We start from the raw sequence: 72,089 nt of genomic DNA, 5'->3' as shown, positions 1-72,089 counted from the left end.
ACCATGAAACCCCTTTCCTTTCCCTTTCCCTTCCAGTCATACCCAGATTACCAACTATACCCCATAACCTGCCCAAATATGCCAACACACACGAGCATGCATATGGCTAAACAGCCTTCATTTAAGTTTTGACAGTTCTGCCTTTAAAAATAAAAGTGTGTCTGAGCGCCTGTGATATTTTACCCAAATGGAGCTGAGTGCTGCAGACCAAGGATGATGGCAGACACGAAGGGTTGGCTCATTAACCTTGCCTAATGTCTCCTACCACAGTCTCACAGAAAAAGGCTCATTGAGCAGCCACCAGATGAAATCTCCATTAGGTTCCTTCCCGCTGTATAGGCCTCAGTTTCCCCATCTGTAAAATTAGGAGGATAGCAGGGAACAGGGAAGTGGGTAGCTATCTATCTTACATACACCACCTTGTAGTATTTTTAAAATTCAAAAGAGATTAGCCCAGACCCTCATCCCACATGCAGCAGAAGACTCAGGTTCTTTTCCAAATTGGTCCAGGGAAACTTAAGGGTGAAGGTGGAGCTTGTATTTCTTTATATCCAGATTCTCTCTCTCTCTCTCTCTCTCTCTCTCTCTCTCTCTCTCTCTCTCTCTCTGTTGCCCAGACTGGAGTACAGTGGCATGATCCTTGACCTCTCAGGCTCAAGCAGTCCTCTCACCTCAGCCTCCAAATTAGCTGGAACCATAGTTGTATGCCACTATGCCTGGCCATTTTTTTTTTTTTTAATTTTCTGGAGAGACAGATCTCACTATGTTGCCCAGGCTGTTCTTGAATTCCTGGGCTCCACTGAAGCTCCCACCTTGGCTTCCCAAATTGCTGGGATTACAGGCATGAGCTACCACATCCAGCCTGGATTCTCTGTTTTGCTGAGTTGGTTCCTTTTGTGGATCAACACTTCAGCACCTTACATGCTCTCTTCTTTTCCCTTATTATGTCATCTCATACTGAACACTGCTCCCATTCCTTTATTTCCCCAAGTGCCACCAACATGAGTCTCAGCATGTATGAGAGACTAGAATTGTCAGTTTTGATCAACAAATTGGAAATGAGGTATTCTGACTTTTGAAATCTGTGTCTACTCCACCATAAGGAATTTCCCATGTTCTCTTCCATTCTCTTTGAAGTTCCACTACCCAGCATGCAGCTCAGCCTCTTTTCTCCTATACTTCCCTTCTCTTTTCTGCCTCTCCTGCTCATCCATGATCTTGAATTCTTATTCATTAGGCAGAACAACTGACCTCTTATTTTGTTTTGCTGTTTTGTTATAGCTTATATCCTTCAGGCCCTGTCTTTAATACCTAAAACAACCTGTAAAAATATATCTAAGACAAAGATGGTTTTCTCTCTAAAAGGACCTCTGGATGCCAAAGAGTTGACAGTTTTTTTGATACCTGCCACCAATCTGATTCCATGCCCCAAACAGACATCACTAATCAATCTCACCACTCTTGGCTACTAATAGGGCAGGTAACTGTAGGCAGATTGTATTAGTCTGTTCTCATGCTGCAAATAAAATCATACCCAAGACTGGGTAATTTATAAAGGAAAGAGTTTAACTGAGTCACGGTTCAACATGGCTGGGGAGGCCTCACAATCATGGCAGAAGGCAAACGAGAAGCAAAGCTACATCTTACACGGTGGCAGGCAAGAGGGCATGTGCAAGGGGACTCCCCTTTATAAAACCATCAGATGTCATGAGTCTTATTCACTATCATGTGAACAGCATGGGAAAACCCCACCCTCGTGATTCAATTACCTGCCACCGGGTCTGTCTCTCCCATGACACGTGGGGATTATAGGAGCTACAGTTCAAGATGAGATTTGGGTGGGGACACAGCCAAACCATATCATAGACGCTACGAGTTGACAACAGCTGCCACATGAGTTGCAATCTTTGTGCGCTCTCTGATGCCCAGATGACATCCAAGTTTCCTTCTAATTTTGATTTTCTAAGGTTACTGAGAGCAGAATATTCACTGCAAAAAATCAACTGACGACCTCATAGTCATGTGCATGGAAATAGTCCAGGTGATCTGAACAGGACATATTCTTGCCTCAAACGATTCCTTTCCCTTGGCTCCAATAGTGTGCCACAGACCCTAATGTCACCCATATTTGATTACACCTTTAGACTAAAATAGGAAATATCCTCGTTAAATAAGCATAACATACCTTGTTCTCTGCTCAGAATGTTCTCCCCCACCCTTTTCTTTGGTTTGACTTTCTTCTACTCAATCCTCCAGGCTCAGCTGAAACGTCATTTTCTCCAAACAGACATCTCTGATAACCCTTCCCCCAAAATAGGTTAGGTCCCCCTTCCTTTACTAGGTGCTCTTACAGCACATGTACTTTCCCTGTCTAACTCTCACCAACATTTAATGATATCATTTTACTTATATTCTACCATCCCAACTAGACTCTAGCCCTAGCACCAAGACATGCCCGAGCATAGAAGATACTCAGTAAATATTTGCTAAATGATTGACTGGTGATTGATTAATATCTACTTACCAGGAAGATTGTGAGACTTAGAGATGCATACTTTACTTAAAATACTTAACAAAGTGCCTGGCACACAGTAAGTGCTTCATAAAGAACAATAATAAGAATATTACTAATAGAGGATCTGTGTTCTCTCTCGCGCGTGCGCGCTCTCTCTCTCTCTCTCTCTCTCTCTCTGTATGTATTATCTCATATAATCCTCACAACAACATTTACAAAGGAACTGGCGTTGTTCCCAGTATAAAAATGAGGAAATAGAAGCTCAGGGAAGTGAAATGACTAGCCCATTGCTGTTAAGTGGCAAACTCAGAACCTCTGCCTGTGGGCCATCCTAGAGGGATCAGAGAAGGGGCATTAGGACAGGGACTTGAAGGTGAGTGAGGTCTGCACTGCAAGGAAAGGGTGAGTACAGTAGAAGGGCTAACTAAGGCTAGAGCCTTAGAGTCAGAACAACCTGAGCTCCAATCCCTCCCCACCCATTTCTTAGCCCAGTGGCTTGGGCAAGTGACTTTATCCCTCTGAACCTCAGCGCACTCCTCTATAAAATGGAAATAATACCTCTATCTGTAATTGTGATGATGAGACAAGATCCCACAAGTGAAGCACTTGACAACTTGGCACACTGTGTGAATCATTATGCAATACTCATAGAGATAAACATGAAAATTTTTCTTTCTTCTTGATTTTCTTCTCCTCTCTCCTCTCTCTCTCTCCTCTCTCTCTCTCTCTCTCTCTCTCCCCCCCCACACACACACCCACCCTTTGATTCTTAGAACATTTTTAAGTGAGTAAAGATACTGAGCAGAAGCTTCCCTACCCATTGCTCAGTAGAAAGATGTGTTTTGGGGAGAACAGGGTATTTTCCCTAATGCCCGAAAACAAAGGGAGATTATTGGGTACAATTAATTGTTCAAACTGCCAGAGATGTGAAAGTAGAGGGAGTAAACAGATGCTGCTCTGAGTTCTGTGCTCATTAACTCAGAGAAGGGATTCATTTCCTATGCATGATTAACTCCCCATCGTCGGTGATTTACACAGCAGATGATCAAATGAGAATTCATTATCCCTCAGACAGAGGGTCTGAGAACTCGGCATTCAGCCTCCTGAGACATCTCTGTCCCCTAAATTCCTAGGGTGTCTGTGATTAGCGCCTTGACCCAGGAATATGCTGTGTGTTTTGGTCAAGTTCTCCCAGGGGCTCTAAAAGCGCAGTCGTCAAAAGCAGCTCTGGATGAGCCACAAGACCTCTCCCACGGCTGGAAGGGACCCAGAATTCAGCCACCTTTAGTCTCCACTGCATCTTGCCATTGTTTAAAGGAACAGCTGTATTCTGCAATATAATGCCAACCATGGCAAGGCTCATGTTCAGCAAAGAAAGCTCTCAGGACCAAAAGGAAGAGCTAACATCACAGTCCAAGGTCGAGCCATAGAGACTTGAGAAGTATTTATTGAGCCTACTATAACATGAAAAATCAAGAATATCGTAGTCGCTTTTCCCCACATTGGACAGAAAATGTCTTCCTGGAAGGCTGAGTGATTACCTTTAGTGCTAAGTAAGTGGCACAAAAATGCAAGGGGCTCTACAATGCCCTTACCTTCCGGAAAAGGGTAATTATACTCTAAGGGCTTTCTTTAGCCATCAATGGTACAGAGATCAAAGGATGAGGAACCAAAACTATTTGAGAGAAAGAGCAGGATCTCTGCCCTGCACTGTCCTATATCAAATAATCTTCCACCATTCACCATGAGACAGGATTTGTTGGGGAGATTGTGGTGATTCAGATACTTCAGAAGCTCAGGCTAGAAGTGGTAATGGGATAAGGACATGAAGAATTAGACAACAAATTTTTCATATTCCTCTCTCTAGACCAGGGCTTCACTGTGATGAATTCTTTACTAGGACTCAGAAACAAGAGAAAAATAAGAATCATCCTTGTAATAATTTTTCACAGAACTAAATTGGTTTGTTAAAATAATTCTTTATTTTGAAATCATGCACTTCCTTCCCTTTCTCTCATGTTTAAATAAGTTTCTTGTCTGAGTGCAGTGGCTCCTGCCTGTAATACCAGCACTCTTCAAGGCTGAGGTGGGAGGATCACTTGAGCCTAGGAATTTGAGACCATCTTGGGCAACACAGTGAGACTCCCATCTCTATTTAAAAAAAAAAAATCTTTAAAAAATAAATATTAAAAAATAAAATAAAAGATAAAGAATTAAATTTCTTTTAGAAAATGAGGGTGATGACAAGATCTGTTTGTTTCAAAGGCTTTTTAGCAAAATCCAAAGTTGCCGAATCTGTGTCAGACATCTTCTTTAAAAAAAAATCATGAAATTTCCAAACCAGACAGCCACAGCTATAAATAAAGGCAGTATAGATAAAGCTCTATGGAGGCTTAGCAAGGAGGGCGATATGTCTCCTCACTTGGGTGAAATCAGAAAAGGCTTCAAAAGAGTTGACATTTGGGTTGAGACTTTAAAGATGGATGGGCTTTGTATACATCGCGTTTGAGGTGAATTCGAAAGGGCATTCCAAGTGGAGGACAGAGCCAGAACAAAGGCACAAGGATGGGAACAGAATCCCAGAATGAATCACGCTGCGGGAATAGCAAAGATCTAGTTTAACCAGAGCAGTGGTATCTAACCGGCGAGCCACCGCCTCCTAGAGGGCTGTAGAGGTATTGCAAGGTATCTGCTAACGTCTCATCCCCAATGCAATTACTTGCCAATGTCTGTATGTCCATCCCTTTGAAAGCATTACTGAATGCGTAGATATATGTGGTTAACAAATGGCTCCTCAAACAAAATTTATTCAGATACCTGCCATTTAAAAAATCCATGATTTTTTTAATGTCAAAAAGAGATCCCTATGCTCATTCCCTATCCATTCATTCAACCAGAATTCATTGAGAACCCACTATATGCCAGGCACTGTACTCAACAAAACCTGCTTTTCTGAGCAAGATTTGGACCAGGGACACCAATGAGGAGGTTCTTGTAATCTGGGCGAGGGATAGGGAAGAGACAGGCTGGGGTGATAGCAAAGAAAAGGACAGAAAGTGAGCAGATTCGGGCATAATTGAAAGTAAAATAAATCAGACTTGCCAGTGTATTTGATGTAATCAGAGAAAGAGAGGAGTCAAAAATCATTCCTAGGATTTTAGCCTGAACAATTAGGTATGATGTATACACCTACTATGTACTCACAAAAATTATTTTTTTAAAAAAATATAGAGAATGCCCAGAAGTTAAAAGCTCCTTCTTGTGTGAAATAACCCAAGATCAAATTCTCCCCTCATCACTCACTGGCCGTGTGACCTTGTGCAAGTCACTCAACTTCTCTAAGCCTCAGTTTCTTCATCTGTAAAATGGTAATGCACATAAAGTGTGACATACAATAAATAATGATACTACAATATGATGAAAAGGTTGAAAGCATCGGACATTAACATGAGGCTTGTAAAGGTGGGCAAGAGGGTCACAGAGCATAACCCTGGAGGCTAGAACATGACTGTGAAGGGAAGGGGGAGGACCTCAAATGCCAAACCAAGAAGCCTAGACATTCATAACTTAAGGTGTTTTCTCTATTTACTCCAGAAAGTCAACAGCTTGGGATTCCTGAGAATACCCGGGGAAGATGCTCTTCAATCAGCCAACACTTGCTGAGCACCAACTCTCTATAAAAGTTCACCATGCTTGGCACCATGGGGGATGCAAGAAAAGATAAGATATCATTTTTGCCCCTGATGAGTCAATTAAATCTCAAGAGTCACAGATCAGAAGTGTTCATCTTCAACAGTGTTCATCTTTGAACAGCAGCATACTATAAGATAGATCCTGGTGGGAAGCTGGAAGTTGTCGAGATCCTTATGAGGACTTAGCTGGAAATCTCCTGGGTGATATCAGCGTGGGTCTTCCCTTAATCTCTGCATCAAGATGTTCATCCTCACACTACATAAGAACAGAGGTGATATGCTCACTTTGAGTTCCCATTCATCATCCTTCACCCTGACAACTGTTGGTGTACCCAACTCTGATCCACTTTACTAGCCCAGGACATCCATACCCTAGACGTTGTGAGTATTGGCTGCAAGGCTGACATCTGCCCTAGAGGAAAATTGCTGTCAGCCAAACAGGAGCTGTCTCTCACCCAGAAAGCTCGCTTTGGATACACAACTTCCCCCAAGACATCCTGCATCCAATAACTGACCGACCTGGAGTTTTAAAGTTTTAACCACCTCCTTGCTTTAATATGGGATCAATTCTGCACAATTCATGCTCCAGAGCTCCCTGTGGGACCAGGCCATAGTTTCCAACTGAGGCCATACCCTTGCTTGGCTGCTTCCCCTGATCACTTCTGCTTCTTTTCCTCCCCTTCTCCTTTTCTTTTAAGGGTCTTACCTCAATATATTACATTCATGAGAATCTCAGTCTCATATTCTTCTTCTATAGAACCTAACCTTAAATCTCAAGCTTGCACTCTACTCTCTAACCCAATGTTATTATTAATAATAGATAATATTTTTGAACTTCTACTATGTGCCAGACAACTCTTTATACACCGCATCTTATATTATCTCACGGGTTCAGTGCTATTACCCCATTACAAAGATGAAAAAAAGAACAGAAGCTCTAAGAGGTTATCATGTGTGGTATGCCTAACAAGTTTCCTCTGGCCTCTGGGAAAGAAACTGGATCTCCTATGGGATTGCACTCTTCATTCTGCAAAACGATTCTTTCCTCCCTTGCAAATGCTCCTCTGAGCTCCTGTGAGCTCGTCTTCTTTCCGCCTGCCTTTTTACTTCTCATATCTGCCCACCCCCTCTGAAAACCAGTGGTCAATTATGTGGGTTTCACAGCTCAAGATCTCCTAGGGCAGAAAATTCAATTTATTTCCATCTGCTTTAGTTTTCTCTCGGAATGCCTTTTTTTAAATTGGCAATAAGCACTTTAGTCCTCCCAAGGATTGTTCACTCAACATGTTCCTAGCATTTTTAATAGGTATGTGTTGTGGGAGGAGGGACCGTACATCCTTCTTTTCCAAGTGCTTAAAATAATTGATGAGATCAGGGTCTACTCTAGAAATCACAGAGGGTTCTCTCCCCCCCAAAAAGGCTAGTGCCAGCAAAGTAAAAAGGTAAATATCCAAACCCTTCCTGGAGGAAGGGACATAAGAGAGTGAGGATGACTTTAAAAAAAAAAAGAAAGAAAAGAAAGAAAGGACAGGGGTGTGGTGGATATAGCTAAAGGAAGAAGGAAAAAATAAAAGGAAGAAGCCTACATGCTTTAGATACACTGTTCCTTCTGCATGGAATGGCTTCTCTCCTGCTCCAATTACTGTACTCTTATTCATACTTCAAAACCCAGTTGAATTTCATCAACTCTAAGAAGATTGATATGAGCTTCCCAGCCTCCCCACACAGTCCCTGCTGCCTGTGGACATACAGTACACAACCCATTCTCAAAATGTATTAATAGAATGAATGGTTAATAGGTACAAAAAAATAGTTAGAAGGTCGGGTGCAGTGACTCATGCCCATAATCCCAGCACGTTGGGAGGCTGAGGTGGGTGAATCACGAGGTCAGGAGTTCAAGACCAACCTGACCAATATGGCGAAACCCCATCTCTACCAAAAATACAAAATTAGCCAGGTGTGGTGGCCCATGCTTGTGATCCCAGCTAGTCGGGAGGCTGAGGCAGAAGAATTGCTTGAACCCGGGGGGTGGAGGTTGCAGTGAGCCAAGCTTGCACCACTGTACTCCAGCCTGGACAACAAGAGCAAAACTCCATCTCAAAAAAAAAAGTTGGAAAGAATGAATAAGACCTACTATTTGATAGCACAACAGAATGACTATAGTCAATAATAACTTAATTGTACATCTAAAAATAACTGAAAGGGTATACTTGGATTGTTTGTGACACAAAGGATAAATGCTTGAGGGGATGGATACCACATTTTCCATGATGTGATTATTTCGCATTGCATGCCAGTATCAAAGCATCTCATGCACCCCATAAACATATACACCTACTATGTACCTACAAAAATTTAAAATAATTTTTTAAATATAAAGAATGTCAAGAAATTAAGCGCTCTCTCTTGTGTGAGATACCCCAAGATCAAATTCTCCTGTCACCACTCACTGGCTGTGTGACCTTGTGCATGTCACTCAACTTCCCTAAGCCTCAGTTTCCTCAGCTGCAAAATGGTAATACACATAGAGCACCTCGTGCCATGTGTCTGGGATACAAAAAATGCTCAATAAAATGATACTATATTTCTTTATTACTATCACCATCAACACTCCCTCCTCTGAATTCCCTAAGCACCATTTTCCTATTGTTCATTCCATTAATTTGCTATTTACCCTAGATGGCCTTGCTTTGTTAATTAACATTCCGTGTGTGCATATCTCTCTTCCTTAACTACATTGCAAGGTCCCTGGGGACAGGAAGTGCATCTTATACTTTTATATCCTGCACATCTGTGAGAACAGGGCCAAACACATCATACATGCTCAAATATTTGCTGACTAAATTCTTAAAGCTTTGGCTATAAGTATAGGTGCTCATTTTGCTTGGCAACAGGGCAAATAACATTTGTATTTACACTCTTGTTTCCAAGGCTAATTGATGTGGGTCTTAAACTCATAAAAACCCTTTAAACTCTCCCCTAATAATGGCAGAAGCCATCAATTAAACAAATCATTAGATGTATCAACAATCTATTAATCCACTCTTAATGGAGGTACATTGGTTGATTTTGAGCTGAATGGCTGCACAGTGGAATTGGACTTAACCGGAATATTCTGTTTGGTTTCTAGCTCTTAATCAGCATTGCTTACTCTATGAAATGAGGACTAAATGATAATGTAGCCATACAAATATGGATATAGATAGGGATAGGCAGATAGCATCTCACCCAATTCCCGGCATAACATAAATCCTTAATACATGATGGCTTTAAAATTTTAAATTTAGGAGGGAGAGCTGAATAATAGAAAGGAGGTTCAAGCCCTAGCTCTGCCTCTTGCCAGCTATTATGTGGTCAAATCATTTTATCTCTTTGATCTCTAATTTCCTCATAAGAAAAATAGGAATAAAAGTACTTGCATTGAAGAGTCATTATGAGCATTAAATGAGATTGTATATATAAAATGATAGTGTCCCAATCTATTTCACTCAACCTTCCTGCATTCAGGCATCTTTTTGTCTACTTCTACCATCCTTCATTCATTCAACAAATATTTACTAACCACGCACTGTGTTCCAGAAACCATGCTTGATGCGAGAGATATAGTGGGGAAAAAAGAACAGAGTGCCTGTCCTCATGAAGTTTATAGTCTAGGGAAAAATACAATCAGTTAGTATAAGAGAGTAGCAAGTGACCTTAAAGAAGGTGGTGCTGGGGACCAAGGGTACACATTGGAGACTGAATGAAGGAGGAGGCCACTAAAGGCTTCCCCAAAAGAGGTGAGTGTCAGCTATCATGCTACCAACACTCAGCTTCCACCCACCCTCTGATCATCTGTGTGAGGATGCTGGCCATCCTGCCTTGCCTCCCTGGTAGATTCTGTAAGATAAATGGCTCCAGAGATGACTTCAAGGATGGAGGAGGCTGTATTAGTTTGCTAGGGTTGCCATAACAAAGTACCACAAACTGGGTGGATTAAACAACAGAAATTTGCCATCTCAGAGTTCTGGAGGCTTAAAGTCCAAGATCAAGGTCAGCAGGGTTGGCTCCTTCCTAGGGCTGTGCGAGAGAATCTGTTCCATGCCTCTCCCCTAGCTTCTGGTGGTTTGCTGCCAATCTTTGGCATTCCTTGGCTTGTAGAAATACCTTCTGGCCTTCCTGTTCCCACTGTCTTCTCTCTGTGTGCATGTTTGTTTCCCAATCTCCACTTTTTTATAAGGACATTAGTTGTATTGGACTGGAATCCAACTGAATCCACTTTATCTTAACTAATTACATCTGCAACGACCCTATTTTGAATGATGTCTCATTCTTAGACACTGTGGGGTAGAGCTTCACCATATGAATTTGGAGGGATGCAATTCAACCCATAACAGAAGCAGAATTCTGCATCCTGTTCTTGTCAGTGCCAGATGGCTGAAGAAGCAGCCATCATCTCCTGTTTCCAGGTGTTTTTTTCCTTATACTCCCGGAAACAACCTCATTGTACCCTGTCAGATTTACCATTATTAGCTGGCCAGGGCCACCTCCTCAGAGTCAATCTCAGCCCCATGGGAACCCTTCTCCAAACATCTAGATTCTAAAGCCACAACCTTTCCTCTTTGTTCTTCCAGCCCTATGGGATTTATTAGTTTCTTTCTGCCTGTGAGGGGCATCCTTTGAGCTGGTCCTCAGTGACCCGTGTCCCCTGATATTCATGCCATTGGGTAATACTGTCACAGTGTCCTTGAGGAGTCACTTTTCCAGCCAGAAACCTTTATGGCTGGTGGCATCTTTGCCCGAGTTTTGCTCAGGCCTGCTGAGCTTGTCCCGCCCACTTGGCCCAGCAAGCTGAGCTCAGCTCACACTACCAGCCTGGATCCCACGCTTGCCAAGGGTGAACCAGGCGTGGAACTTCGATGGGTGTGTGAGTGAGCACAGGGTCTGGCCACTGCGTACACCCAGGCATGCCGACTGTGGCAAGGCAGTTAGCTCCAGGCATTGGTGTAGCTCCAGGCACTGGCACAGGTGCCAGCTCTGTGTGAGGCTGTGGCTGGACAAGGCATACCATGCATGGCTTCCACTGTGGGCACTGGGGATTGTGGTGGCATCTAGAAACTTGGAGATGCCAGAAGCTGCAGAGTCCCAAAGAGAGTGTCACAGCCCTGGCTTAGGGAGCCCCTAGGTCTGGGCTCCCCAAAAGGCCACAGCTCTTCTCTCCTTCTCACCGTTCACAGTGGGGTGAGCAGGTGGCGTGTTTCAGCCCTGTTTGTGTTACAGTTCTTTCAGTCCCACCATTTGGTGGGTCCGGAGTTCTTGTCCCACATCCAGGAAGAATGAAGTACACGGACATCCAGAGGGTGAGCAAGGTAGAGGGGAACTTCACTGAGCGACAAAATAGCTCTCAGGAGACTTTAAGTGGGTCCTTTCTCAGGCAGGTCTTCCCCGACGAGCATCCAGCAGTGAGGTGACCCAAAGTGGGCAGCGCCTTCCCACAGTTGGTAAGTCCCAACATCTGTGTGAACCTGGCTAGGGGATGGGGTCGTTTTATGGGCTCAGAAGGGAGGAAGCGTGTGCTAATTTGTCCATGGGTGGCCATGGGCAGCCCAGAAAAAAATCACCATAAGCTCTCACTTGCAGCTGTGAACTCCACCCAGAACTGGCAGCCCCGCCCCCAGGTTTCAGGCCGTCCCTGGCTTGAAGGGGGGCTTTCACTAGGAATCTGCCCCTTCCCACCCAGGAGCCTGTCTGCCTCCTGCCACCATCAACATGCCATCCACAGCACCCAGGCTGTCCGTGCTGAGGAGTGCCTGCAGTCCTTAACACCTCCCACCTATCCCACCAACTCCCTCCTGCACTCCTCAGCACCCAAAGTCTGGAGGGGCCTGAGGCAGCAGGGGCTGATGTGTCAGCACCACCCCAAGCATGTGCACACCTGGCTGGGATGTGACAGTACCTGGGCTTGACCACTACTTTGCTACACCCCAGAGTGGGCACCAGGAACTGGGAGAGGCCAGGGAGCAGGAACAGGCATTTCAGAGCCTACAGGGGCAGGGGGTCTTCCTGAGTCCCGGAGAACACAGGGATACCCGGGTCTGCAGCCGTGGCTGGGAGACTGTAGCTGCGCCCAGGAGCATAGGGCTCCCACCCCGCCAACTCGGAAGGGGACAGAGCTCCTGCCGGTTCCTGGCTCCCGCCAGTTCCATGAAGCACACAGCTCCAGCCACATCTCCCCCACTGCAGCTGGTGTCTCAGCAGTGGCTGCTCCAAACAGGCTGCCTCTGCCATCAATCCCATTCCCTGGAAAGGAGGATGGACTTACCGACTCACTTCTCATAGCACAAGTGATGGGAGGTTACTTCTGAGATTAAATAATAAAACTGCGGCCTCCATCATGGGTTTTCTCTCTTGCTTACTCACTCTGATGAAGCCAGCTGCTCTGTTGCCAAGCTGCTCTATTGAGAGGCCCTTATGGCAAGGAACTGATGGGGGACTGCAGCCAGCAGACTATGACAAACTAAAGTCTTCAGTCCAACAGCCCATGAGGAACCAAATTATGCCATCAATCACTTGAGAGAGCTTGGAAGCAGCTCCTTCCCTAGTTGAGACTTCAGATGAGAGCCCCCGCTGATCCCTCAGTTGTTGTCTTGTGGGATATTCTGAGGCAGAGGATCCATTGAAGACATGCCCAGATTCCTGACCAACAGAAAATATGAGATAATGAATGTTTGTCATTTTAAGCTGCTAGTTTTGGGGTGATTTGTTATGCAGAAGTGGATAACAAATCCACCACAATTACTACCGGTTGTCTCAATGTCCCCTCTTTACCTTTCCATCTTCCAATAGGTATTTAACCAATTCCCTATATTAAATGCTCTCAGTTAAATTAATTGACATGATTCCTTTTTTCCAGATTAGACACTAACTGACCCAAGATGGCATTTAAGCTGTGAAAGAACTGGCGGTTAGTTAAGTAACAGGAAGGGAAGAGTGTTTCAGGAACCGAAAGCAAGATATGCAAAGATCTGGGCACCATTTATTCTTTAAATATATTTATTAAGCACCTACTATGTGCCAGACTTAATGCTAGATGTTGCAAATAAGGCTATAAATGAGAGAGCAAGATCCTGGCCTCATGGAGTTTGCCTTGGTATGTTCAGCAATGAGACAAAAGCTAAGACCAGTACATCAGAGACAGCTCACACTCTAGGCTTCCTCATAAAGGACATCGACACTTGGTGTTCTTAATATAGGCATGAGACGAGTAACCACCTTTCAGCATCAGCTTCTCATCTGTAAAGTGAAGAAGACAATCTCTTCCTCACAGGAATGTAGCACTGATCAAAGGAAGTTTGAGGGCTTAAAGCAGCTTTATATAAGAGACAGAACTCTACCGCCGTTAAGATAAAGTAGTCCTATTTTAACAGCTAGACTCAACTCAGAACGATCAAAGTCTCTCCTCTGTCTAACTGGCCAGCATCCCTCTGCTGGCCTGGGGCTGGCTGCGGCCAAGGCCTAGGTTAACAGGATTAAACAAAGAGCCTGTTGCTTCTGGCCTCAGCTAGTGGGTTGCTGGCCATTGATTAAAAAAACAGGCTGTAAAACAAAGAGTAACCTCCCTGCGGCCACCCACCCCATAAATCATCTGCTACCAAGGGCTATTGAATTACCTCTGGAAGATGGATGACACTGGGCTGGAAGGCTGCTTGATAAGGTTTCCTTTTGAATAATTTCACGTAGAAAGCTGGGTTTGAGAAATGGGGTCTTTCCACCAGCTCAGCCCCATCCATGTCGTCTCTGCCAGGTGCATTCAAGATAAACACGTTTCCTTACAGGCTGCCGGAGTGTCTGTGATGAAGGAAGAAAACATACTGCCAGGCCTCTGGGAAGTATCTACTTCCACCTGAGGTAAACATGGTAGCTTTGTTTTATTATTATTATTATATGACATTTATTGTACTAACTTATTAATAGTATCTGTCATTTATTAAGCATATTTTATGTGCCAGGCAATGTGCAAAGTATTTGACGTTGCTAAGTCCTTGAACAATCATATAAGAGAGGTCCTATTACCCTCTTCATTTGACTGATGAGAAAATTAAAGCTCAGAGAGGTGACATGACTTTCTCATGGTTACAAAGCTAGTCAGTGTTGGAGGTGGGACTCAAACCTATGCTCTTAACAGGAGTTGGCAAACTTTCCATAAAGGGTGAGACAATAAGTGTTTTAGGCTTTGCAGGCCACACTATCTCTTTTGAAACTACTCACCTCTGTTCTTGTAGTGCAAGAGCAGCCACAGACTATGTGCATGACTGTAGTCCAATAAAACTTTATTTATACAAACAGATGTCTGTGTGTGTTGGGGGGCAGGACCTGATTTGGCCTATGAGCCATAATATGACAACCTCTATTCTTAACAGTTATATGGCATTAATTCTCACCATTTGTGATTTACAGTTTTTTGTACATATCTGTTTTCACTTAGAAAATGCATGGGCTCTTCCTAGAGTCATCTGGTTTATTCAATTCATTTATAATTTCTTTATCACCTTCGTGAAGGCGCTAGCTCTATGGAGAAAATACAGATATCCTGCTAGTCAGAGGAGTAAGATGTGTAACATATTTCAATTATTTATTATTTTAGTGAGGAAAAGGTCTACTATGCTGCAGTAACAATAAATCCTCCAAATTTCTGTGCTTTAGCAGAGGGTTTCTCAACTGCAGTGTTATTGATATTTGGGGGCTAGACAGCCCTGTGTTATCCTGTGCATTGTAGGATTTTTAGCTGCATTTCTGCCTCTATCCACTAGATGTCAATAGCATCTCCCTAGTCATGACAACCAAAACTTCTTCAGACGTTGCCAAATATACCCTGGTGGGGAAGGAGGGCAAAATCATTCTCGGTTGAGAACCACTGGGTTAGTACAACAAAAGTTTATTTCTCATTCATGAGAAGGCAAACGGGTGCCATCGGCTATCCTTGACAGTTTCCCTGTAATGGTTCACAGGGATCCTAGATGCTTCCATCTACACTCTGCTGTCTCAAAGTTCTTCACTTCCTGCCAAGCAGGTGGAAGAGATAGAAAATGGAGAACTCACCCCCTCTCTTGACTTTCTCACACCAGAAGTGGTGCTTATACTAGTGGGTCACTGGCCATAGCCTAACTACAAGGCGGAAAGAGCACATGGGAATCGCTCTGTGAGGCCAGTAGAGATTTGGAAATCTCTACTGGTCATTCAATTACTCAATAAACATTTAGTGACTATCTATTCTAGTTGACAGTGTACTAATGCTGGTGATGTCTCAGTGGATAAATCAGATTCTGTCTCTACCCATGTAGTGTTCCCATTCTTGCTTTAATGTGCTCTTTGGGGTTGCAAAAAACAGGAACATGCTCAGGTTTGATAATAGGGACTATTGAAAAGATACATATAAATGTAAGAAATGAGATCAAATTATCTCCACAACAATGGTGGTTCCAAAGCTCCAAAAGACCCATGAAGAACCTGAATAAATATCTTGAAGTCTGAATCTAGTTGGTCCTTTTTCCCCCTCATTCTTTTACCATTCATATGTCCTACAAAACAGAATAGGACTGGATCAATTACCATCCAATAATGAGTCTTTGTTGACCACTTTCACTAAGTTATGCTGTGGTTACAAACAACTCCAAAATGTCCATGGGTTACAACCACAGATATTTATTTGTTGCCTGCATACATGTCATCTGCAAGTTTTCCTTGAGTCGGAGTTCAGCTCTGTCCTATATCCATATCTTCCTTATTCCAGAACTGAATGAAGGACAGTCCCATTCTCAGTCATGAGTCAGAAGAAGAAGAGCAGTATTAGAATCACTGTTAGCTCTTAAAATTCCTTCTCTAGGCATGAAATTAATATCTATGGAAATTCCATTGGCCAAAGCAACTCATGTTACAAGTAATGACATCAGCAGGGCAGGAAGTATATTTATTACTCAGGGAGGGACAACAGGAAGTAGCACTAGTTGATAGATGAATCTGTTATTGATAGATGAGTCTATCAACTAGAGAAGGGCTCTGGCATCTAGTCAGTAGAGGTCAGAGATGCTGCTAAACATCCTATAATGCACAGGACAACAAAAAATTATAGAGCACAACATGTCAAGCAAATATCTTGAATATAACTTATCACAACAATTCTCAATTTTGTCCCCCAGGAAATATTTGAGAATGTCTAGAGGCATTATTTGCTGTTGCAACAGGGGTGATGCATTTCTGGTAGAGTCAAAGAATGCTGCTAAACGTTCTATGATGCACAAGAAAGTCCCCCACAACAAACAATTACCTCATCCCAACAGTGCGAGATTGAGAAACCCTCACCTACCATAAGAAGCAACCGGGTTCCTTCCTCCCTTCCTTCCTTCCTTCCTTCCTTCCTTCCTTCCTCCCTTTCATCCTTCTTTCCTTCATTCATTTTCTCATTATTAATCAATGATTTATTGAATGTCTATTGAATGCCAGGCACTGTGCTAGGCTCCGGGGATATAATAGGAGCTAAAATAAACACGATTCCTGTTCAAATGGAGTTTATATTCTACTTGGAGAGACAGACATTAATCAATTAATGAAGTAATTACATAACTGAGTGTTTCATTACAAATTAAAATAAATGGGAGAATGAAACAGATTTTATAACAGCCTGCGGGGAAAGAGGGGAAGGTGGAAGGTTAGGGAAGTCTTTCTCAAGGAAGTGACAAGAATTCTGAAGAGTATGTAGGAATTAACTAGATAAAGAGGAAGGGGAAGAGAGTTCTGGGCAGAGAAGTGGGAAGGAGTATGCTGTGTCAGATGATCTGAAAAGTCCAGTGGGATAAACATACAGAAAGTAAAGGGTAAGTAGTATGTGATGCAGCTTAAGAAGACAGCAGGGACCAGATCACCCAGGGCTTTGTAGATCCATTTGGATAGTTTTGTGTTTCTCTTATGAGCAATGAGAAGCCACCAATAAGTTTTCAGCACAGAGGAAATACTGTACTTTGTATTTCAAACAGATCACTTAAGCTTCAGTGTGGAAAATGGCATGGAGTGGGATAGAACAGATGCAGGGAGTTCTATCAGCAGACTCTCAGTCTTTCAGAGGAGGGAGGATGGGAGCTCGAAGGAGCACACTCATAGGGAAGACAGAGAAAAGTGAATATATCTGAGAACTAATTAGGTTCTGAATGGATAAATTCAGAAATTTAGAAGATAGTCTGATGGATAATGAATGTATAAATGGATGGATGGTTGTGAGTTTCAGTGAGACAGAAAATAATGGAAAAGGACCAGGTTTAGGGGCAGAGGAGTAGAAAGGCAATGTAATTTATAATAAAATACCAGCTTAAGAAGTGATTGAGGCAGCCTGGTGAAAATATTAAGAAGGCAGCTGGATATATGTGTGTCTGCAATTCAGAGGAGAGAGAAGGCTGAAGTTATTAATATAAGAATAATCAGGATACAGATGCCCAAACCTCACATGGAAGCCTTTGAGTTGGACCCTAATCCCTGGTTTCATCATTTGTGGCTGGTTTTCCTTGACTCAATGTCAGTAACCATAACAACTCTATGAAGATAGAACCCCTTGTCTGCTTCCCTCAGAATTCACTCATTCATTCCACTGTCTTGGATGTCTGTGTGTCAGAGTTTGTCCTTGGGGGCTGGTGATACAGCTGTAAATGAGAACAAACAAGGTTATGGTCCTGATAGGCATTTAATATTTTATGGCTTCTTCCTTCATATAAATTGCACAAAACAACTGATTCTTGGTCTTTCCACGTCTGGTCTGGAGTAAATCATCTCACACTGAAGGAAATGCTTGCCTGTAAAATAAACTCAAAATCATAATAGGATAATAGAATTATAGTATCTCAGACTTACATTGGTAGGGTCTACTTGGTTCAATGATGTTGAATAGATTTCCTCTCACATGCCAACTTTAATTGATTGGTAGTAGCTGCCTGGAGAGTTAGGCTGAGAATGATTCAGCTGGAATAAAAAACCAAAGCAATTGATTAGTGATGTCTGTCAAGGATTTGATATGGGAAAGTGAAAGGCAATTACCCACTGCTCTAATCTCATTGATCATTTTTATATATCGCTAAATTCTATGTGATAATATTTTGTTAAGAAATTTTGTGTGTGTTCATGAGAGATATTGGTCTATCGGTTTCTTTTTTAAAAAAAAATTAATATCCTTGGCAGGGCACGGTGGCTCACGCCTGTAATCCCAGCACTTTGGGAGGCTGAGTCAGGTGGATCAAGAGGTCAGGAGACTGAGACCATCCTGGCTAACATGGTGAAACCCTGCCTTTACTAAAAACACAAAAAATTAGCTGGGCATGGTGGCAGGTGCCTGTAGTCCCGGCTACTCTGAGGCAGGAGAATGGCGTAAACCTGGGAGGCGGAGCTTGCAATAAGCCGAGATCGTGCCACTGCACTCCAGCCTGGGTGACAGAGTGAGACTCCGTCTCCAATAATAATAATAATAATATCCTCATTAGGCTTTCTTATTGGAGTTATGTTGGCCTAAGGAAATGAGTTGAAAACAATTCCTTTATTTTATAAAGGAGTTTATGTGATATTGGCATTATTTTGTTCTTAAATATTTGATGAAATGTGCCTGTAGTTTTAGGGGAGGAAAGGCAGGGAGAGGTTTTAATTGGAGAATCCAATTTCTTAAATGCAGGGCTATGTAGATTTTCTATTTCTTTTTCTGTTAATTTTAAGTTGTATATTTTGAGGAATTTGTACATTTCACCTAAGTTGTCAAATTTAACCCATTCCTTTAAAAGGTGAAGAAACGAAACCTTAGATATGATAATTACTATGCCCTAGGCCACAGAGCAAATGACAGATCAACAGAACTCAGGTCTTTATGGGCTGAGTTCATTGCTCCCAATCTGCCACATCTGGATTCATCCTACTTCCAAAAACCACAGGGGGATTTTCTGAGGATCTTTCCAGAAATGACATACACATGCATTTCAAATGCCCCCATACTGCAGTGTTTAGCATGATCTGGTGATAGAGAGAAAGAGCTGTCCAGGGCAAAACCAACAAACTCGAGCCTTAGATTTTAGCAGTCTTACCTGCCAAAGGCTGAGGCTTTTTGAGGAAACTCACAGATCACAAGGAAGAAAAACCTATTCTGTTTGAGTTGCCCTGGAAAGCAGTCAAGGCTGCCTTTCCCTGTGGTGCCCCCAGTTCAGAGTAGGAAGCCAGGCTGTCCATGCAGATTACTACCCCCTGTGTCTGGGCCTGACCACTGGAAGATAAAGTCCCCAGGAACCATCTCTGCCTAACCTGACCTACTTAGATGTGACAAGCCTGATGCGGTTGGGAGTGGAGCTAATGGAGACGGACAAGAAGGCAGGTCTGGGGTGGCCCAAGGGAGGTGAGCTCACAGGACTTGGCTCAAAACACTCCTGGGGAAGGTCTCTCTAGAGGAGAAGGATCTGTTAAATCTGACCACATCAGCACCCTGCTTAAAACTTTTCAGTGATATCTTTGTGCGCTCATGAAATGATCTAAACTCCGTAACGTGGACTTCAAGACCTGACCACGTGATGCTTCTTTCTCCATCCTTCCTCCTGACCACTGTCTTTGAGTGAAACTCAACTGTCTTTAGTTCCAAAATGGCGACATGTTTCCCCTTAACCCAGGGCCTTTGCACAGACTGCTTTCTTGGACTAAAATATGTTCTCCCCTTATTCTCATGTGGCTTATCCTATTGGATCTTCAAGGTTGCAGCTTAAACATCACTTATTCCAATGACATTTCCCAAAAGCACAAGTCCGTGTCCCTTCTATGTGTTCCCATGGCCCATTGCACTCACACTATAGTCACGCACATTGTTTTGGAACAATTTGCCCATTTATTTACCAGTATTTCCCACTAGACTGTGAGCTACATGGCCTCTGCCTTGAGCCCCATAGTCTCATAATCCATTGCTTACTCGATGTCTTCATCTGTATGTCCGTTGACTTGATGGACTTAACATATCCAATACTGAACTCCTGATGCTCTTACCAAACCCATCCCTCTGTAGTCTTTCCTATGTCAGCAAATGGCAACTCTATCCAATGAATTGCTCAGGCCAAAAATCCTGCAGTTATTCTCAATGCCTCTTTTTTCATTATCTCCCACACCTTATCCATCAGCAACTCACATTTCAAAATATTCCCAGAATCTGGCTGCTTCCTGATACCTGGTGTTGCTACCCAGATCGAAGCCACCGTGCCCCCTCACTCAGGTTAATGCAACAAGCTTCTAAGCCATCTCCTGATCTACCCTTGCTTCCCTACATTCTATTTATTTTCCCCCTTTGAATTTTATTTTATTTATTTTGGGTCTCACTCTGTTGTCCAGCCTAAAGTGCAATGGCATAATCATAGCTCACTGCAGCCTCAAACTCCTGGGCTCAAGCAATCCTCTCACTTCAGCCTCCTGAGAAGTTAGGACTACAGACACTTGCCACCACACCTAATTTTTAAATTTTTTGTAGAGATGGGGGGGTCTTTCTATGTTGGTTTCCCAGGGTGGTCTTGAGCCCCTGGGCTCAATATTTTATTTTTATTTTAGATTCGGGGGCACATGTGATGGTTTGTTACATAAATACATGGTTTAATGGTGAGGTTTGGGTTTCCAGTATACTCATCATTCAAACAGCGAACACTATATGCAATAGGTAGTGTTTTAAATCCTCACCATCCTCCCCCTTTTGGAGTCCCCAGTGTCTATTCTTTCAATCTATATATCTCTGTGTACTCACTGCTTAGTTCCCACTTATAAGTGAGAACATGCGGTACTTGATTTTCTGTTTCTGAGCTATTGAATAATGGCCTCCAGCTCCATCCATGTTGCTGCAAAAGACCTCATTTCATTCTTTTTTATGGCTGCATAGTATCACCATGGTGTATATGTACCACATTTTCTTTATCCAAGCATCCATTGATAGACACTTAGGTTGATTCTGTGACTTTACTATTGTGAATACTGCTGTGATAAATATATGAGTGCAGGTGTCTTGTTTATATAATGATTTCTTTTCCTTTGGATAAACATCCAGTAGCAGAATTGCTGGGTTGAAGTCAGTTCCCATCACTTCTCTACTCATGGCACCCTCAATCTTACTTATGATATAAACCAAATCCCTCCTATGGCCAACATGTCCCTGCCTGAGCTGACCCAGCTACCTTCTGTCCTTGCTACCTTCTGACCCAGCTACTTTCTGTCTTTCTCCCGCATACTCCCCTTCCCTCATTCCAATCCAGCCACTTCCACCTCCCTGTTGCCTCTGGAACATGCCAAGCATACTCCTGCCTTAGAGCCTCTGTACCTGCAATTTCTTCTGCCTGGAATGCTCTTCCTCCAAAAAGCCACAGCATTCCTTCTCCCTTTTCTATCAGGTCTCTGCTCAAATCCCACTTTATAAGTGAGGACTCCCCGGCTGCCCTGTGTAAAGTGTTAGTCCTCCAGCCCTTCCTCCCCTTCCTCCTCCATCCTCCCTTACTCTCTTTTATTTTTCTCCATGACACAGATCATCACCTGACTTATATATTCCATGTGTATCTATTTGTTGTTTATATTTCATCTCCCCCTACTAGAATGTAAGCCCCCTGAGGGCAGGGTCTTCTGGTCTTTCACTGATGTAACTCCAGTGAATAGAATCATCCAACCACACTGCTGATTGAAAGACTTCGACTCTTGGGAACACGACCCATTGATGGGCATAGACAACCCCAATGCCACAAAAATGCTATTAGAAATAATTAAGTAATGGAGAGCCAGGCTCAAGCGAAAGAATACCCCAAAGGGTCAAAAGTAAAACCAAAAGAACTAAATATTATGTGGGTGAACTCCAACTGAGACCAGGGCAACCCAGGAGAGTCCAGACACCGAACACAAGCTCCAAGAGGCTGAGGGCTGGAGTTCCAATGTCACTATGGCAACAGGGGACATGGATTTGGGGCTCTGCAAAGAGGGAAACCAAATGTGAGACTGTTGCATAAAGTGGGGTCTCTCAAAGGGAACAGAAGCAGAAAGGTTTCCCACCAGCACAGATAAGTCTGGGCTCTTGGTGGGTGTTTCAGTCTGGGTTTCCCCAAAGCAGACTCTGAAACAAAGATTTGGATTCAGCTAGTTTATTCAGGAGGTGATCCCAGGAAGCATAGTGAGGAAATGGGGGAAGAAAGAGAGGAAAAGAGAAAAAAGTCAGTAATGGGTTCATAATAAGCAAGTCACTGTCGTGGGCAATTGAGGTTCAGTCCTGCTGGGGACTTCTGGGAGACTGTGTAGAACTCACTTAGGAATCATTCCACCTCAGGTGGGGGATGGCACATTTATCCACAAACTCTCATCCCCCAAATGTTGAGTGTTGCTCTGAGGGTATCAACTTCCCTTGTGTTTCCACACTGTACCAGAACTCAGCCAGAAAAGCTCCTGTGAAACCCAAGATAGCTCCTACACAGAGAAGCAGAAGCAAGCACCTAAGGTAGGCTGAAGGTAAGCCATCAGACACACCCTGGGAAACATTGCAGCTTAAAAACAAAAACAACAACAACAAAAAAACCCAAAAAACTCCCAGCCTGGGCAACATAGTGAGACCCCATCTCTATAGAAAATAAAATTAGCTGGGTATGGTGGTGCATGCCTGTTGTCCTAGTTACTCAGGGGGCTTAGGTGGGAGAATCACTTGAGCCCAGGAGTTTGAAGACACAGTGAGCTATGATTGCACCACTATACTCCAGCCTGAGCAACAGAGCAAGACCTTGTCTCTTAAAAAAAAAAAAAAGTCTCAAAGGGATACAGCTTGGGGCATTACTACAATGGGGAAAAAAGTCTCCTGTAAGAAATTGGAACCCCAAGCATGCACATATCATGGCATGTGGGTGATTTTTATACTCCCCACATGATATAGAAATCCTCAGACAAGAAATTAACATAAATATATAGCTCTTGAGGCCCAGTAGGAAGAAAAGCAACGACACTTTGTAAAGATTGAATTCATTACCAGGAAAGTCTACTGGGGCCTCCACCTACCACACTGAGTTTATGGACAATGAAGCCAGATCAGTGGAAATGACCAGCAGAAGAAGCAGCCCTAACTCCCAGCACAGAGATGCTCCCATGTGGAGACAACAGAGAGGAAAACGATCAGCTCGCCAAGGACAATGTCATGAGGAAATGTCCTCTTCTCCCCATCCTCCTTCCCACTTTAACATAGCGGAAAAGAAGCAGGAAAGTGTGTGGAAAGTGTGTGGGAAGCAGGAAGAGAGCAGGCCAGACCAACCTCGCCAGCCCAGCCAATGCTGGAGAACTGAAAGGGGGAACTTGGAAGTGAATATAAAACTGAAGTTTAAAAATGGACCGGATTGTAAAATTGGGACCCTTGTGCATGGTTGGTGGGAATATAAAATGGTACAACCACTGTGGAAAACAGTACGGTAGTTCCTAAAAAAAAGAGTTATATCTGCAATCCCACTTCGGGGCATGTTCCCAAAAGAAGTGAAAGAAGGATCTCAAGCTATTTGTACACCCATATTCACAGCAGCATTATTCACAATAGTTAATATATGGAAGCAACCCGAAAGTCCATCAATGGATGAATGGATAGGCATAATGTGGAATGTATATATATTTGACTATTATTTAGCCTTAAGAAAAGAAAGAGTCAGGTGCAGTGGCTCATGCCTGCAATCCCAGCACTTTGGGAGGCTGAGGCAGGAAGATTGCTGGAGCCAGGAGTTCAAAACCAATATAGGCAATGTGGCAACACCCCATCTCTGCAAAAAAATGTTAAAAATAGCCAGGCATGGTGGCATGTATCTGTGGTCCCAGCTACTTGGGAAGCTGTGGCAGGAGGATCACGTGAGCTCAGGAGGTCGAGACTGCAGTGAGCTGCGATCACACCATTGCACTCAAGCATGGGCAAAAGGGCAAGACTTCTGTCTCAAAAAAAAAAAAGAAGGAAAATGAAAGAAAAGAAAAGAAAGAAGAAAAGAAAAGAAATTCTGACACATGCTACAATATGGATGAGCCTTGAGAACATTATGCTGAGTGAAATAAGCCAGTCACAAAAAGACAAATACTTCATGATTTCACTTACCTATGAAGTGCTGAGAATGGTCAAATTCACAAAGACAGAAAATAGAATGAAGGTTACCAGGGATTTGGGGAGAAAGGGAGTAGGGAGTTATTTAATGAGCACAGAGTCAGTTTTGCATGATGAATAGGGTTCTTGAGATGGATGGTAGTGATATTTGGACAGTGATATGTGCTTAATCCCACAGAACTGTACACTTAAAATTAGTTAAGATAAATTTTATGTTACATTTTAATACAATAAAAAATAGAAAAACATGGACCAGTAACTAGGCTATTTTAACAGCCCATGGAGATGGAAAAGTTATGGGATCTAATTGACTTACCAGGTAGCAAGAAGGCCAGATGAGGGTGGGAAGTATAACAGAGACTGTCCTTGTGGTAATTATTGGGGAAAATACAAGAATTTCATGTTTTTTTTCCTCAATTATACAGGCTACAGTGGCAATTTCTGAGATCTTTTCCAAATAGGATACATTTCCCCATCTCTATGTCTAGTGTTTACCCTCATGCATGCATGTGTGGGCACACGTGCATGCACACACACACACACAGAGCTGAGGAAGGCCTTTAAGACTGGCAACATTCAACACACAGTGCCACTTTTGTTGGTAGAACACAGGGCATTTTAACAAGAATATTTCTGGCTCTGCTGAGAAGGAGAGTATCAGTAACCATCACAGTTACAAAATTTCACACTTCTATTCCAGTTTGTTTCAGGAGGCTTAGAACACTTGGCATACTTTCAGTCACGGGTGTGTGCACACACACTCCCCACCCATGGGAGGAATTGAAATTTTGAGATGCTCCTGACCAAGTCTAACACAGTGTAATAAGATCCCAGAACATCTGTCAGGCGATTACATGGTGCTGTCTCCATCATTCACGTACTGTGTCACGCACCTGTTCCACGATGCTGAGACAACAGCTCCCCTCAAGGCTTTCTCTGTAGCTCGTGGCATATTGAGCTGCCATATTGCTTCTTTAGGCTTCATTCACAGAGGTTCCTTCTTCTCTTTACCTTGACTTGGGTTTCTCAGCTTCTAGGGAAGCATAGAGACATTGGCAAGAGCCCCGGAAAGACATTTTCGAATGAAAGTGAGTTATGGTCATGATTCCACATCTTATAACACACCTTTTCCTCTTTACCAGACAACAGCACAATGGCCCTCTTAATTCATGTGCTGGAAAAATGCGCCGATCCTCTTCACTTTCCAGCATGGGAAAGAGAGATGGAAATGGGTTAAACTGGGGCTCTCTCTCACAAACCATGTTCCTCCCACTCTGGGGCCTATGCAAGGGCTGCTCCCACTGCCTGGAACACACCCACCTATGCTCTGTTTCTTATTTAATCAATTCCGGCATCTCCTTTAGATCTCAGCACCCAAGTAACTTTCCCACTCTACAACAGATGTCTTTATAAGCTTCTCTTACAGGAGCAAGTCCCTGTGTCCTTCACATTTTGTTCACTTTATAACAATTCACCATTTTTTAGAGAAACTGAATACAATCTACCTTTTTACCCAGACTCTAATTTCTCCCATCCAAGTACTAACCAGGCCCAGTCCTGCTTAGCTTCCAAGATTAGATGAGATCGGGCACGTTCAGGGCGGTATGGTTGTAGGCAAGACGCTAATTTCTCTGAGAGCAAAGACTGTCTAATTTTGCTCACCAATATATCCCCAGAATTATATGTGCCTGGTACACAGTAGGTACTCAATATATATTTTAATGAATAAATCAACTAATACTGTTTTGCTGAGAAATGCAAACACATTCAGTAAATGTTTGTTTGAATAAGTTAACCAGCATATTTAAAACTGACAATAAGTACCTACCTAATAATAGTATCTACTTAATAAGGTTATTAGAAGAATTACATTTGTTAATGCAAATAGCTTTTAAACAGTGACTGGCATATAATGAACACAGATAAACATTAGTTCATTTTATTATTGATATCTTGTGCCCATAATAGGAAGATATTTTGAATTGTTATCGAAAGTGGGCTTTCTTTTCCGTATTTTCTGGTAATCCAGCGCTTCTTTCAGCCTGAGCAACATTTTTCAGATGTGGCGACTGAGGCTCAAAGAGACCCTAAGCTGCACAGACAGGAAATGGCAGAGCTTCAATTCCAGTTTACATCTCTCAAGCTCCAAAACGCTATTGTTTAATCTACTTTTTCTCAAACCATCTGGCAATGGTCAAATAAATAGACTAAAACAATTTCAACATTATCATTTTGAAAGATCAACTTTTTGAGGGTAGGGGGGTTGGAGAAAGGCACCTAAAAAGAAGGTATTATTTTACTCAGTAATCACCCCCATTACAAAAGTACCTACAATGCCTGGCGCGGTGGCTCATGCCTGTAATCCCAGCACTTTGGCCTTAGGCAAGTAGATCACGAGTCAGGAGTTTGAGACCAACCTCGCCGATATGATGAAACTCTGTCTCTAATAAAAATACAAAAATTAGCCAGGCGTGGTGGCAGTCGCCTGTAGTCCCAGCTACTATGGAGGCTGAGGCAGAAGAATCGCTTGAACCCTAGAGGTGGAGGTTGCGGTGAGCCGAGATTGCGCCACCGCACTCCAGCCTCAGTGACAGAGTGAGACTCCGTCTCAAAACAAAAAGAAAAAGAAAAAAGAAAAGAAAGTGCCTATAATGATAATAATCCCATGCCTAGCTAAGAAATAAATCTCCTTTTCTTTTTATTATAACAAGGACAATGGTGTGTACTGATGCAGTATTGGAAACAATTATCTCTATACCTGGTCTGGGCTGTAGCTCACCAAGAAGTTGCTGCCTCAGCCAATATTACTTACAGAGGGTGATTTTTTTGTGGTTGTTTTGTTTTTAGTCTCATAAAGTATATTTTAACAGTGAATAGGAGACCTTATTGGAAAAATCGATTACATATTTCCATTTTAATGTAAACATTTAGTGTCCGACGCTTTGCCTCACTATCCCATTAGCATTTGAATGCCAAGAACTATTCCAGAAATTTATTTCAAAGCCCTTTTTTTTTTCCAGGCAGGGAGAGCAAGTAGAACAAAACAGTCACCCCAGCTGATAGTTGACTAAACACAATCATCATGATGAAAGGTTGCTGGGGGGTAAACTTTTGGTGAAAAAATGAAAATATATGATCGCTTTAAATTCATCTTCTCCTCCCAGGGAGCTGCTAAGGTGCTTATTTGGAATTTTTGGAGAATCTTTTCAGTTCTGATTTGCAAATCTTACACTTCTCCCAAAATGATCATGAATAAATGAAGTGGATTTTACGATGGTCAGTCAAGGCCCTAAATGACCAAATTTTTCTATTCTCTATATTAAGGAATTACCACCCCCCGAGGTTACCAACAAAAGGGCCTTTTGCTGACATCTGTAGGGTTTGAAAGGAAAGTGCTGTTTCAAGTCCAAAGCTAGGTTTCGGTCTTATCTCCGTGGTAAGCTGGTGTCCTGCTTCCAAGGCTGGGGAAGACAGCCCATTCTGTTCCGGAGAAATATTCAGCCTGCATGAGCTGCACCACCTCTACCCAGCATGCCAGGTGCAATTGAGGCAATTTAGGCTGAGTGCAAAGTGCTCCATTTCAGGCTGAAATCATGCCAAAGACTCCTTACAAACGCTATATTCAGCACCTCCAATTTCACATACCCACCGCACGTTGTCTGCCATTATTACCCTGGATTCCAAAAGCACTTGGCCGCATTAAACAAGAGTCAGGAAGGAAAACAACAGCAAGGAGCTGCTTGAGGACACAAAGCTGGAAAAATGAAGAGGAATGCAGCCAGAGATGTCAACTGAGCTCTGAAAACAGTTGTGGCTTAATGAACACGAGAGGGGTTAGGTTTATCCAAAAACGCAGATTCAACCTGGTAAGAATTTCATCCTCACAGTCTACAGATAGAGGTGTACCTTGGTTCAGCCCTTTTGGGGGGCTGTTTGGCAATATTTATTAAAACTAAAAAATGCATGTGCCCTAGGATCCAGAAATTTCTTTCCTATCCTAGAGAAAAATGTCCATCTATCCTAGAGAAAAATGTAGATGGATGTGCACAATGAGAGCTACACAAAGGTTTTCAACACTGAGTTGCTTGTAATAGCCAAAACATGGGAAATGATCTAATATCCATCTATGGGGAAATAACCACACTGTGAAATACTTTGTAGCAGCAAAGGGACCACGTCCTCTGTCAGATAGATAATAATATCCATGCACAGTTGTCCAGGGGCAGGGATGCTCTAGAAACTCTCCTAAGTGCCTGTCCACAATAAACAGTTTAATCCTTACAACAGTTCTTGGAGAGGTTCCCAAATTATGCTTACAGAACAATTGAGGCACCAAGATGTTAAATAATGTGCCCAAGGTCACATGAGTACACAGGACATTCAAACCCAGGTCATCTAGTTCCAAAAACCATACTATTTTTCAAGGATTTTAACAACATACTTTTGAATTTAAAAAAAGCAAATTTCAATATGATACATACAATGTGATATGATTTACGTTTGTACATACAAAAACACAGGTGAAATAATGCTATATGTTTTCCTTATTTATTTATTATTTGTGATTTTTTAAAATAAAGATGGGGGTCTCACTATGTTGCCCAGGCTGCTCTCAAACTCCAGGCCTCAAGTGATTCTTCCCCTTGGCCTCCCAAAGTGCTGGGATTATAGGTGTGAGCCACTGTACCCAGCCCTACATATTTTCTATGGACACTTTACAACACAGAGAAAGGTGTGGAAGGATACATTCCAGAGGAAGGAGGTGGGAAAGGAACAAAGATTGAGGAGATGGTTAAAAGAGTTCTTATCTGTATAATAAAAAAAAATTAAAATTAAAAAATTTAAAAAATTAAAAAAATTTAAAAATAAATTAAAAAATAAAATCAAAAAATCAAAAAAATAAAAAACAAACAAAAAAAATTAAAAGAGCTCTTATCTTTATTTATAATGTTTTAATTTTTTTAAAAAATGAAGAATATAGCCATGTGTAACCTGTGTAACTCAAAAATAATTTTTAAATATTGGTTCAAAAAATCCTTTCTGAATTACTTGCAGAGACACCTAAATGAGCCAGACAGGAAATGTTTAGTGTGGCTTTCATGTGTGCAGCATTCTATAGTTCAGAACCTTTTCCACCAATATTGTTCCAGTCAATCTTTTTTTTTTTTTTTTTTGAGACAGATACATTTGGGAACAAGACAAGCAAAATCCTTGCCCTCGTGGAGTTAGACTCTAGAATGTAAAGATGTAAAGACATGATAAACAATTAAATGAATATGACAAGATGGTATTAATTGGCTCAAACTGAAAGGAGGCTCTCACGAGAACTTCCAGTGAAACAGCAAGTTGAGGAACCCACAGACGAATAAAGATTCAAGTTTTAGTAAGTTTAGGCTCTGGGAATTTTTTTTTTCTTTCTTCTTTCTTTGTTTCTTCTTCCTTCCTTCCTTCCTTCCTTCCTTCCTTCCTTCCTTCCTTCCTTCCTTCCTTCCTTCCTTCCCTCCCTCCCTCCCTCCCCCTCTCCCTCCCTTCTTTCTTTCTTTCTGTCTTTCTGTCTTTCCTTTTTTTTTTGTTGGCGTCAGAGTCTCGCTCTGTCACCAAGCTGGAGTGCAGTGGTGTGTCTTGGCTCATTGCAACCTCTGCCTCCTGGGCTCAAGCAATTCTCCCACCTCAGCCCCCCAAGCTGGGACTACAGGTGAGTGCCACCACACCCAGCTAACTTTTTGTATTTTTATTAGAGATGGGGTTTCACCATGTTGCACAGACTGGTCTCGAACTCCTGAGCTCTGGCAATCTGCCCACCTTGGCCTCCCAAAGTGCTAGGATTACAGGCATGAGCCACCAAGCCCAGCCAAGCTCCAGGAGGTTTTCTATAACAATAGTTCTTAACCAAGAACAATTTTGTCCCCTGCTATGATATGAATGTTTGTGCCCCACCCCCCTCAAATTAATATGTTGAACTTTATCCCCAATGTGGTGGTATTAAGAGGTTGGGTCTTTAGGAGGTGATTAGGCTATGAGGGCTCTGCCCTTATAAATGTAATTTGTGTCCTTATGAAAGAAGTTTGAGGGAGTTTGCTTGCTTCTTCTACCAGAGGGAAATGCCTTCTTTGAAGAAGAAAGCCCACCTGTAATGCCGGCACTTTGGAAGGCAGAGTCTGGAGGATTGCTTAAGCCCAGGAGTTCAAGACCAGCCTAGGCAAGAGGGGGAGACCCTGTCTCTGTACAAAGGTTAAAAAATTAGCCAGGCATGGTGTCACACTCATGTCGTCCCAGCTGCTCAGGAATCTGAGGTGGGAGGATTGCTTGAGCCTGGGAGGTCAAAGCTGCAGTGAACCATGATCATACCACTGCACACCAGCCTGGGCAATAGAGCAGGACCCTGTCTCAAAGGGAGAGAAAGAGAGAGCACTCACCAGACACTAAATGTGCTGGTCCCTTGATCTTGGACTTCCCAGCCTCCCAAATTGTGAGCAATGAATTTCTGCTGTTTATAAATTACCTAATCTAAGGTTATTTTGTTACTGCAGCCCAAGTGGACTAAAACACCTCCTAAAGGATATCAATGACTGAAGACTTTTTTTATTGTAATGACTTGGGTAGGGTGGCTGGTGTTACTAGCATCTGTATAATAGAGGCCAGGGATGCTGCCAACACATCCTACAATGCATAGGACAGACCTGCATGACAAATAATTATCTGGCTTCAAACATAGTTAATGCCATGACTGAGAAACTCTGTTCTATAGGAATAAACCTAATCTATCTGGTAAACCCAGAATCACACATGCATACAATTGCCCATTTACCCTCTCTACGGAGAACCTTATCTAGTGTTCCTTACCTTATTCAATGGCAACCATAACCTTGTAATTGCTCAAGTTCAAACCTTCAGATCATCTCTACTACTTTCCTAGGGCTCCTATAACAAACTACCACAAACTGGGTTTCTTCGAACAACAGAAATTGTCTCCCTGTTCTGGAGTCGAGCTGTCTGAGATCAAGGGAACGGCAGGACTGGTTACTCCCCAAGTTTCTAAGGGAGAATCCGTTCCACGCGTCTCTCCTAGCTTTTGGTAGCTTCCAGCAATCCTTAGCTTGCAAATGCATCACTCTAGTCTCTGCCTCCCTCTTCAGTTGGCATTCACCCTGTATCTCTGTGCCTCCCCATGGCTGTCTTCTTATGAGGACACCTGCCATACGTATGACTTCACCATAACTAATTACTTCTGCAAAACCTGTATTTTCAAAGAAGGTCACATTCTGAGGTATTGAGAGTTAGGACTTCTATACCATAATACCATCTTTGGCTGGTCTCCTTCCACTCCCTCTCCAGAGGTGAGTAGTCAGAGCATCCTGCTAGCTCTTCTTGCAAGGTATACCCAGGATCTGACCACTTCTCCCCATGTCCACTGCCACCACCCTGGTCTGGTCCTCCATCACCTCTCACCTGGGTCTTTGCAGTGACCACCTCACTGGTCTCTCTGCTCTACAGTCTATACTCCACAGATAGCCAGATGGATCCTGTCCAAACGTAAGTCAGATCATGTCACTCCTCCACTCAGAATCCTGCAGTGGTTCCCAGTACATTCAGAAGGAAAGCTAGATCCTCACCTGAGCCTACAATGTCCCACATGAGCTGGTCTCTCTGAACCTCTCTCACCTCCTCTTCTAACCCTCTCTTTCTGCTCTCTAAAAATATTGGCTTCCTTGGACTTCCTCCACTCTGCCAAGCTATCTTTCACCTCAGGACCTTTCCACTTGCTTTTCTCCCCGACTGAAATGCTCTGTTTTAAATCATTTTTTAAATGTTGAATAGATGTAAAATAGTATTTATGAAATATATACCAGTCTAATGAATAATACTAGAACAAACACCTATGTACTCATAACATTTTTAAAAATTGACTACTCTTCTCCTGAATATCCACATGAATAACCCCTCAGGTTTCTGCTCAGATTCAATATCCAGCACTTGAAGACATTCATGATACATAGCAGGTGCTCTGTGGTCTGGGGACAGAACTTGACCTTGCAGGATTACAGCTGAATGAGTCAGCACATGGAGGGCAGATCTTCCAATGCATTGTGAATGCATATCGACCATGTCCACAAGGCTGAGGAATAAAACCAGAGTGTCAATTTACTAATTTACAATGAGTACTGCACCTGCTGAGAGAAAAGACTTAGAGTTTTGGTCCAACACTGTGGATATACCACATATGAACCATAATTATTCCTATTCTTATTTTGCATTAATAACTTTATTAAAGTATAATTGACATTTTAAAACTGCACATATTTAATGTATATAATTTGATGAGTTTGGATACAGGGATATACTCTCGATACCATCAGATTCTACTGATGGGGAAGCTTAACCAGGGTAAGGCAAAGAGCTTGCTCACAGTCACTCAGCTGGAATCCGATCCCTGGTATCCCAATTTATAAAAATTTTTACTATTTTATCTACTGCTTTCTGGTGATTTCCAGATTCAGGAGACTGGTATATAATATGTGGATTCAAAGGTATCACTTTCCAATAAAACTTTGAAGTGGGTTGGACACTTGGGTCCCCTTGTCAGCATTCTTCTCGGAAAACTGGTACCACTAAAACTCAGTTTCTCCTCAGAAAACTACCAGTTAAGATTGGATCTAGAGCAAGGGGGATGGTCTTTATAGGGCCGCTTGATGCCGTTTGTGTCCACTACACAAATGCACCTGCCAGCCAGAGGATAAGGTTTCGCGCAGAGCCTCATGGCCCATGGCCTCCCATTCCCTGAACACTATTGAACACACCTGGCCATCATCTCCTTTCTCTGTTTCCCAGGCTCATCACTCCCTGCTAACAGCTATTTATAATTCCTTTTAGATATGTCCGTTCATTCAGTCAGGTCTCTATTAAATTTGTAGAGCTGGGAGCCCTTTTGTCTTTTTAAGATTTGTCCTGCCCCGAATCAGAAGTGGGAGGAGGAAGTCCATGGAATAGTTAAGAGCATGAATTTTGGAAACTGACAGATCTAAGTTTGAACCTGTGCTCCACCTGTGTCCTTGAGCAAGTGACTTCATCCATGTGAGCCTCATTGTAAACTGGGGATATAAATAGTTCCTACCTTATAGGTTGTGAGGACAATGAATAGGCCATATTTAGTATAATTCTTGGTACATCAGAAACCTCTCTCTGGTCCACACCCAGAGGGAAAAAAAAATCACATTTTCTTATTTTTTCCTTCCTGGAGAGACACCTCATTCTATCCAAAGGAAGATAAGTAGCAAATTGAATTCAACAAGTAACATTTACTAACCACACTGGACCAGAGACATTTGTCATGGAGGCTATCCAGTAAACAACTCCTCCTGAACTGTTGGCACGTGGATCTGCATTTTGGAAACTCTCCCACTGGGAATGGTTGTGGATGAGTGCCCCTTGCCACTATGAAAGCCATAAGCGGTGGGACAGAGACTCAGATTCACTGAACCAGGTGCTCTCTCTATGGGCTCAGAATCTTGAGCAAGTACCTGAAGATGGTTAAAGTCATGAACCACACCATTCCCGCTGCTGGACATTTGCTGGAATTCCTGGTGCTTATTGTCTTGCAAACCTGATTCTTCAGCTTCTCATTCATTCATTTCATGCACCCCCAAATCCTTCCTGCATGTTTTCTTTTAGGTGAAGAAAACCAGAGTGAAATTCCTTTCACTTGCCACCAGGAAGGCTGGCTGATACACCTACTGAGCACAAGATGCTGTGTGTATAGGAACTAAGAGAACACCATCAGCCCCTGTGCCCACACTGCCCACAGCCTTGCAGGGAAGTTCAGAGCATTCTCATCAGGTGTTTGGTTATATAGAGTCTCCCTCTTTCAACACCCCAAAAAGGCAACATCTGATTAGAACTGAGATAAGAAAGATGGGCAGATAATGACTGAGCAACTGATATTTGACTTCCCTGGATACTACAGCCCATTCTAGAGACCAGAGACCATACCCAAGCTTAATCTTATGGGCCTATTTAGAAGTCTGGCTAATTAATGACTGTAAAAGCAGTTTGGACTTTGCAAGCCTTTTATAATGTGCCTCATTTAGATATAATGGGCCCAAGATTGCCTCTGGCATCCTCAAGAAAATTAAAAATCCAGTAGGCAGCAGAATTGCCTCTATGTGATTTTCCTATTACTTTTATTTTTATTATGATTGCAAATAGCAGCATTACTAATGGTACCTTGGATGAGGATGCCTTTCTGGGGAAGGTCTAGCTGATTTCTCGCATCCACAGAATGAGTTATTGGGGTCCTTTAGCCCGCAGCATGCTGGTTCCTTCTGCATGATGTCATTGAACACTGGCCAAATGGACGGGGGAGCTCAAGGGCTCCTGAACACGTGGAATCATTAAGGGAGGGGCCACTACAAAGGGAGACACCATTCATTACACTCCAGTTCTACAACAGAATCCTAGTTGCTATTTCTCTAAACCTTGGCTCTGGACAAGGAGGTGTCTGGCGTGTGTGAGCCGGGCAAGATTTGGTATGCTGGAAATCTGGGTTGGCATGCAGTAGAGAAAGATGGCAACAAATGAACTGGATTGGGGAGGCATGGAAGAGCATGATAAAATCTCCAGCCATCTTGTTCTGTCTCATCCGGCACGGGGATCCTCCCTTTGTCCAGCATCCCCACCTGTCAGTCACTTAGTAGCCATCTAGGTCATCAGATCGACTGTCACAGTATTGCAGTGCTTGTGTTCAAGTAACCTTTATTTTACTTAATAATGGTCCCAAAGCACAAGAGCGGTGATGGTAGCAATTTGGATATGCCAAAATGCTTCCTTAATGTAAAAAAGGTGAAAGTTCTCGACTTAATGACGGAAGAAAAAAAAATCATATGCTGAGGTTGCTAAGATCTACAGTAAGAACGAATCTTCTATCCGTGAAATTGTGAAAAAGGAAAAAGGAATTCATGCGAGTTTTGCTATCGTATCTTAGACAGCAAAAGTCATGGCTACAGTGCGTGATAAGTGCTTAGTTAAGAAGGAAAATGCATTACATTTGTGGGTGGAAGACATGAACAGAAATGTCTTCCAATGGATGGCAATCAGGTACAGTACTATCTGTGATTTCAGGAATCCACTGGGGGTCTTGGAACATATCCCCCGAGGATAAAGGGGGACTGCTGTATTGTCAGGAATGAAATCTAACCTGCAACACTTCAGCAAGGACAACTGCTGCCACTATGCTACAGACACCTCAGTTTAACTGTTTTAAACACCACCTCTGTTAGGGGTTTCCATTTCGAAGCTGATCAAGGAAAAAGATATGACCAGCAGAGGCAGTAATACACCACAAGCATTATTGAGCAGTGCTTGAATGTGGCTGCATGACAGGTGAAGTCCTCACAGCAGGAGACATCCAGAGGAGAGGAGGGCAAGGGGGCTCCTTGAAGAAAGGGGATCAGACAGCAGGGTTATTTGTCTAGATGATGGGGCTCATTAACACAGTAGGGAGTCTCTGAGTCAGAAAGCTCCAAAGGGCAGCAGTGGCCTGGGGCCTCATAACTACAAGGCCCTTCCTTATCAATGGCTAAGAGCTGAGGTTTTCCAGCATAGCCTCTAAATGACTGGAAATCTGTTTGGGCTATTTCTAAAACAATTGGATGTGCAAAAAATTGAATTTCGTTTCTTGGGCTTTTTACCTAATAGGTCTCAGCCTACAGTGAAAAAATAAACAACTAAGGGCCAATATACAGAGGCCAACTTGGGGTTAATATACAGAGGCCATTTATGGTCATTTATATCACAACTCCCTTGCCATTGCTCCCCCTGAAAAGCTGAGTGTGTCTTCCACCATGCTCACCCCCCAAAAAATGACACCACTTGTATTTACCTACCTGTGCTTCTCACTTTCAGATTGATGTCTTTCATTGGTTAATCAAATTGGTGAGATTAGGTTTGTGGCACATTAAGGGCAGTGGGACCAGCCTGCCCCAGGTGCAAAGAGTGACAGGTGCATGATTAGTAAAAATGCAAAAGGGCTGGCCATGGTGGCTCACGCCTGTAATCCCAGAATTTTGGGAGGCTGAGGTGGAAGGATAGATTGAACCCAGGAGTTCAAGACCAGCTTGGGCAGCATAAGGAGACTCCATCCCTACACATGCTTCAAAAATTAGCCAGGCATGGTGGTGCACACCTGTGGTTCCCAGCTACTCAGGAGGCTGAGGCAGTAGGATCACCTGAGCCTAGGAGGTCAAGGCAGCAGTGACCCATGATCGTGCCACTGCACTTCAGCCTGAGTGACAGAATGGGACCTTGTCTCAAAAAAAAAAAAAAAAGAAAAAAGAAAAAAAATTTTTAAAGCAATATAATCGTACTGACTACAATCAGTGTGCTTTATATTACTGTCATGAGCCAATAATTCTAAACAAAGTCAATGATAAAATATATCTTCCAGGAGGGGCAAACCGTGCCCACTCTTCTTCCTTGGTAGACCACAGGATTCATTCACATTCCTGTGCCCCGGCTACACAGGAGGAATGTATTTGTCAAGTGGGATAACAACAGAACCTACTGCACAGGGTTATTGTGAAAAAAAATCAATACTGTTAGGACATCAATCCTCCCCAAATTGATATAGACACTGTAATCAGAATGAAAACCCCAGCAAGTTTTTGTTTTAGTGGAAATTTACAAGGTGATTCTGAAATATGTGTGGAAAATCAAAAGCCAAGATTATCACAAAGAAGAACAAAGTCAGATGATTTTCATGACTGGATATCAGGAGTTATAATAAAGCCAGAGTAATTAAAGGAGCACGCTTTGATACAGAAAAAAAAAAAAAAAATAGACCAGTGGAACGGCATAAAGAGCTCAGAATCAAACCCCTCACACATAGAGACACTTTATTTTATTTTATTTTTTTTGAGGCAGGGTCTTGCTCTGTTGCCCAGGCTAGAGTGCAGTGGTGTGATCGTGGCTCACTGTAGCCTTGACCTCCCAGGCTCAAGTGATGCTCCTGCCTCAGCCTTCCAGGTAGCTGGGACTACAGGTAGATGCCACCAAGCCCAGCTAATTATTTAATTTTTTATAGAGACAGGGGTCTCCTTATGTTGCCTAGGCTGGTCTCAAACCCCTGGCCTCAAATAATCCTCCTACCTTGGCCTCCCAAGGTGCTGGGATTACAGGCATGAGCCACTGTGCCCAACCTAGGGACACTTGATTTATAAAAAAGGTGCCATTGGAGACCGATGGAGAAACAATGGCTTTCTCAATGAAAGGTTTTGGGTCAATTGGCCATCCACATGGGCAAATTTGAATCTTGGTCTCTACCTCATGTTATATACAAAATCAATTCCAGGTGCATTGTAGATCTCCATGTGAACGGAAACATGATGAAGCTTCTAGAGACTATATAGAAGTATATCTTGAGCTTGAGGTAGGCAAAGGTATCTTAAACCAGACACAAAGAAACTGGGATAGGTGAAGCTCCATGGTGCAGTTGGCTTAGAATAAGGGGAAATCCACAAATTAGACTTCTCGTCCAAGTCTTATCCCTTAAAGTTTCCCTGCTTTAGAAACATTTTAAATCTCAAAATAGGCTGAAACATTTCAAAGGGGAGGAGAATTTCCCATCATGCTCTTCATGACAGCCTCTATGTCTATGCTGCTTTAATAGAAGTGGTGATTGTCTACTATGTTCCCGGCACTGTGCAAAGCACTTTGCCATTTTTTATTTTAGAGACAGGGTCTTGTTCTGTCACCCTGATTGGAATGCAGTGGCATGATCCCAGCTCACTGCAGTCTCAGCCTCCTGAGGTGAAGTGATCCTCCCACATCAGCCTCCCAAGGAGCTGGGACCATGGGCATGCACCATCACACAGGGCTAATTTTTTACTTTTTTTTGTTGAGACAGGGTCTCCCTATGTTGCCGCAGCGGGTCTTGAACTCCTGTGCTCAAACAATCCTTCCACCTTGGCCTCCCAAAGTGCTGGGATTATAGGCGTGAGCCACCATATCTGGCCACTTTGCCATCTTTTTCTTACTTATCTGTATTTCAGCCAGCAGTTAATGCCTGCAAGTTGGTCACCATGGAAACAACAACACAAGAAACTCTCCCTCCACTACCTCATCCTTTAATATCTGAAATTTTAAATTTACAAAATTAAGATACAAAGAATCAATCATGAAGCTGAAGTTTACGTGCTTTCTGCTGTTGCGTGTTGCTCAAGGTACAGTAAAACCTTAACATCAGGTTGATGACTGTAACTTTAAAAAGTCTATTTCCATGCATTTTCTTCCTGAATCTCTGTGAAATAGCCATCATCGGCATTGAATTTCTGTTTTCCAAGTGGGTAAACTGAGGCACACAAAAACTGTCCCTAGTGTCTGGAGCCAAGGCTAAAAACATTTTCAGTCATATCCCCCACGAGTGAAAGCACTGGGTGGTCAGTTTGGCAGAGGCCTTCTCAAGTGAGGAATGGGGCTGCTATTTCTAGGTTTGCCTCTGTGCAGGTAAATCACTGCAGCAGGAAGACAGATATTCACTTAGCCTTTACTCTAATTATCCGTGTTCAGAAACCCTATTCCTAAGCTGCTCCTTCTGCCTTCAGTTTTTCCCCATTCCACACATCTCACGGCAACACTCCCAGATTCCCCTGTGTATAACCGAGTCTGATATGTTACTTCTTTGCCCCCAAACCCTCCTTTTACTTCTGTTCACTTATTTTTAATACAGCATCTGTAATCAAACACCACCAGAAATGATCTTGGCTCACATTTTGACACCAGCGCTTACCAATGATGTTTTTGGTCTACTTCCTTAACTTCTCTGAGTCTCAGTTTTCTCATCTGTAAATTGGGGATAAGTCTAGCAGTGATGTGAGGGTGAAGAGGAATATTTTAAGTATAATGACTGAATACATTGGTGGTTTTAAAAGATAGAATGGAACTCTTGATTCAGTTGACAATACAACCTTTCTTTTTTCTTTTTCTCGTTTTTATTTTTTTTTTATTTTTATATCTAGTTTTGTGCCAAGTCTTCTGTGCTAGCACTTTTCACGCAGTCCATTATCAAATCAGCACAACTACCTCCTGAGGTAGGAATTACTATTTTCCACGTTTTTATATAGACAAAGAAACTTAAAACTCAGGTGCCACCCAGCTGGTAAATAATAGAATTTAGTTTTAAGCTCAGATCTGATTGACTTCAAAACTCATACTTTTCGCAGCTACGCTTGTATCACCTATATCAAAATCTCTTGGGGGGTTGCCAAAATGCAGATCTCTGTTCTTTGCTCCAGAGTCAGTATGATGGCAATGGCTAGACTTCCAGCAGCACCCATTCTTCCCTCCCCTCTTCGTGGATGGAACATGGCTGCATGTCTAGAGATTGCATTTCCCTGTCCTCTTTGCGATTGAATGCAGCCACCTGATAAGTTCTCACTAATGAAGTAATGCGTGCCAGGCCTAAGCAAACTGGATAAGAAATATGCATGGCCTCTCTACACTCTCCCATTGCCTAGAATCTGAATATGGTTGTAACCTAACCTTGACTAAGTAAATGATAACTAACCTTGACTAAGAAATGTTTGTTGAGAATGGGGGTGGTGTCTCAAGAGGAAAGAAACCTGGGTCTTTGAATGCCTATGTGGTTTAGTTATCTACAGCTGCCTAATAAACCACCCTACATCTCAGTCACTTTAAATAACAGTCCTTTATTGGACCTGTGAATGTACAATTTGGGCAGAGATTGATGAGGATGGCACCAGGTGGGAAGGCTTAACTGGGGCAGGAGGATCCACTTCCAAAGTAACTCTGGTAAGTAACAAGGGGGTCAGTTTCTGACTGCCCAGTGCCTCTGAGGTAATTAAACCCTTGCATGTAGTTGGCAAACTGAGCTCATCTAGGGCTGACAGCTAGGAACTCCACCTCTTCTCCACATGTGTCTCTGCACAGGGTGTTGGGCTTCCACACAGCATGGCTGCTGAGTTCTAAGAGTGAGTATTACAAGATCAAAGAAGTGGAAGCCTACTGTCTCTTAAATCCTGGGCCCAGGAACTGGCACAGTGTCACTTCTACAACATTCTCATGGTTAAAGCAGTCACAGAGCCTGCCCAGATTCAAGGGGAGGGGACAGCAACCTCATTTCTCAATGAGAGGATTGTCAAATAATATGTGGCCCTCCTTACTTTGCCACATCACATGAAACAGATGCCACCAATAAGGAAACCTCTCTTTAGATTGTTGTGCATGCAGAATAAATAACTTCTTTGTTTTCTAAGCCATGTTATTATTGGGCCTCTTGCTTAGCTTTTTACTATAACAAACACTCCCAGTGAATCAGACTCTCTAAGTACCGGGATCAGGAATCTGCCATCTAAAAAGCAACCTGATGGTTTAATGCACACCAGCATTTGAGATTCATTCTGCTAAGCAACGAGGGAGGTCAGTTTCTGACTGTCTAATGCCTCTGAGATGTGAATAGTTAAACCCTTTTATCAGATTGTTCATGGGGTTCAGATCTTAGAACAGACAGCACCTCCACAGGGATGATCTGCAGATCCGCAACTTGGCGAAATCCTACTTGGAGACGCTCTGAGGGGCCTCGGAGCCCATCTGGCGAAATCCTCATTGATATGGGAATTCCTGATACACTAGTGTTATAGGATGCTCACTTCAGTGGCAAAAATGACAGAAGTCTGTGGTTAAGGAAAGTGTTTTTTGACCATCTTTTCTTTTTTTCTAAAATGGAACTCCTACAGACAATTAAATCAAATGATTTAACTATTTCAGAGACATCAAGAGAGCAGAAACTGACGGTATAGTAGTGTTGCTCAGCCAGGTGGATCTGAAATCACACAGACACGACATTAATTAATAGTGAAACACTTTATGAGTTACATTCATTTTACATAACAGGGGAGACAAGTTCCTATCCCAGGGTGTTAAAACTCTCTAGGCAAGAAAGTTGCAGAAAAGAGCAGTGGTATTTAAAGCAATTAAAGAAGATTCCCAAACAACAAAAGGCTGGTTTCTAGACAATTGTCTGGTTATTCAAGGCTCTTTCCACCTGAGAGTCTTATAATACCAGGTCTCTAATTCAAAACCATTCTCCTCTTCTTAGTTTACTTCTAATTCTGTTTGAATACTAAGTTCCTTATGGTTAATATTGAATCCCTGCAGACTTAACTTGGTAATCTTCCTCAACAGGCATTATGATAACCGTCCCATGTGGTTGTTGCAATAATTAAATCAGATAACAGGAATATTCATGCAATGAATATTCATGATGAAGATCCATAGAACATGTAGTACAAGGTTCAAAACAACATGGCTGCATAGTAAATATAAAAGTCCCTTTCATTCCTTCCTCATTTGTAGGAAATAACTTCTAAATCTGGAACAACAGCCAAATACAGCCATAGATATCTGATTTGCTACGTGTAAGATTTTTAAAAATTAGATTCCAACATAAAAATTAGAAAATTTTACATGAAAATTCAGACTTTTGTTTTTTTCTAAAAGAACAGAAGCTCTAGGAACACAAATCAGCATGGCCTCCAACAGGCATGAGTTTGAAAACCTCGGACTTAATGTTCTCTCTCACCTATTTTTGCCTCCTAGGCCTATTTTCCTGGGCTCTTATTTGTCCCCTTGGTCTGGGGCTAGTAAGTAGGAAAACAATTTGCTGAAAGCTTTGACATTACCTGAATTTTGAGTGGAGAAAACTGCATTTGATTCTTGGTCAGGTGCTGGGTGCAGGCATTGACAAAGGGCATGCTAACAGTACTGCTTCTGAAAAAGATAATACATCTTCATTATAGCTTCCCTAGTCAATTACCACTCAACCAGAGAACTGCTTTCAGAATCATTGTGTTTTATTCATCTGTTGATTTAGTGAATCCCTACTACGTTCAGGCTCTATCCTATGGAATAAACAAAACTGATAAGAAACAGACCTCATCAAATTAACTACTGTTCACCTCTTAGGTCTCAGCATTAATGTCCCTTCCTCCAGAAAGCCTTTCCTGATTCTTCTAAGTTAGACACCCAGGTGTGCACTCTTGAACCTTTCCTTTGTCATGTTCCATGAACTCAGTCAGTATATTTCTCTATCTTCCTCCTCTGAGTTCCTTACGATGTCCTTTTAATTACGTCCCCGGTTCCTAACACAGTGCTGATACCCAGGAGTCCCTTAACAATATGCTGGAAGAAAGAATAACTGAATGATTTCATGAGTGAATAAATGATTGAAAAATTTGATGTTTATTCAAATAATTGGAATAGAACTGAGAAGTGGGGCAAATGTTTTCATTGGTCAATGGCAGTAGGTTACCATTTATTAAACATTTAAATATCACCCCTGAATATTGGGAGTTAAGTGTCCACTGTTTTAATAACTATAATTAATTAATCACTAAAATGATTACATGCAGATTATTAAAGTATTTTCCAGTAAAGGGGAAGTTCTCTCCCCACAAGAAATTCTAGTATAAAGTTTCTTCTATAAATTAAGCTCCTAGAACACAGTAGGTACTCAATGCGTGGCACGAGAGTTATTATGAGTGTTGAGATTTATAATATTGCATTTTAAAATCTTCACTGCTACATTCTCAGAACAGAATCTGGTTCATAGTGTGTGCAGTAAATATTGGGTAAATCAAATATTTAATTAATGATGAATTAACAATATTAGCTCAAAGAAAGAAATTAGTCTGATCTTTCTGAGGACTATTTAAACGGGTCATAAACCCCCAGAGTACACTCTGAGACGCTTAGGGTCAATAACAGAAAGGCCACTTTTCCACCTGAGGGATGGGGTCTCTCCAGGATCTTGGAGCCTGTGCTTTTTATCTAGTGTGTTGAGGGTCATGCCCAAGTCATCTCTGCCACCAAGGGCACCTTATCTCTGGCAGCACAGGAGGCTGAGGGCCCCAGAGAAGCCCTACAGGAGAGTGGGTCAGACTCCAATGGGGGCTCTTGATTAGAGCTAAACATTCTGAAGTCTACAGGAGTCTGGGGGTCTGAGCTGGTATTCCAGGCTTCTCCACAGGAGACTCTTCTTGTATTTCACAGGAAAAACTGCAGAGCTGCAGGGCTGGGTGGGAGAGGGGTGAGGATTTACAAGAGAGAAAAAGAAAAGGAATGAAGATAGAGAATAACAGAGACTTATGCATCACACACACACGGGCTCAGATGTACAGAGAGATGCACAGCAGGGCAAGACCAGAGAAAGGCAAAGGGCCTCAGAGTCAGGCCAAGAGAGCCAGGGCAGAGACCACAGCACACAGGAACAAACTTGAGAAAAAGAAGAAATGAGAGAGATGTTGAGAGGCAGTGTTTCAGAGCCATCAACCAGAGAGATGACACAAGTATAGAGACAGATGAGAGAGACAGAGTACGTGTGCACATGAAAGACAGACAGACAAAAAAAGGGACCAACACAGAGAGTGATAGAAACACAGAGAGACAAAACAACAGATATACAGAATGAGAGAGAAAAACATAAGGAGTGGAGACTTAAATATTTACCTGATGATATGGTTTGCCTCTGTGTCTCCACCCAAATCTCATCTTCAATTGTACTCCCATAATTCCCACGTGTTCTAGGAGGGACCTGGTGGGAGATAATTTGAATCATGGGGGTGGTTTCTCCCATACTGTTCTTGTGATAGTGAATAAATCTCTCGAGATCTGATGGTTTAATCAGGGGTTCCCGCTTTTGCATCTTCTTCATTTTCTCTTGCTGCCGCCATGTAAGAAGTGCTTTTTACCTCCTGCTATGATTCTGAGGCCTCCCCAGCCATGTGGAAATGCAAGTCACATGGGACTCAGTGTATTAAAATGACTTGAGACTGTTCAAGATGAAGGTTCTTGGGTCCTTCTAGGGCTATGAGTCAGACCTATAGGTGTGGAGCCCAAGAAACTATTTTTACAAGCTCCTCCAGGGATTCCAAGGCATACTTCATTTTGAGAACCATTGGTTGAAGCTGGAGGATTTAGGGAAGCCACATACACACTCATATGCACACACATACACACATCTCAGGATACACTTGATGATGGTGTCCCCACGTGCTTGGGCTGGCCTTTACAAAACTTCCCTAGCCCAAGCTGTCTTTATTTGTGGAAGCATAAGACTCATAACTACTTTATGACACAGATATTTTACTATGATTATGTCCACTTTACAAATGAGCAAGCTGAGGCTCAGAGAGGCGTAGTATTTTGCCGAGGGTTACAGAATAAGCAAATGGTAGAGCCCAGTCCCTTATCATTTTAGATCTAAAAGGAACCTCAAAGACGAGTCTATATAACAACTTCCCTCTATAAGTGAGGTCCCCCAAAGTTCAGTAAGATTAGATGTCTGACCAAGGTCATAGAGGGAGTCTGCTATATCCTACCACAAATTATTTTAAACAAATGTCAACCATGACAGACAACATGCTTTTATGTGTAGAAAATCCTAATGAATTAATCCAAAAAAATCTACTAGAATAAATGAATTTAGCAAGATCACAAGATCCATGTCAATACATAATAAACATAAATTTTATTTCTATTAGCAACAAACAATTGGAAAACAAAGAATAAATGGAATTTATTAAAGCATATAAATATACAGGTCTTACACATTTTAAATTAAATGCATTTCTAATTATTATATCTATCTTTGCTGAAAAATATCTTTGCTGATATGATAATTAGAAATAAATTTAATTTAAAATGTGCAAGACTTGTACACTGAAAACTAAAAAAGGATGCTGCGAGAAATTAAAGAAGACTTGAATAAGTGGAATGATATATCATGTTCATGAATCAGAAGACTCAATATTTTCAACATGCCCATCTTCCTCAGATTGAACGGAATTCAAATCAATATCCCAGACAGAAGACATTGACAAGCTGATTTTAAAATTTCACAAAAGAGCGAAAGACCAATGTATGAGTTTTCTAGAGTAGTTATAATGAAGTACCACATACTGGGCAATAAAAACAACAAAAATGTATTGTCTCATGGCACTAACCATATTTTTTTTTAATTTATAAATTGGATGTCATAAAAATTTAAAGCTGCAGCTCATTAAAAAGATACCATTAAGAAAATCAATAGGGAAGCCCCTAATTGAGAGAAAATAGCCACCATAAATGTGTCTAAAAAAGTACTTGTATCCAGAATATAAAAGAAAGTCCTATAACTCAATAATAAAAAATAATCCAATTAAAATGGTCAAAAATCTTGAACAGACACTCCACAAAAAAAGATATACAAATAATCAGTTAGCACAGGAAAATATACCCAATGACATTAGTCATCAAGGAAATACAAATTAAAATCACAATGAGAAAACACTATGTGTCCATCAAAATGGCATACTCAAAATCAGACAGCATAATATTGGCTAGGATGTGGAGCAGCCAAGTGCTCAATCATTCCAAATGGGGATATAAAGTGTACAATCATTTTGGGAAAAAAAATCTGGAAGTATCTTATAAAATTGAACGCATATCTACCCTATAACCCAAAGAAACTCATTCCTAGGAGGTTTTCTGATGTGGTTTGGCTGTATCCCCACCCAAATCTCACCTTGAATTATAGTAATTCCCACATGTCAAGGGCAGGGCTAGGTGAAGATAATTGTTTGTTTGTTTTTTGAAATGGAGTTTCACTCTTGTTGCCCAGGCTAGAGTACAATGATGTGATCTCAGCTCACCACAACCTCTGCCTCCCAGGTTCAAGCGATTCCCCTGCCTCAGTCTCCCAACTAGCCCAACTAGCTGGGATTACAGGCATCTGTCACCATGCCTGGCTCTTTTTTTTTTTTTTTTTTTTTTTCTGTATTTTTAGTAGAGATGGGGTTTCACCATGTTGGCCAGGCTGGTCTCGAACCTCTGACCTCAGGTGATCCAACTGTTTTGGCCTCCCAATAGGTGGAGATCACTGAATCATGGGGGCAGTCTCCCCCAAATTGTTCTTGTGGTAGTGATAAGTCTGTTGAGATCTGATGGTTTTATAAATGGGAGTTCACCTGCACAAGCTCTCTTGCCTGCCGCCATGTAAGACATGACTTTGTTCCTCATTTGCCTTCCACCATGATTATGAGGCCTCCCAGCCATGTGGAACTGTGAGTCAATTAAACCTCTTTCCTTTATAAATTACCAATTATCAGAATGTCTTTATTAGCAGTGTGCAAATGGACTAATACGTTACCCAAGAGAAATGAAAACATATGTTCACACAAAGACTTGTGTGCATACTTTGTTTATAATAGTAAAAAACTGGAAACAACCCAGGTGTCCACCAATGGAAGAATGCATAAATAAACTGTGGAACATCCATACAATAAAATACTATACAGCAATAAAAAGGGATGAACTGTTGCTTCAGGATTTTATGTGAAGTTCAAAAACAGGCAAAATGAATCTATAGTGTTAGAAGTTAGAACTGATCGCCTCTGGAGATGGAACATTGCTGGGAAGAAGTATGAAGGGGTCTCTTAGGGTACTGCAAATGTTGTAGAACTTCATCTGGGAGGTGATTATAGGTTTAAGACGTACACACTTCAATTACGTTATCCTTCATCACATAGAGAGGAATAACACACAATGGGGCCTTTTGGAAGGTGAAGAGTGGGAGGAGGAAGACGATCAGGAGAAATAACTAATGGGTACTAGACTTAATAACTGGGTGATAAAATAATCTTTACAACAAATCCCCATGATACTAGTTTACCTATGTAACAAACCTGCTCTTGTATCCCTGAACGTAAAATAAAAGATAAGAAAATAAAATAGTAAAGATAATGGCAACTCGACCTCACATTTAAAAAAATAAAATGCCAGTACTTCAGTACCATATAAAATAAATACCAAAATACTGAAATGTCATTTTAGTCACAATTTCAATCCCTATCTGTGAAAGTGATTATCCATCAGGTAGCTGAGAATTTATGGCAATAACACCTGTGTCTTGGTCAGAAAACATGCAGGACTTAGAACCCCAACCAGTTCACGAAGGTAATAGTGGTTTCCCAAATGAGAAGGACTTGCCACCCTTATTAAAGGAAGTGGGACATTACTGGAGTCTACCTGTAAAAGGACTCACTACGTATACAAATGTGAGAGAAAACAAATACAAAACCATGGTAGTGAGTTCTCTCCATAAAGATGGCAGAATAGTAAAATTGGAACTGCCTTTGAAAAGCAAAAGGGCACAAATAAGATTGATAGATTCTAGCTAGACTAATGAAGAAAAAAGAGAGAAGATCCAAATAAACACAATCAGAAATAACAAAGCGGACATTACCACCGGTCCCTCAGAGATACAAAGACCCGTCAAAAACTATTATGAACATCTCTATGCACACAATCTAGAAAACCCAGAAGTAAATAAATTCTTGGAAATATCCAACATTCCAGATTGAAAGAGGAAGAAACTGAATCCCTGAACACACCAAAAATCAGTTAAAAAAACTGAACAAGTACTAAAATGCCTACCAGTGAATAAAAGCCTTGGACCAGACAAATTCACAGACATACAAAGAAGGACTGATACCAATCCTACCAAAACTATCCCAAAAATTGAGAAGGAAGGACTCCTCCCTAACTCATTCAATGAGGCCAGCGTCCTTCTAATACCAAAACCTGGCAGAGACAAAAAAAAAATCTTCATGCCAATATCCCTGTTGAACACAGATGCAAAAATTCTCAACAAAATACTAGCAAACTGAATCTCCAGCAGCACATGAACATGCTAATCCACCATGATCAAGTAGGTTTTATTCCTGGGATGCAAGGTTGGCTCAACATACATAAATCAATAAATGTGATTCATCACACAAACAGAACAACAAGAAAAAACTCACATGATCTTCTCAATACACAGAAAATTCTTTTACTTCTTAATATTTTTTTTTCTGAGACAGGGTCTCTCTCTGTTGCCCAGCCTGGAGTGTAGTGGCATGATCTTAGCTCACTGCAACCTCCGCCTCCCAGGCTCAAACCATCTTCCCACATCAGCCTCCTGAGTAGCTGAGACTATAGGTACATACCCCACATCCAGTTAATTTTTGTTTCTTGTTTGTTGGTTTTTTGTTTTTTGTTTTGCTTTTTTGGTAGAGAAGGTGGTTTACCATGTTGCCTAGGCTGGTTTTGAACTCCTGGGCTCAAGCAATACGCTAGCCTTTGTCTAAAAGTCCTGAGATTATAGGCATAAGTCACTATACCCGGACAGAAAAGGCTTTTGATGAAATTCAACATCCCTTCATGTTAAAATCTCTCAACAAATGAGGCAGTGAAGGAACGTACCTCAAAAAATGAAGCCATCTATGAAAATCCCACAGCAAACATCATATTGAACAGGCCAATGCTGGAAGCATTCCCCTTAAGAACTGGAACAAGACAAAGATACCTATTCTTACCACTTCTATTCAACATAGTATTGGAAGTCCTAGCCAGAGCAATCAGGCAAAAGAAAGAAATAAAAGGCATCCAAATAGGAAGAGAGGAAGGCAAACTACCTTTCTTCAAAGACTGTATGATTTTATACCTAGAAAACCCTACAGCCTCTGTCCAAAAGTTCATAGATCTGATAAACAACTTTGCCAAAGTTTCAGGATACAAAATCAATGTACAGTTGGTTTTTTGAAAAGTTAAACAAAATTGACAAACCTTTAGCCAGACTAAGAAAAAAGAGAGAAGATGCAAATAAATAAAATCAGAAATAAAAAAGAGGCATTACAATTGATATTGCAGAAATTCAAAGGATCATTAATAGCTACTATGAGAAACTATATGCCAGTAAATTGAAAAATCTAGAAGAAAAGGACAAACTCCTAGACACATACAACCTCTCAAGATTGAACCAGCAAGAAATCCAAAACTTGAACACACCAATAACAAGTAATGAGGTTGAAGCCATAATAAAAATCTCCCACAAAAGAAAAGCCCGAGGCTTGATGGCTTCACTGCTGAATTCTACCAAACATTTAAAGAAGAACTAACGCCAAACCTACTCAAACTATTCCAAAAAATAGAGGAGGAGGAAGTACTTCACGGAAATAGAGAAAAAAATCCTAAAATTTATATGGAACCAGAATAGCAAAAGCTATCCTAAACAAAAACAACAAAACTGGAGAAATCACGTTACCTAACTTCAAATTATACTACAGAGCTATAGTAAACAAAACAGCATGATACTGGCATAAAAACAGACACATAGACTGATGAAACAGAATAGAGAACCCAGAAACAAATTCACAAGCCTATAGCAAGCTCATTTTCAACAAAGGTGCCAGGAACGTACACTGGGGAAAAGACAGTCTTTCCAATAAATGGTGCTGGGAAAACTGGATATCCATATGCAGAAGAATGAAACTAGACCCCTGTCTCTTGCCATATAAAAATCCAATATAAAGGAATTAAAGACTTAAATCTGAGACCTCAAACTACGAAACTACTACAAGAAAACATTGGTAAAAATGTCCAGGACATTAGGTTGAGTAAAAATTTCCTGAGCAATACCCCACAAGCACAGGCAACCAAAGCAAAAATGGACAAATGGCATCACATCAAGCTAAAACCCTTCTGCACAGCAAAGAATACAATAAACAAAGTGAAGAGACAACCCACAGAATGGGAGAAAATATTTACAAACTACACATCTGACAAGGGATTCATAACCAGACTATATAAGGAGCTCAAACAACTTTATAAGAAAAAATATAATACTCTGATCAAAACACGGGCAAAATATTTGAATAGACATTTCTTAAAACAAGACGTACAAATGGCAAACAGACATATGAAAAGGTGCTCAACACCACTGATCATCAGAGAAATGCAAATCAAAACGACAATGAGATATGATCTCATCTCAGTTAAAATGACTCATATCCAAAAAAAAAAAACAGGCAATAACAAATGCCAGCAACAATGTGGAGAGAAGGGAACCCTTTTACACTGTAGATGGTAATGTAAATTAGTACAACCACTATGGGGAACAGTTTAAAAGTTCCTCAAGAAACTGAAAATTGTGCTACCATATGATCCAGCAGTCTCACTGCTGGGTATATACCCAAAAGAAAGGAAATCCGTATATCGAAAAGATATCTGCACTCCCATGTTTGTTGAAGTGCTGTTTACAATAGCTAAGATTTGGAAGCAATATAAGTGTTTATCAGCAGATAAATGGATAAAGACAATGTGGTATATACACGCAATGGAATATTATTGAGGTATAAAAGAAGAATGAGATCCAGTCATTTGCAACAACATGGATAGAACTGGAGATTGTTATGTTAAGTGAAATAAGCCAGACGCAGAAGGACAAATTGCATGTTCACACTTATTTGTGAGATCTAAAAATCAAATCAATTGAACTTATAGACAGAGAGAGTAGAAGGATGATTACCAGAGGCTGGGAAGGGTAGTGGGGCTCAGGCAGGTGGAGATGTAGGGATGATGAATGGATACAAAAAAATAGAATGAATAAGACCTACTATTTGATAGCACAACAGGGTGACTATAGCCAATAATAACTTAATTGTACACTTTAAAAGAGTTTAATTGGATGGTTTGTAACACAAAGGATACATGCTTAAGGGGATAAAAAAAAAACAAAAAACAAAAGCAATGTATAAAAATTAGTAGTAGTCCTACACACCAACAACTTGCAAGCTGAGAGCAAATCAAGATTGCAATCCCATTCGCAGTAGCAACACATACACACACACAAACACACACACCCACCCACACACAATACCTAGGTGTAGTACAGCTAATCAGGGAAGTGAATCATCTCTACAATGAGAATTACAAAACACTGCTGGAAGAAATCAGAGATGACACAAACAAATGGGAAAACATTCCATGCTCATGGATAGAAAGAATCAATATTGTTAAAATGGCTATACTGTCCAAAGCAATTACAGCTTTAATGTTATTCCTATCAAACTACCAAACTACCAATGACATTTTTCACAGAATTAGGAAAAACTATTATGAAATTCATATGACACCAAAAAAGAGCTCGAATAGCCAGAGCAATCCTAAGCAAAAAGAACAAAACCAGAGGCATCACAATATCCGACTTCAAACTATACTATAATGCTACAATAACCAAAACAGCATGGTACTGCTACAAAAACAGACACATAGGCCAATGGAACAGAATAGAGAACCCAGAAATAAAGCCGCACACCCATAACCATCTGATTTTCAGCAAAGTCAACAGTAACAGGCAATGGGAAAGGATTTCCTATTCAATAAATGGTGCGGGTTACCTGGCTAGCCATATGCAGAAGATTTAGACGGACGCCTTCCTTTCACTATATACAAAAATCAACTCAAGGTAAATTAAATACTTAAATGTGAAACCTAAAACTATAAAAACCCTAGAAGAAAACCTAGTAAATATCTTTCTGGATATAGACCCTGGCAAAGATTTCATGATGAAGACTCCAAAAGAAATTGAAAAAAAAAATTGACAAGTGGGAACTAATTACACTAAAGAGCTTCTGCACAGCAAAAGAAACTATAAACAGAGTAAACAGACAACCTACAGTATGAAAGAAAATATTTGCAAACTGTGCATCTGACATAGGTCTAATGTCTGGAATCTCAAAGGAACTTAAACAAATTAACAAGCAAAAACCAAACAACCCCATTTAAAAATAGGCAAAAACATTTATATATACTTCTCAAAAGAAGACATACATGTGGCCGACAAACATATGAAAAAATGTTCAACATCCTAATCATTAGAGAAATGCAAATCAAAACCACCATGAGATACCGTCTCTCACCAGTCAGAATGGCTATTACTAAAAAGTGAAAAATAACAGATGCTGGTAAGGTTGTGGAGAGAAGAAAAGCTTCCACACTGCTGGTGGGAATGTAAATTAATTCAGCCATTGTGGAAAGCAGTTTGTAGATTTCTCAAAGAACTTAAAAATGGAACTACCATTTTACCCAGCAATCCCATTCTGGGAACATACCCAAAAGAATATAAATTATTCTACCATAAAGACACACGCACATATATATTAATCACAGCACTATTTGTTGTTGTTGTTGTTGTTGTTGTTGTTGTTGAGATGGAGTCTCCCTCTGACACCCAGGCTGGAGTACAGTGGCACAATCTCGGCTCACTCCAACCTCCACCTCCTGGGTTCAAGCAATTCTCCTGCCTCAGCCTCCCAAGTAGCTGAGATTACAGGCATGCACCACCATGCCCAGCCAATTTTTGTATTTTTAGTAAAGACAGGATTTCGCCATGTCGGCCAGGTTGGTCTCGAACTCCTGACCTCAGGTGATCCACCTGCCTTGGCCTCCCAAAGTGCTAGGATTATAGGCATGAGCCACCGTGCCCAGCCCACAGCACTATTCACAATAGTAAAGACCTGGAATCAACCTAAATGCCCATCAACAGTGGATTGCATAAAGAAAATGTGGTACATATATACCATGGAATATCATGCAGTCATGAAAAAGAATGAAATCATGTCCTTTGCAGCAACATGGATGGAGCTGTAGTCCATCATCTTAGGTAAATTCACACAGGGACAGAAAACCGGACACCACATGTTTTCATGTATAAATTGGAGCTAATCATTGAGTACACAGTAACACAAAAAAGGGGAGAATAGATACTCTGGCCTACTTGAGGGTGGAAGATGAAAAAAGGGTGCAGACCAGAAAACTATCTATTGGATAGTATGCTTATTACCTGAGTGATGAAATAATCTGTACACCTAACCCCCAAAACATATAATTTACCCATGTAACAAATCTGCATATGTAACCCCTGAACTTAAAATAAAAGTTGGAAAGAAAAAAATCATTAAATAAATTAAAATGCTACATTAGAAAATATTCACTTAATGCAAAAGAAAGCAGTAAGACAGGAGAAACAAAAGATATGAAATATTTAGAATACAAACAGTAAAATGACAGACATAAATTCAACTATATCAATGAGAACATTAAATGTAAATAGATTAAGAAATCCAATCAATAGACAGAGACTATCAAACTAGATGGAAAACAAGATCCAACTATATGTTGTCTTTAAGAGACATACTTTAGATTAAAATATACAAATTAATTGAAAGTAAAAAAATGGGAAAGATATATCATGCAAATAAAAACCACAAGAAAACCAGAGTGTCTATACTAATATCAAACAAAAGAGACTTTAAAACAAAACATGTCACTGGAGATAAAGGGAAATTTTTATAATGATAAAAGGGTCAATCCATCAAGAAGATATAACAACTATATAGGCACCAAACAACAGAACACCAAAATATGTGAAACAAAAACTGATAGAAATGAGGAAGGAAACAGACAAATCAACAAAAATGGTTAGAGACTTTAATAACTTGCTTTTAATAATGGATAGAAAAACTAGGCAGAATACCAACAAATAGAAGACTTGAGCAACATTATAAACATATTAAAACAGGCACTATTGAACACTCCACCCCAAAACTCAGAATATACATTTGTCTCAAGTGCATATGGAACATGCTCCATGATAGACCATATGCTGTGCCATAAAACAAACCTCAACAAATTTAAAAGGAAAGAAATAATACAAAGTATATTATCTAGCCACAATAAAATAAAATTAGGAATGAATAAAAAGAAATGTGGGAAATTTAAGCATATATTGAAATTAAACAACCTATTCCTAAATAACAAATGGGTCAAAACAGATATCAAAAGGGAAAATAGAAAATACTTTGAGATGAATGAAACTGTCAACACAACATACCAAAATTTATGGAATGCTGCTAAAGCAGTGCTTGGAAGGAAATTTACAGCTGTATGTTAAAAAGAAGAAAGATATCACGAATAACATAAATTTCTGCCTTAAGGCACTGGAAAAAAAAAAGAGCAAACTAAACCAAAAGCAAAGAAAAGAACAAAATAATAAAGATTAAAGGAAAATTGATGAAACAGAGAATAAGAAAAGAATACACAAAATTAATGAAACCAAAAGCTGATTCTTTGTGCAGATCAACAAAATTGACACACCTTTAGCTAACTTGCAAAAGAGAAAAAGAGAGAAGCCTCAAATTACTAGAATCAGAAATGAAAAGGGGAAATTACTACTGACCTTACAAAAGTAAAGAGGAATTATAAAGGAACATCATGAACCATTTTATGCCAATAAATTAGATAATGACATGAAATAGACACATACCTGTAAAGCCATGAACTACCTAAACAGACTCAAGAAGAAACAAGCAATCTGAATAGACCTATAATGAATAATGAGATTGAATTAGTGATCAAGAAACTACTTTGACAGAAAATACAAAGCTCAAATGGCTTTGTAAGTCAATTTTGTCAAATGTTTAAAGAATGTAGAAGGGGAAGGAATACTTCCCAACCCATTCTTTGATACCAAAACTAGACAAAGAAAAGAAAACTAAAGACCAATATCCCTTATGAATATGGATGCAAAAGTCCTCCAAAAAAATAGCAAATCAAATCTAGCAACATATAAAGAAGTTACACACCATACCCAATTGGGATATTATTTATCTTAGGAGTACAAGGGAAAGGTTAATCTAACATCTGACAATAATTAATGTAATACACCATATCAATAGAATAAACAACAAAACACCATAGCAATAGAATAAACAACAAAACCACACAATCATCTTGATAGATGCAGGTAAAGCATTGGATAAAATCCAAAACTCTTCATTGTAAAAACACACAACAAACAAAGACTAGAAAGAAACTTCCTCAACCTGATAGAAGACATCTATAAAACACCTCACAGCCAACATAATACTTAATGGTGAAAGACTAAATGTTTTTCTTTAAGATCAGGAATACAAAAAGGATGTCTGCTCTCACTTCTTCTCTTCATCATCATACCAAATTTCCAACAAAAGCAATTAGGCAAGAAAAAGAAATAAAATATATCCAGATTGGAAAACAAGAAGTAAACTGTCTTTTTGTAAATTGCATGGTCTTGCATATAGAAAATCCTAAGAAATCCACTAAAAACTATTAGAAAAAGTAAACAAGTTCAGTAACAGTGAAGGATACAAGATTAATATACAGAAATCAATTGTATTTCCATGCACTTTCAATGAACAATCTGAACATAAAATTAAGAAAATTTCATTTACAATAGACACCAAAAGAATAAAATATATACTTGAATATATTTAACAAAAGTATAAAACATTCTCTGGAGGCTACAAAATATTGTTGAAAAAATTAAAGAAGATGTAAATAAATAGAAAAACATCTCATGTGCATTGATCAGATGACTTAGTATTGTTAAGATGGTAATACTCTGAAAATTGAACTATAGATTTAATGCATCCCTGTCAGAATCCCAACTGACATTTTCTGTAGAAATTGACAAACTGATTCTAAAACTCATGTGGAATTGCAAGAGACCCATGATAGCCAAAACAATTTTGAAAAAGAAGAACAGAGTTGGAGAATTTATATGTCCTGATTTTAAATTTTACCAAGAAAGAACAACTATCAAGACAATGTGGTCCTGGCATAAGGATGAACACATAGAAAAAGATAGATTAGAATTGAGAGTTCAGAAATAAACCATGTGTCTATGGTAAACTGATTTTAAAGACAAGGCCCAAGGCCATTGAATGAGGAAAGAATAGTCTTTTGAACAAATAGTGTTTGAACAACTGGGTAGCCACATGCTAAATAATGAAATGTGAGCTACCTCAACCATACACAAAAATTAACTCAAAGTAGATCAAAGACCTAAACGTAAAAGTTAAAACTGTAAAACTCTTAGAAGAAACAGAGGAATAAATCTTCACAACCTTGGATTTGGCATGGATTCTTAGATATGACACCAAAAGCACAAGTAACAAAAGAAAACTATAAATTAGACTTCAAATTTTAAACTTTGTGCTTCAAAGGGTGAATCCAGAAAGTGAAAAAGCAAAGTACAAAATGTGAGAAAATATTTGCAAATCATATATCCAATAAAAGACTTTTATCTAAAGAGTGTAAGGAACTCTTACAACTCATAAAAAAACAAATAACCCAATTAGAGATTGGGCAAGGGAAAATAGACATTTCTCTAAAGAAGATGTACAAATTAGCACATAAAAATATGCTCAGCATCATTAGTCATCAAGGAAGTGTAAATGAAAGCCACAGTGAGGCATCCACTTTATACCTACTAGGATTGACTGGAATAAAAAAAGTTGGATATAACAATGTCGACAAAGATGTGAAGAAATTGAATCCCCCAAACCCTGCTGATGGAATGTAAAATGGCACAGCCACTTTAGAAAACAGTCTGGTAATTCTTCAAATGGTTAAGCATAGAGATATCATATGATCCAGCAATTCCACTCTACAGATCTACCCAGGAGAAACGAAAATATATGTTCATGCAAAAATTTGTACAGGAATCTTTATGAAAGCATTATTCATAATAGCCAAAAGTGGAAACGACTCAAATACTCATCAACTGATGGATAAACAAAATGTAGTATTATATATGCATACAATGGAATATTATTTGATTATAAAAAGAAATGAAGTTCTGATACATGTTATAACATGGATAAATCTTGAAAGTATTATGCTAAGTGAAAGAAGTCAGTCACAAAAAACACATATTATGTGATTCCATTTAAAATTACCAGAATAGTCAAATCTATAGAGACAAAAAGTAGATTTGCAGTTGTTTATTGATGGGGAGGTGGAGGTTTGGGAAGGTGATAACTAAGCAGTATGAAATTTCTCTCTAAAACTGCTAGAAGAAAACAGGGAGAAAGTTCCATGACCTTGGTCTGGGGAATAATTTTTTGTATATGAACCCACAACCACAGGCAACAAAAGCAAAAACTAGATGAATGGGAGTATATCAAACTAAAAAGCTTCTGCACAACCAAGGAAACGATTAACAGAATGAAGAGATAACCTATGGAATGAGAGAAAATATTTGCAAAGTATACATCTGATAAGAGGGTAATATCCAAAATACATAAGGAACTCAAACAACACAATAGTAACAAAACAAATAACCCAATTAGAAATTCAAAGGATCTGAATAGACATTTCTCAGAAGAAGACATACAAATGGTCAAAGGGTAGATGACAAATGCTCAAAATTACTAATTATCAACAAAATGCAAATTAAGACTACAATCAGATATTACTTCACAACTCTTAGAATGGCTATATCAAAAAGACAGAAGATAAGTGTAGGAGAGAATTTGGAGAAATGGGAACCCTGGAAAGTAAATTATTATTACAGCCATTATGGAAAATAGTATGGAGGTTCCTCAAAAAAATTAAAAATAGAACTACCATATGATCCAGCAGTCCTACTACTAGGTCTATTTCCAAGGGAAATGAAATCAGTGTGTTAAAGAGATATCTGCATTTTCATATGCATTGCAGCATTATTCACAGAGCCAAGGAACGAAACCAACTTAAGTGCCCACTGATGGATGAATGGATAAAGAAAATGTGGTACAGACCTGGCAAGATGGCCAAATAGGAACAGCTCTGGTCTGCAGCTCCCAGTGAGACAAAGGCAGAAGGTGAGAGATTTCCGCATTTCCAACTGAGGTAACCAGTTTATCTCATTGGGACTGGTTAGACAGTGGGTGCAGCCCACGGAGGGTGAGCAGAAGCAGGGTGGGGCATTGCCTCACCCAGGAAGTGCAAGGAGTCAGGAACCTCTCTCCCACAGCCAAGGGAAGCTGTGAGGGACTGTGGTATCCACCCCTGATACTGTGCTTTTCCCATGGTTTTTGCAATCCGCAGACTAGGAGACTGACTCCTCGTGTGCCTACACTGCCAGGACCCTGGATTTCAATCACAAAACTGGGCAACTGTTTGGGCAGGCACCGAGCTAGCTGCAGGAGTGTTTGTTTGTTTGTTTGTTTGTTTGTTTGTTTGTTTTCATACCCCAGTGGTGCCTGGAACCCCAGCGAGACAGAACCATTCACTCCCCTGGAAAGGGGGCTGAAGCCAGGGAGCCAAGAGGTCTCGCTCAGTGGGTCCCATTCCCATGGAGACCAGCAAGCTAAGAACCACTTGCTTGAAATTCTCACTGTCAGCACAGAGGTCTGAAGTCAACCTGGGACAATTGAGCTTGGTGGGCAGAGGGGCATCTGCCATTACTGAGACTTGAGTAGGTGGTTTTCCCCTGACAGTGCTAAGGAGGCCAGGAAGTCTGGACTGGGTGGAACTCACCACAGTACAGTAAAGCAGCTGTGGCCAGACTGCCTCTCTAGATTCCTCCTCACTTGGCAGGGCATCTCTGAAAGAAAAGCAGCAGCCCCAGTCAGGGGCTTATAGATAAAACTCCCATCTCCCTGGAACAGAGAACCTGGGGGAAGAGGCAGCTGTGGGCACAGCTTCAATGGACTTAAACATTCCTGCCTTCCAGCTCTGAAGAGTGCTGGAGACAAGGAGGATTCTCTCAGCACAGCGCTCAAGCTCTGCTAAGGGACAGACTGCCTCCCCAGGTGGGTCCCTCTCCCCTGTGCCTCCTGACTGGGAGACAACTCCCAGCAGGGGTCAACGGACACCTCATACAGGAGAGCTCCGGCTGGCATCAGGCTGATGCCTCTCTGGAACAAAGCTTCCAGAGGAAGGAGCAGGCAGCAATCTTTGCTGTTCTGCAGCCTCTGCTGGTGATACCCAGGCAAACAGGGTCTGGAGTGGACCTCCAGCAAATGGCAGCAGACCTGCAGAAGAGGGACCTGACAGAAGAAAAACTAATAAACAGAAAGCAACAGCAATAACATCAACAAAAAAAGACCTCCAACAAAAACCCCATCCAAAGGTCATCAGCCTCAAAGATCAAAGGTAGATAAATCCATGAAGATGAGGGAAAATCAGTGCAAAAATGCTGAAAATTCCAAAAACCAGAATGCCTCTACTCCTCCAAATGATTACAACTCCTCTCCAGCAAGGGCACAAAACTGGACAGAGAAGGAGTTTGACAAATTGACAGAAGTAGGCTTCAGAAGGTGGGTAATAACAAACTCCTCTGAGCTAAAGGAGCATGTTCTAACCCAATGCAAGGAAGCTAAGAACCTTGATAAAATGTTACAGGAACTGCTATCTAGAATAACCAGTTTAGAGTAGAAAATAAATGACCTGATGGAGCTGAAAACACAGTACGAGAACTTCATGAGACATACACAAGTATCAATAGCTGAATCAATCAAGCAGAAGAAAGGATATCAGAGACTGAAGATCAACTTACTGAAATAAGGCACGAAGAAAAGATTAGAGAAAATAAGATGAAAAGGAATGAACAAAGACTCAAAGAAATACAGGACTATGTGAAAAGATCAAACCTACAACTGATTGTTGTACCTGAAAGTGACAGTGAGAATGGGACCAAATTGGAAAACACACTTCAGGGTGTTATCCAGGAGAACTTCCCCAAACTAGCAAGGCAGCCCAACATTCAAATTCAGGAAATACAGAGAACACCACTAAGATACTCCTCAAGAAGGGCAACCCCAAGATACACAATCGTCAGATTCTCCAAGGTTGAAACGAAGGAAAAAATGTTAAGGGCAGCCAGAGAGAAAGGTCAGGTTACCTACAAACGGAAGCCCATCAGACTAACAGCAGATCTCTCTGCAGAAACCCTACATGCCAGAAGAGAGTGGGGGCCGATATTCAACATTCTTAAAGAAAAGAATCTTCAAACCAGAATTTCATGTCCAGCTAAACTAAGCTTCATAAGCAAAGGAGAAATAAAATCCTTTACAGACAAGCAAATGCTGAGGGATTTTGTTACCACCAGGCCTGCCTTACAAGAGCTCCTGAAGGAAGCACTAAATATGGAAAGGTAAAACCAGCACCAGCCACTGCAAAAACACACCAAACTATAAAGACCAATAACACTGTGAAGAAACTGCATCAACTAATGTGCAAAATAACCAGCTAGTATGATGACAGGATCAAATTCACATGTAACAATATTAACCTAAAAGGTAAATGGGCTAAATGCCCCAATTAAAAGACACAGACTGGCAAATTGGATAAAGAGTCAAGACCCTTCAGTGTGCTGTATTCAGGAGACCCATCTCACGTGCAAAGACACACATAGGCTCAAAATAAAGGGATGGAGGAATATTTACCAAGCAAATGGAAAGCAAAAAAAGCAGGGTTTGCAATCTTAGTCTCTGATAAAACAGACTTTAAACCAACAAAGATGAAAAAAGACAAAGAAGGGCATTACATAATGGTAAAGGGATCAATGCAACAAGAAGAGCTAACTATCCTAAATATATATGCACCCAATACAGGAGCACCCAGATTCATAAAACAAGTTCTTAGAAACCTACAAAGAGACTTAGACTCCCACACAATAATAGTGGGAGACTTTAACACCACACTGTCACTGTTAGACAGATCAGTGAGACAGAAAATTAACAAGAATATTCAGGACTTGAACTCAGCTCTGGACCAAGTGGACCTAATAGACATCTTACAGAACTCCCCACCCCAAATCAACAGAATATACATTCTTCTCAGCACCACATAGCACTTATTCTAAAACTGACCACATAATGGAAGTAGAACACTCCTTAGCAAATGGAAAAGAATGGAAATCATAACAGACTCTCAGACCACAGTGCAATCAAATTAGAACTCAGGATTAAGAAACTCACTCAAACTGCACAACTACATGAAAACTAAACAACCTGCTCCTGAGTGACTATATGGTAAATAACGAAATTAAAGCAGAAATAATGAAGTTCTTTGAAACCAATGAGAACAAAGAGACAATGTACCAGAATCTCTGGGATACAGCTAAAGCAGTGTTAAGAGGGAAATTTATGCCCTAAATGCCCACATCAGAAAGTGCGAAAGATCTGAAATTGACAACCTAACATCCCAATAAAAGGAACTAGAGAAGCAAGAGCAAACAAATTCAAAACCTAGCAGAAGACAAGAAATAAGTAAGATCACTCTCAGCAAACTAACACAAGAACGGAAAACCAAACACCACATATTCTCACTCATAAGTGGGAGTTAAACAATGAGAACATTTGGACATAGGGAGGGGAACACCATACACCAGGGCCTATCGGGGGATGGGGGGCAAGGGGAGGGAGAGCATTAGGACAAATACCTGATGCATGTGGGGCTTAAAACCTGGATGATGGGTTAATAGGTGCAGCAAATCACCATGACACATGTATACTTATGTAACAAACCTGCACATTCTGCACATGTATCCCAGAACTTAAAGTAAAATAAGATAATAAAAAAAGGAAAATGTGGTACAAACATTATGTATACACATTGGAATACTATTTGGTCATTAAAAAAAAATCCTCTCATTTGCAACAGCGTTGATAAAACTGAAGGACATTATGTTAAGTGAAATAAGCCAGGTATAGAAAGACAAATAGAAATACATAGTCTCATAGATACGTGGAATCCAAAAAAGTTGAACTCACAGTAGACAGTAGAATGGTGGTTCCCAGGACTGGGCTTGGGCTGAGGGTTGGGGAGATGCTGGTCAATGGGTACACAATTTCAGTTAGGAAGAATAAGTTCAAGAGATCTATTGTACAACATGGTGACTACAATTAATAACAATGTATTGAATGAAATACAAATTTCTTGAAAATTCAGATTTCTTGAAAATTGCTAAGAGATTAGATTGTAAATGTCTTCACCACAAAAATAGATATGTGAGGTAATGCATATGTTAATTAGCTTAATTTAGCCATTCTACAATATATATGTATTCAAAACAACATGTTGTACATGATAAATATAAACAATTTTTTATTGTTGATTTGAAAACTTTTTATTAGAGTACAAGATTTCTTTCTGCAGTTATAAAAATGTTCTAAAATTGACTATGGTGATGTTTTCACACATCTCTGAATATACTAAAAAACATTGAATTGTATACTTTGGGAGAATTTTATGGCATGTGAATTATTTCTCAATGGAGCTGTTATTTTTTTAAAGATTTCCTAGGAGATATATGCCAAAAAAATGACCCTAGAAGATAAAATAACCACTAATATTTACAAAGGGTTTATGATGTGGTAGGCACTGTGCAATATAACAAAAGCTTGCTAAGTGCTTGCTATGCACCAGGCACTACTCTAAACCCTGGGATACAGCAATAAAATATACAAATTTTTTGCCTTTGTGCAACTTACTTTTAAGTGGAGAGAGCTAGACAATGACTAAATATATATTAAGTGGTGATAGCTTAAGGAGAACAATAAAACAAAATAAATATATAAAAATGATAGAGAGCTGCCATTTTGCAGGAGAAGCACATGAAACTTTTGCTGATAAGCTGGTATCTTTGCAGAGACAGACCTCAAAGAAGCAAGACCTAGGAAGCAAAGGGTTCAAAGCATTAGGAGCAGCTGGATGCAAAGGCTTTGAAATGTGGACATGCTTAATGTGTTACAGGAAGAGCAAGCAAAGGGGTCAACGTAGCTGGATGAAGTTAGCGAGAAGGAGGATGGTGGGAGAGGTAGTTAGACAAGAAGGCTTCTGAAAGGCAGTAGAACTTTACAAACATCCAGTGCAAGGGTCTATCTCACTCCAGTTGATAGACTTGCCCTTAATCCTGTGGCAACACTTCAAGGGCATCTTCCCATCTGCCCTGCAATATCTGAGTGTCTCAACATATGGTTTGGGCAAACACAGTCTAATCTAAAGTTTTCCAAACTGTGGGCTGCAACATGGTGCCACAGTGTCATGAAACTATTTTAGTGGGTTGAACAAGCATTTTAAAAAGTGAAAAAATAACCCAATGCAAGCAGTTATATATGTATGCCTGTGTGTGTGTGTGTGTGTGTGTGAGAGAGAGAGAGAAAGAGAGAGAGGAGATGTATTTGTTGTGATGTAAAATGTATTTCTTACTGAGGGTCACATGGAAACGTTTGAAGCTGACTCTAGTCCATTCCCCCCTTGCACAGCGCCGCTGGAGCACACACCACATGCACACATCTGCACCAAAAGGCACGTTGGCTGTTGATTTGTGTGTAGCCTCCTATACAGGCTGTCAACAATTTGATCCGAAAGATGAACTTGCCTGCAGCTACAGAACCAGAAAAGTCTTCTGTGTTCATTGAGATGTTTACTTTAAGCAAGGCAGCGATTACATTGCAATGACTCTTTGTCTTTTTGCTTTTGTTGAGTTATCATAGACCTTGGTCTGCAGAAGAATCCCCTAGATTCGGCCAATGATATCTCTCTGAGTCCCCATATGCATGTAGGGGAGGGGCTGGTGGCTCCCTCTCAGAAAAGAACAGACCCGTTTTAAAAGTGGAGTTTTACTGGAGTCAGACAGGTATAAACTCCAATCCTGATGCTGCCACCTCCCAACTGTGTGACCCGGACAAGTGATGTCATTCCTTTGTGTCTCAGTTTCCTATTCTGTAAAATGGGGGTGATAATAGTACCTATGTCATATATTGTTATGGGTTAAATAAAAATAAAAGCTTATAACTAACACAGCACTTGACTATGCCTATTAATCCAGTTAATTCTCACTACTACCCTGAGAGGTGAAGAACCTATTATCCCCCATTTTACAGATGGGAAAACTGAGGCCCAATAGGTTCAGTAACTTGCCTAAGGTCACATAGCTGGTATGTTATGAGAGCTAGGATTCAAACCAAGGCAGTTTGATATCAGAGCTCACCCTTGCATATTCCATATTCTGTTTACTTCAATGAGATAATGTTGGTGACAATGCCTGGCACACCGAGGTGCATAAATTATTTATTTAACACTTACATGGTGCTTACTAAGCAGTGCTTAAACAGTGCTTATTAAACACATCTGCAGATATTATTTCATTTAAACCTCACAACAACCTTAGGAGGTAAAAGTCATTGCTGTCTTCATTTTATAGATGAGAAAATTGAGACAGAGAGAGGTCAGGTAACTTGCACAGGGTCACTCAGCTGAAAGCAGAGTTAGGATGCATGCCCAGGCAGCCTGGCTCTGGAGTCTAAAAATCTAACTACTTTACTATGCTGCCTCTCATTTCATTGAGCAAGCTGTGTCTCACTCTCCAAGACCCTCACCCTACTCTCAACCCCTTGCTAACATAGAATAGTGGTTAAGGATAAGGACTATGTAGTCAGCCAAGTTGGTGCTGGAAATGTAGCTAGTAACTGATGGCCGTGTGACCTTGAGCAGGTGCTTTCTCCTCTCTGGGCCTCACATTCCCCCAAATAGGGATGAAACTGATAGCGCCTGCTTCATAGGATTGGTATGACGAGTAAATGAAGTGATGCATATTGAGTCCTCAGCGCAGGGCTGGCATGCAGTAGGTGCTCAATACACATATTTGGTTATAGCTCAGCAGTGCGGTCTCCATTCATTCCTCTCTCCCAACTGTACTGGGGATCCTAAAACCCAGGGGTAAGGGGGCCCTGGCTTCAGGGGGAGAGCTGAGATGTGGAACTGAGAGGGCCTAGATAGAGGAGGAAAGCAGAAGGACTGCAGTCCATCACTCCTTCATTGATTCATTCATTCATTCTTTTATTCATCAACCACATGTCAGTCCAGCCCTGTTCAGAAACAGGGCTCTGCTGGGCATGCAGACACCAAGATGAAAATATCTCAGAGAACTAGACAAGAATGGAGGAAAAAGTATAAACGACTTTTCATGTTATTAAATCCTCCTTTATACCAGCAAGTTCTAAGATATGTTCAGGTGAATTGACCACTAATTCCATAAGGTCTCAAGAGCTAAAGTGTTAATATATTCCCTCAAAAGTTTCCAAGAAAGAAAAAAAAGAAAGAGAGAAGAAAAGAAGAAAAGAAAGGAAGCGAAAGGAAAAAAGAGGTTCGATTACTTCTGCGTTGAGACTCCTAGGAACGTGCAATTGTGCATTGTGAATTTAAAAAAAAAAAAAAAAGGAAAAAGGTGCTAGAGTGTGCAGTATTTCCCTTTGTTGACACTTTGTTGGCCAAGGAAGGTATCATCAAATCCTCTGGCAAGTATATGTTTCCACTGGCTAAGCTTGAGTTTTTCCAAAAATAGATCCCGAGGCAAGGATGTAAGAACAAGTAGTTTATTTGAGAGGTACAGGAAACAGCAGTGGGTGAGGGAGGGAAGTGAGGGGAGGGAAGGTGTGTTGTCAAGCCAGCCATCACTGTAGGCAACTAGAGATTAATTCCAGTGGGAATTAGGGTAAAACGCACACCTCAGGATTATCCCATTTGAAGGAAACTGAACTGGAATATGTATAGACAAGAGTTTCTCAACTTCAGCATTATTGATGTTTAGGGCTATATAATTCTTTGTTGTAGGGCTGGCTGTCCTGTGCATTACAGGATGTTTAGCAGCATCCCTGACCTCTACTTGCTAGATGCCAGTAGCACCCCACCTCTCCACAGCCATGACAACAAAAAATGTCTTCAGGCATTGGCAGCTTTTCACCTTCAGTTGAGAATCACTGTTATAGATCAGCTCCTGCCAGTCATTGGTTGAACGATATTGGAGAAAGGGATGTTATTTCATCAGGGAAGGCAAACAAACATTCAACGGCCAGAGAAAGCCTTCAGGCAAAGAAGTCAGGCGGCAGTTGGAATCCTGCTAGCATACACCGAAATCGTGAGGGAGGGGAAATGGGTGAGGCACTGACCGTGTACATCTCCCCCAGCACAGTTTGAGAAACACTTTTCTATAGGACAATTTTTGCAATTTCGTGAAACTCTATCACATAGACAAAACAAAATGTATTTAGCCAATCACTTGTCACTAAACATTCAGGTTAATTCCAATTTTTCAATATTATAAATAATAGAATAATGAAAATATCCTTATAGCTTAATCTCTGCCCATATTTATGATAATCTAGGATAAGTTCATAACAGTTGAGTAAGTCAGAGCGTGAATATTTTTTAACTCTTCTATATTATAAATTGCCCTCTTGTCAGTAGTATATGAGAATATCCATTTTCTTACACCCGTACCAGTACTAGGTATTATATATATTTTGGCCTTTGCCATTTTGGCAAGCAAAAATGGATATGTGTTTTATTTGCATTTCATATAAGTGTAGGATATTCATACTTCTTATTTTGTAAACTACAAGTCTAAGGCTTTGCCCATCACTCCACTGTAGGGTTTGATTTTGAGGCCGGGGGAGGTGTTCTCCCCCAACAGATAAGATGCCTTCTCAGAGCTTTGCTTAGTCTCCTAGGCCTCCCCATTATCCTGTTGCCAGGAGTAATTGTCAACTTCTGGCATAATTAATTGTGAACATGAATCAGCCCAGTTGACTCACTAATTAATTCTGATCCCTCCTGAATTAGATATTTTGAATCCCCCACCTCTAGGACACATTTTTCCAGACCAATTGGGGCTACTCGGGACTTGAAACTTCTGGTACTAGATCCTGCCCTCCACTGTATGGGTCTAGCTGCTTCAGATTCCCCTTCTTAGCTTCAAAAAGAATGGGGAAATGGGGAAATTCCACCACCTGAAAATCAGATTAAAACTGATAATTTATGTGGACTCTTTGCTGTCAAGAAGGGCGAGCACAAATCTCCACTCTTTAAGTGTAGGCTACACATGGTGACTTCCTCCCAAAAAAAATACAGTCTGGAAAGGGTGAGGGAAGAGTAACTTTACAGTTGAGAAGTCTGACAAACAGTACCTCAGTCAAGTGATCAAGTTCAGTATCAACAGCAATAAATCATTTTGATAGTATGTATCCTTGATATGACACAATAAAATGGTACCTTAGCCCTGTGCTCTTCCTCCCAAAAAATGTGTTACCACAGCCTAACCATGAGAGAAACATCAGACAAATTCCAACAAAGGGGTATCCTACAAATACTTGACCAGTGCTCCTCAAAACCATCAAAGCCGTCAAAAACAAGGTGAGTCTAAGAAATTGTCACAGCCAAGAAGAGACTAAAGAGACATGGTAAATAAGTGCAATGTGGTATCCAATGGTATCCTAGAACAGGAAAAGACATTAGGCAAAAACTATGGAAATCTAAATAACCCGTGGACTTTAGTCAATAACAATGTATCAGTATTGGTTCATTATTTGCGAGAAATGTGCTATAGTAATATAAACTATTAATAACGGGAGAAACTGAGTATGGGAGATATGGGAACTCTCCTGAATACCTTCGTAATTTTCCTGTAAATCTAAAACTATTCTAAGAAAAAAAGTTCTACTAAAAATAACTTTTTTATGATAAAGGGAAATAATTTTGTACCAAGAGAAGGCAATACACTATCAGCTAAGGATACAGTCTACAACTGAAGTGGGGCCCAATTCATGGTCTCTCCCAGAGGAACTATCTCTTGTAGAACTTCAGATGAGCACTGGGTCATAGAGTCTGAAGATGGGAATGTAAGTCCTTCATCTGTGTGACCTTAAGCAAAGTCACTTGGCCTCTCTGAGGCTGAGTCATCATCTGTAAAATGGGATCAAGAACACTCGCATACTTTCCTGAGATGCTGTAAGGGTACTCATAATAGCAGGTACCATTTACAGAGCACTTACTAGGTGCCTAGCACTGGAAAAACTTTTATTATCTCATTTATTTCTTACAATGCTCCTATGGAGTAGCTACTATTCTTAAGCCCATTTTACAGGTAAGGAAAATGAGGTTAACTGAGATGAAGCAACTTGTCCGGGGCTATATGGCTGGGAAGTAACCAAGAAAAGACTTGGTGGCAAGCTGTCCCCAGAGCCCATCCACATAATCATGACACTATGGTTCCTTTAATCAAGAGGCATGAGACTGTATGCTCAACAAGAACAGAAATTTTAGCCTATTCAGTTCACAGCTATATTCCCTTTCCTGGGCACATAGCAGGTGTTCAGCAAATATTTATCAAGTGATTCAATGTTGAATAAGTGAATAAATGGATGAGAAAAATTTATAAACTGTAGAAGCATATATTTTCATGAAAATTATTACCAGTTGTATTAGTGATCTATTGTATCACCCCAAACTTGGTGGTTTAAAACAATGATAATCATTTATTACCTCTCACTCTTCCTGTGGGTCAAAAACTTGGTTCTGTTTTGGAATCTCTCATGTGGTTGATGTTGGCCAGGGCTGCAGTCATCTGAAGCTTGACAAGAAATGGAGGATCAGCTCTCAAGGTTGTTCATCCATATGACTGGCAAACTGGTGCTGACTGCTGGCAGGAGGCCTCAGTTCTTCTTTGTATGGATCTCTCCACAGGCCTGCTTGAGCATCATCACAGAATAGTGGCTGGCTTCCTTCAGAGCAAGTGATTCCATAGACCATGAAAGAAACTGCAGTATTTCTTATGCCCTATCCTTGGAAGTCATACATGTTCTAATGGTCCAGTGGTATAGTCCTCATTCAAATGATGAGGAAACTACAAAAAGTCATAAATGCCATGCAGTAAGGATTACAGGAGGCCATCTTGGAGGCCACCATTCATCTCTTAGATTTGAGTCTTGAAGTTGAAGTTCTCTGAATTGCACTTCTAATATCTAATTGTGATAAAGACAGCAATACCTCACTTCTTCCCAGCTCATCCCTTAAAGACGAGCACAAGCTTATGCAAGGGAGATAAGGGCTATCAATTTATTGCAAACAAATCCTTTTTGTTTAACCCAAACACGTAATCTCTGGTGATATATCTTCGGACCGAAGTCAGTCTCCTCCTGGCTTGGCCACGGTAACTTCTCATCTCTACTCTTGTTCCCCATATAGAAACATTAAAATGGCTCTAAAAGCAGGGAAATGAAGGTGTGACATCTTTGGATTGATGAGGCTAATTCTAGTGGAAATTCATTTGGAACAAACTGAAAAATGGAAAGTGATTGCCTCTGAATCCTTTTTCCTTTGTCTCTCATCCTTACTGTCTTTCAGTAAACCCTGTCTTCACCCTTCATCAACCTGGCCTATTTCCTTCTGAATAGTATGTTTCACAGTTCTAGGTTAAGTGTGTCTCCTTAGTGGAGCAATGGCATTGTCAGCTGTTGACACTTTAGTATGAATTATGTCCTGTGACTCCAAGTCCTATACTCTTTACTTGATGCCCGTCATGACTCCCATTGTAATACACCACCATGTTTTCTTTCGTTAACCATCCCAAAGTGGCCAAAAAAGAAGCAGTTGGCTAAGTAGAGGATTTCACATATATCTCCACCTCAACTTCCTTGTCTTCTTGACTTCTCCAGCCAAAGCTTTCTTCAGGTGTGTTCTGGGTGACCAACATAGAACACAGACCTTATACTGGTTATCTCCCCTTTCGGAATTACCATCTGCTCTTCTCTGCCCTGCCCTGTCCCTAGGAAGCTGATGTCTATGAACCACAAGAAGGTCCAACCTTGTCCTCTAGCTTTCAGTTGGGTTACAGCAATGAGAGGCAGCAGCAAGAGAATAGGTGGGGAAGGAGGGGGAAGCTATTTCTTCCCCCTACTCCCTCCCTGCCAGGCTATAGTTTTGGCAATGGTTGTTTGCCTTCCTATGGCCATGGATCCTGTCAGGTGAACTCCCTTGCACAATCACAGGCCATGTGGAGGGTTCCAGAAACACCACTCCTTCCCTGGCCCCTTTAGATCTGGTGTGTTAGTAGCTACCCTCTGAGGCCAGCCCCTCAGTGCTTTCCCATTCCTTGGTTGTCTCCTTGAGCCTGCCCCTGTCCCTGCCCCTGTAAATAGATCCCTAAACTCTCCTTGTCTTTTTTGAGTGTACCATATGTTTCCTGCTGGGACCCTGATGAATGCAGATCCCCTTCCTCATCCCTACCTGCCTCTTTGTTATCTTACTTGGCAACAACTGCAGAAATATGCTCCCAAATTCCAGAATGTAGCAGTCACATCAACCAAGTGTTAAGAAGCTTTGCCAAAGCACTGGGGCCTGTGGAGAGGATGCCTTAGAAGGTGAATAAGGTAAATGCTTCAGGAGAGAGGCACTCTAGCTGCTGAATGTGGTGATATTGAAAAAGAGAGTGGAGCTGAGTGGGAAAAGAAATTTGGCTCACCTGTCTGTGAAGATTGGTCCTCCACTCAGTTGGAGGCAACGGCTGCTTTTTTAACCTCATTCGGCAGAAACAACTGCTGCAGGTGTTGGAGAAAGTACATCTAGAGCAGAGAATTTGTATCATTTAGGGAAGATTCCAGAGACAAAGAGCCAAAGGTAAGAGATGGAGGGGGTTAAAACCAGCCACCTTCATATCCTCACTTAAAATATATAGTGTGTGAATAGAAAATTTGAGGTGTGTGAGGCCAATAGATCAAGGGATGACTGCCATTGAAAAGATAGTTTGCTACTAACAGTTCCCAAGAGGAGGATGCGTGCCATTGGGCAGTGGGGGGCATGTGGAGAAGCATTAAAGTTGGTCAGGAGGCAAGGGAGAGAGAGGAAGCTGTGGTCCAAAGACTTGTTGTGGTATCACAGGCAGGAACAAGCAAAGCAGGGTAAGCAAGCTTATTATTGGCTAGTTTGAATAATTTCAGCAGTCTCTGGGGTATAGGGGCTGTCCCTGGTTGTGTGGTACCTGGCCTTGGGTAATTATAGCGGTGATCCCAGAGTATGAGAGCCTGATACAGAAGATGGTTGGAGTGTGGGCTCTGGTGGTTGGTCTGCAGATGAAAAGCATGCTCAGTAGCCTAGTTGTTTATTACCTCTAGTAATTGGCTAACCCCGGGAGGGACAGTCCCTCAAGGATCAGCAAGGCCTCAGAAGTCAAAGCATCAAAATACAGAAAATAAAAGGCATGGTTAATACACCCCAAGATTACTTTTCCAAGGCTCTTCTACCCCGAATGGAAAATCTAGATTTGTTGAAAGGCAGCCAGGGGCCATACAATATTTCAGACAGGGAAACAGTGTCATAATATAGAGACTAGGGTCCAGGACTCATCAGGCCTAGTGGAAGTTCTGATGGACAGGCTTACTCTTATTAAGTAAGCTGCTTTCCTCCCACCTCAAACCCCATCTTCTTTCCCCTCTGTCCACTCAGCAGTGATGGATAGTCTTATGCTTGGGGTCTCCCAGCATCCATGTTTCCTTTCCAAACAGTACCCTAAATATCCTTTCCGAAGCCAGCACTCCCCTCTTCTCAGCCATATGATTTTGGTAGACTGGTTTGACCCCATTAGTATAGCCCACCTCCTGGGCACACGATTGGTTTAGGAATAAATACATGTAGCCAGCCTCAAGATCCATGAGTTATTGGAACATGTTTGCAGAGGTTCTTAGGAAAGAAAAGTTTTCTGTCTTTTCCACAAGCACTATTAGAAAGAACTGTCCCTCACCCCTCACACAACACGGTGGGAAGAACTCTGACAACCATCCTGTGGCTCCACAAAGGAGATCCTGGAGCCTGGGAAGAAACAAAGTACCTGAATTCTTGGTGACATCCCTTGTGCGGCTACAATAAAGCCAGCCTGCATCTTGATGCACCTCTGGACTTTTCAATTACCCTAGGCAACAAATTCTCCTGATTGTTTAAGTAAGTGTGAATTGACTTTTATGTCACTTGTAACATAAAGTCCTGACTGATGCACCATCCACCTCCAAAATCCAGCTCTGAATGATTCCTCACCCCTCGCCGTGGCCCCAGAGCCGCTCTACTCCCCGTAGTGCTTCCCTCCTCTTGATGCCTCCAGCTTGTGCTTGGTGGGGACTCCCCTTTCAAAGACTCTTGGGGATGTGTCCTACCCACATATGACCAGCCCCTTCCTCTGGCTTAAACCCCTTCATTAACATAACTAGTGTGTACCTTTCCAGCTCCACCTGCTGTACCAGTGATCCTCATAGAACAAGGATGATGT

General features: G+C 41.1%; 1 long non-coding RNA gene across 1 annotated transcript; it reads left to right on the top strand.

The window, feature by feature from the left end:
• The first annotated feature begins 22,130 nt into the window (after positions 1-22,130).
• On the top strand, positions 22,131-38,575 carry LOC123567702 (uncharacterized). The gene is made up of 3 exons (XR_006690809.2): positions 22,131-22,282; positions 22,626-22,707; positions 38,359-38,575. It is a non-coding gene; the product is annotated as an uncharacterized lncRNA (long non-coding RNA).
• Positions 38,576-72,089: the final 33,514 nt, after the last annotated feature.

Source organism: Macaca fascicularis, chromosome 11, assembly GCF_037993035.2.
Source record: "Macaca fascicularis isolate 582-1 chromosome 11, T2T-MFA8v1.1".
NCBI lineage: Eukaryota > Metazoa > Chordata > Mammalia > Primates > Cercopithecidae > Macaca > Macaca fascicularis.
The sequence above is the reverse complement of the archived record's forward strand: the minus strand, read 5'-3'. Positions and strand labels throughout refer to the sequence as shown.